This window comes from Chiloscyllium punctatum, chromosome 48 (assembly GCF_047496795.1).
Source record: "Chiloscyllium punctatum isolate Juve2018m chromosome 48, sChiPun1.3, whole genome shotgun sequence".
Taxonomy (NCBI): domain Eukaryota; kingdom Metazoa; phylum Chordata; class Chondrichthyes; order Orectolobiformes; family Hemiscylliidae; genus Chiloscyllium; species Chiloscyllium punctatum.
Genome location: NC_092786.1, coordinates 8,908,404 through 8,980,492, shown reverse-complemented (window position 1 = coordinate 8,980,492; position 72,089 = coordinate 8,908,404).

Genomic DNA, 72,089 nt, shown 5'->3' with positions numbered 1-72,089 from the left:
TGGAGGTCGCCACTGATGATGTTACCTAGCCAGGTAATGAAACGTCTCGATATCAAACCGACAGCTCAGCGAGCAAACCTACACCCTAAACCTCAACCTGAGCTACAAACCTTCACAAACCTTGCGATTTAAAGTGTCTTTGTACGCATATCATTAATAGACTTTTCGTTTTAAGACCCGTCTGGTTGAAAGAAGAAGACACCACATTTCAAGATGGATGACAACGTTACAAATTTTGTTTTGAAATTGAGATCTATTTGATCATTTTACACAGTGAACAAGTTCATTTTAAATAATGCAAACCACATTCTCTCACCTGGAATAAAAGTGTGATTTCAATATAAACATTGTCCTTGCTAAGTCGCAGTTACACAACATGAAAAATAGGATGTAATTTTTATTAAGCATACGTCAGTTAGCACCATTATCTTACTTCGGATTGACATGCAGTATGCACATGCTAAATAAGGTTTAAGAAAGAATGACTTTTGGAAATAATGATTCGGTGGTGACTAAAAATAATATTAGGTTCTCATGATGCGGATATTCCACCAATGGCTTCTGTGGTAGTAATGTTCAGTGGGCAGTATTTCTATGATGGTATAGAAGTATGTGAGCTGCCAGGGATGGGAGCTCCCACTTCATCTGGAGCGGCGTCTTTTTACGTGGGCCTTGGAGCATTGTGACATCGGTTTGGGTGTTCCAACCACACCTGGAGCAGCTTCTGTTGCTATGGAGCAGCAGGGAGCATTGGCACATCCGAATGCAAGATCTAACCTCATTTGCAGCAGCTTCAGTTGTATTGGAGCAGGGAGATTTGCGAGATCCATCTAGGAGATCCACTCTCACCTGGATCAGCTTTTAATGACATGTAGCAGCAGGGAGCATTGGGACATCAGAGTGATAGATCCAACCTCAAATGGACTACTTCTATTGACATGGAGGAGGGAACATTAGGACATCAGACTGGGAGCTCCAACCTCAGAAGGACCAGCGTTTAATGACATCTAGCAGCTTGGAGCATTGGGACATCAGAGTGGTAGGTCTAACCTGAACTGCACCACTTTTACTGACATGGAGCAAGGAGCATTGGGACATCAGACTGGAAGCTCCAACTTCTAGTAGAGCAACTTCTATTGACATGGAGCAGGAAGGAGCATTGGAACGTCAGGTTGGGAGCTCCAACATCACCTGGAGCAGCTTGTATTTACATGGAAGAGGAGGGAAGATTGGGACATAAGGCTGGGGGAAAGGATATTCAACTATTTTAATCTAAAGTAAAATATGTTTCAACACTTCAGATGTTAATTGATTTATGAAGAATCTTTCCCGGGAAAATAATTAATTCTTTAGATAGTAAAGACCAGTCCTGCAAATATTCAGCTCAGGAAAACGCATTGGTACAGAGAGAAATGGAGTGATGTTTCTTGTCTTTGTCTTTTCTTTTCTGGCCGACTCTGGACTGGATGACATCACCGGAAGGACTTTTTCACTCATTTCCTGCAAGTACGGACAGGTCATTAACGTAATCTAAAGTTGAAAATTAATGGGAATATGCGATGTTATGATTCAGCTGGAGTTTACCTCAAATTATGGTGTAAACGCAGCAAAGTCAGTTGCAATTCCCTTGATCAGCAGTGCCCTCATTGATTGGCTGATCAGATTGTGAATGGTCGTTTTTCATTCGGACAATTTGAAGTGAATCAATGATGGTGATTATCTTGGTGCTTTGTTCACCTTGTGACTGTTACTGCTATTGCTCATGTCCTTGTTAACACCACAGCTCTGCAGCGTGTAAAATCTCAGCTTTGCATCTGGCCAGTGGTCCAATCACTTGTATAGCTGGCTACGGATCTGGCGGTTGTAAGTTCAACTTTTACTTTGCGCAAGCGCATTGTGGAGAGTCATCACACATTCAACCTACTCATTTTAGTTATGCTGAGGTGGGTAATATTTGAAATTTTCATCTCCACGAATGAAAATTCTTTCACTGTCTTCGACCAGTTAAACATTACCAAGAGCTATCAGAGTAAAAATCACACAGCACCAGATTGTATCGAACAGACGTATTTGGAAGCACCAGCGTTCCATGCACTGCTTCTTCATCAGATGTTTGTCAACTGTTGGAATCTAAAATGGCTTTGTGTGATTATTACATTTATCCACCCCAGTCCAACACCAACACCTCCAAGTCATGGGTACCATCGACACCACGAACGGTCAGTTAAAGTCCAGATGATCTTCCAAAAGATCGCGCATATTGACACACACACCAAGTTTCTGCAGAAAATCACCCACCTGATGAAGGAGCGGCTCTCCGAAAGCTAGTGCTTCCAAATAAACCTGGTGGACTCTGCCCTGATATTGTGTAATTTTTAACTTTGTCTACTCAACTCAAACACTGGCACTTCCATATCATAGACACAATCAGTCATGTTCCAGCGCCATCAGAGAAGGCAATCCTGGAATAGCCCAATACATTGCACATAGGTACGTTTCATTTTCAGAAACCAACGCACTCAATCGCTGCAGCTCCTATGTATCAAAAGGCAGAAAAGAAATAGCTGAGACTCAGTTTTGACAATATTTTGAAACTCTTTGGGAAGTGGAATCAGAGGAGAATGAAGGATTAACTGTCCGACTGTACAGAGAGAGGGAAGGCACTATTCCCTTCTTTGAAGAGCTGGTGTATTGACTGCTCTAAGGCATGAAACAGATTCCTGGTAGAGCTGCGCTCTCTGCATCAGGAACAAGAAGTCCTGATTTCCTGAACGGTAATGAAACCCAGGCCACTTAGTTAAAGCGCTGAATACTAACCACTAGATCACCAGGGATGAGGGCAGAAGCAGTTGCACCGTTTCTTCAAAACACAGTTTTTGGAATTATGTCACTGCAGATATGTTTCCCCTCAAAAATGATTGAATTATCGAGTGCTTACAGCACAGAAATGGGTCCCATCATCTCATTTCCCAGCACTTGGTCTGTATCCTTGTAAGCTCTGACGTTTCACCTGAGGGCTAAATTCTCTGGAACGTTTTAATCTCGTAAAACACAAAAACTGGGATTAAAGTTTGAATTGGGAACTGAACCCCATTTTTACCCATAGACTGAAGCACGCAGACACATTTCTCCAAGTGTGACACAGGACTCGGGAGAAAACAAGCAGAAAGTAAGATTCACCGACTTGTCTAATGTTGCCCCATTTCAGAGTTCAACACCAATATCTGGTTACAGTAAAGAAAGGAAGCATTCAGGCCCTCCCGTCCCAGTGTTTCTTGCCCATTGTTTCCCCATTACTCTGTAGTTTATACTGCCTCACCTCGTTCTTGCTGCAAAACCTGATCACTGCTCACGCCCGCTATTTCCTGTCCTGCCGAACGGTTTGCCTCAAGTTCTTTGAATGAAAAACAGGAATGGCCTATTTCAAGCACTTTTCGAGTTTACAACACAGTGTTATCACCACTGAGCAAGCACATTGCCAGCTCAGAGAGAAGGTCTCATCCTTTAGAAACTGAAATGTAAAGATGATTGGATAGCCTCAGTATTGTAAACCAACCAACAAGACACGAGGAGGGCCGAGGAGACCACGCACAGAAGAATGAGAGAATAGAATGGCGAATCCCATGATATCCAGGGTGATGTTAACAGAAATCTTCCCTGGAAGTATAGTGATGAGGATTCAGTGATTTCACTATCATGGCTTGTTAAACGTTAACGTGTCCAGTAATCAATATGAAATACAGCCTGATATTTCGAAGCAGAATGACGTTGTGCAGCAGACAGAATCGTTTCCCTGCATGACCTAATAAGAGAGCTCAGGAGAGCCAGGAGGAGACATTAGAAGTTGTTGGCGGATAGGATCAGGGTTAACCCTAAGGCTTTCCATAGGTATGTCAGGAATAAAAGAATGACGAGAGTTAAATTAGGGCCAATCAAGAATAATAGTGGGAAGTTGTGTGTGGAGTCAGAGGAGACATGGGAAACACTAAATAAATATTTTTCGACAGTGTTCACGATACAAAATTAAAATGTTGGCGAGGAAGATACAGAGATACTTGCATCTAGATTCGAAGAGATTGAGGTTCACAAGGAAGAGGTATTAGAAATACTGCAGAGCGTGAAAATAGACAAGTCCTCTGGGCCAGATGGGTTCTATCCTAGCATCCTCTGGGAAGCAAAGGAAGAGATTGTCGAGCCTGTGCCATTGATCTAGAAATCATCATTGTCTAGAGGAATAGTGCCTGAGGATTGGAGGATAGCAAATGTGGTTCCCTTGTTCAAAAATGATCGTAGAGACAACCCTGGTAATTACAGACCAGTGAGTCTCACTTCAGTTGTTGGTAAAGCGTTGGAAAAGGTTATGAGTGATAGGATTTATAATCATCTCGAAAATAATAATCTGATCAGGAACAGTCAGCACAGTTTTGTAAAGGGTAGGTCGTGACGAACGAATCTTATGAGTTTTTTGACAAAGTGACCAAACAGGTGGATGAGAGTAAGCAGGTTCATGTGGTGTATATGGATTTCAGAAAGGCGTTCGATAAGGTTCCCACAGTAGGCTATTATACAAAATGCGGAGGAATGGGATTGTGGGAGACATGGCAGTTTGGATCAGGAATTGGCTCGCTGAAAGAAAACAGAGTGTTGGAGTTGATGCAAAATGTGCATCTTGGTGTCCAGTTAGTAGCGGCATTCCGCAAGGGTCGATGTTGGGTCCACTGCTATTCATCATTTTTATAAATGACCTGGATGAGGGCTTAGAAGGGTCGGTGGAGTTGTGGCTAGTGACGAAGAATGTAGTAGGTTGCAGAGAGACATAGATAGGATGCAGAGCTGGGCTGAGAGGTGGCAAATAGACTTTAATGTGGACAAGTGTGAGGTGATACACTTTGGACGGAGTAATCAGAATGCAAAGTACTGGGCTAATGGTAAGATTCTTGGGAGTGCAGATGAGCAGAGAGATCTCGGTGTCCATGTACACAGATCCCTGAAAGTTGCCACCCAGATTGATAGGGTTGTTAAGAAGGAAAACAGTGTTTTGGCCTTTATTAATAGAGGGATTGAGTTCTGGAATCAGAAGGTTATACTGCAGCAGGACAAAGATCTGGTACGGCCACATCTAAAGTATTGTGAACAGTTCTGGTCACCGCATTATAAGAAGGATGTTGACGCTTTGGAAAGGGTGCAGAGGGGATTTTCTAGCATTTTGCCTGGCATGGAAGGAATGTATTACGAGGAAAGACTGAGGGCCTTGAGGTTGTCCTCGTTGGAGAGAAGACTGAGAGGTGACTTAATAGCGACATACAAGATAATCAGAGGTTTCGATTGGGTGGACAGGGAGAGTCTTTTTCCAAGTATGGGGACGGCAAACACGAGGGTCACAACTTTAAAGTGAGGGGAGATAGGTATAAGACAGATGTCAGAGGTAGTTTCTTTCCTCAGAGAGTAGTTAGGGCATGGAATGCTTTGCCTGAAACGGTAGTAGATTCGCCAAGATTAAGTGCATTTGAATCGTCATTAGAGAGGCATATGGACTTACATGGAATAGTGTAGATGGGATGGGCTTCAGATTCGTATGACAGGGCGGCGCAACATCGAAGGCCGAAGAGCCTGTACTGCGCTGTAATGTTCTATGTTCTATCTGCTACAGTTCCACATCAAGCAATGTCATCTGCAATTGCCTGACGTTCAATCAGTTTAAAACAAGAATGGAGGGGGCGTCAGGAAAACGGAAGGGGAATAGTGGTTTGTGAGAGTTAACTACATACCTCGTTTCGCCAGGTTCAATGTAGATAATGAATATCGGTTTTCCTGTTTACCTCTGTATACTGATCACTACGGATCAATTACCCAATATTGTCTGCCCTTTGAGTGTTGTTCTTTGTACATTTCACCTCGGTTCAGTGCACCGGGGGACCACGCTTTTTTAAATTTGGCACATTTTACTCAGGTCTGTTTTGCAGCTTCATATTTAGGCCAACAATTTTAGGAACAGATAGACACCATTCAGACCATCAAGTCTGCTCCGCTATTGAATGGTTTCATATCTGATCTGATAACCTTGAACTGCACTTTCTTGCCTTTCTCCATAACGCTTGATGTCTTTGCTGTTTGAAGATCTGCCGATCTCAGCCTCATTACACCTAATGACACTTCCTCAACAGCCTTCTGCGACAAGAAAGTCCACTGATACAGAACTATCTGAGAGAATAAATGCTTCTTCATCTCTATTTTAATTGTGAGATCCGCATTCTAATACAAAGTTAAAAATCGCACAACAACAGGTCATAGTCCAACAGGTTTAATGGAAGCAATAGCGTTTGGAGAGCTGCTCCTTCATCAGGTGGCTGTGGAGTACACAGTGGTAAGATACAGAATTTATAGCGAACGGTTACAGTGTGATGTCACTGAAATTATACATTGGAAAAATACCTTGATTGCTTGTTAAGTCTTCCATTTGTTAGAATGACTATGTTAGGTTCATTTCTTTCTTATGTAAATCGAAAAACTTTCTTTTAACAGTTACATTCTCAGGTGGACTTTACAAATTAGTGTCAGCACTGATAATATATTGTCAGTGTTAGTCCCTGTGTGCTGCGTCCATGCCATAATGTTTAGACTGACGTTAATCTAAAATAAACAACACGCTGACGGCAAGGATGCCTTAAGACATGGTACATTGGTGAAGGTGAGCAGAGGCTACGACAACGGAATGGGCGCTGCACATCAATCAACAGACAGGTATGCCCCTTCCCAGTTGGAGAGCACTTCAGTGATCCAGGACATTCGACCTCGGATCTTCGGGTGACAATCCTCCAAGGCGGTCTTCGGAACAGGCAGCAGCTAAAAGTGCCCCCACAGAGACTGATAGCTAAATTCGGTACCCATGATCATTGGGTTCATGTCACAGTACAGGTGATCCCATTGCCCTATCTAAAAACAGAGACCCTCCTACACACACACACACATACACATATCTGTCTGTGGGGTGAAATTGTACTTTGCTCAAAACTGCAGGAATCCATGTAAGTCTCTGGTAACTCATTTTTATAAACTAGAATCAGTCTAAACAAAATGGAACAGACAGCAGCACGGGGGTGGGGGTGGGGGGCGCAGACACCAGTTGTTAAACTTCACCTGAGAATGAAATTTTATAATAGAAAAGTTTTGCACTTTACATATGAAAGAAGTGAAGCTCACATGGTCATTCTAACAGATCGCAGACTTAGCCAACAATCAAGGTATTTTTCAATGTACAATTTCAGTTACGACACTATCCGAGTGAATCTCTCCTGCAACTTTCCCAGTGCGATCTCATCTCTGGACATTTCTAGCAATGAGCCGAATGAACATATTTCTATTCTGTAACAGCATCAGGGGTGGCTCTGCAGCATTTATTTCCTTCCGGTTTGGAGTCACTTGGACGCCAGACCAGATAAGGACAGTAGTTTCCTTCCCTCAAGGACGTCAGTGAAACACATGGGTTTTTCAGACAACGTATTCTTAATTCTAGGCATTTATTGCATTCACATACTATCATTGTCGTGGTGTGGTGAGAATCCAACCCTTCTCCCCAGAATATTACCTGGCTTTGCTGTGTTAACAATCCAGCGATAATACCACGAGGCTATCGCAGAAAACCCTCATGGGGGATCTTTTCCAATAGAGTCTCCTTTCCCCAATTATTCCTTATGCCCTTTTATTGAGCCTCACACTCCAATAATCTCTGGTCTATGTCAGTAAAAGCTGCTAAAAGAGAATTGATCTCACAGCCACGGTATCCAAACGGATTGAATGATTAGAAGGTGCCAATGAAGAGATTGGGGCAACAGTGAGTGCAAAGGCACAGACTGGATGGTATCAACGTGAAAGTGTATGTTAGATTGTGCAATGCCTCAGTCAAATGGGATGAGGAACGGAAAAGAGAGTTAGGGGGAGTGCGAGGAATAGACATCTTCGAGAACTTTTGGGTTTAAATCCTGATACATGAGACGCAGAAATATCAGAGAACAAACAGATCATCACCTCGGAGAATATTATCTTGTAAAAACGATTAATTTCTGACCGTGTTTCACCAAAAGTAAAACTTTGAGAGAACTGACCGCCATGGTGTGGATTCGAGCCGAGGTCGCTGCAATCACAACGCAGAATACAAGCTACTAAACGGTTATAGCATTCCACAGACCACGCTTGTAAACTGCAACCAGGAAGATAGCAGAGGAAATGTCAGGAAGAATGTACAATATCAGGACTTAGCGACAGGCATATGGGAACGCAGAATGAACCGAATCTTTAACTTTAGCGTCCCCAGAGACTGTGGAGATTCCATGAATGAGAGTGCAGGAGAATGGGATGAATGAACCTCTCCAAACTCTTGGGAGAGTGCAGAATATTGTTGAAACATATGCTTCAATAGCATTATATTTGAACATCAGTTACTTAATCATTTTGCCCACACAAGTCAGGACCAACTGCTGCATTCAATCACGCATAATCCCAGTTCCAGACCCGGAATCAGGGAAACTGTGTGAAGCATGCACGAAGATCCAATTGGAAATTGGGATGGAATGACGAGAGAGAGGCTCATGTATTTCCGAGGTTGGGACAGCTCCTGGTCAAAAGCGGAGCTGAAGGGAATACTTGCCCCCATTTATAATATTATGACCATAAACATCACATGTTGCTGAGACAGCCGATTGGCGCATCTAAAGCATGTGGAGACTTTAACTTTGGGGTGTCAAGGTTCGAAATTTCCTTTTCCTATTTGGATCAGTGGTTTTGACATTGGCATCTGCTTTTGTTCGCATCAGCTCAGAATCAGCTTCTTGTTCCCAATAAATGCTGCAATTTGGAGAAGGTGTTGTTGTGGTTATATAATAAATTAGGAATCCTTGGGGACTCACACACGGAACTGGTAATGTTAAAGATCGATGAATGAAACCTGGAATGGAAGCCTGACCTCAGGAACAGAGAACATGACTTTAATTTCCTGCAATCCCATCCATGCATGTCTCTTTTACAGGGGATGCTACCATCTTTACTCAATCCTGCCTACTTGTGTCTCCAGGACCTGAACAACATAGCTGACCCTTAATCCGAGAATGAAAACCGTGTGGGAAAGCAGGCCATTCAGCCCATTCCAGTCGACACTATCCCTCTGTAACACATCCTATCAGACCCACACTCCATACCTATTCCATTCCCCTTCATTTCCCATGGCTGATCCCAGTAACCTTCACACCTTCAGACTGTGGGAGGAAACTCACACAAGCAAAGAGAGAATGTGCAAACTGCACACAGTCACACGAGAATGGGATCGAATCCATGTCTCTCGTGCAGCGAGGCAGCAGCGAATCAGGAAGAACAACAAATGCTGTCCTGACCAGCGACATACACACCCAGTAGGTATATCGGGAAGAATAAATACATATTCACAACATTCACAACGGGACTTGCGTCTGCGTGGACATGATTTGAACCAATCATTCACCCTGGGTAGATACAAGGACACCGACATCACAGAGAAACCAGGGAAATGTGGGAATTTTTACCTGCTGAAGTGCAAACGCATTTACTCAGTCAAACTGGGGACAGACTGTTCAACAATCCCGTGGGTGGGAAGGGCTCAATGAGCAGAAGAACCTCCAGATATACCAGCAAGATTACATATCCCAGAAGGAGATCAATTAAACTGTCAACGCTGCTGTTAATCCAAACCAGCTGTCAGTTTCATAGCGTCAAAGTCATAGACTCACACAGCATGAAAACAGGCCTTTCACTCCTACCAGCTCATACTGTACATAATGCCAAAGAAAACGAGTCACATCTGACGGCTCTTGTAACTGCTGAGGGTTAATAATGCCCTTGTGATTTTATTACTCCATTGTTAATATGAATGTCCAGATATAATTATGGACACGGGTTCAAACCCTGGCATGGCAGATGCTGGAATTTTATTTAAATAAATACCTAGAGTCTAATGATGATGTTGAATCAATAGTTGTAGATCTGATTCAATAATGCCTGATAGAGAAGGAAACTGCCATACCTATCTGGTCTGGCTGGCATGTGACTCCAGATCCATAATCTAGTGGTTGATTCTGAACTTCCCTCTGGACAATAAATTATGTACGAGGCATGAATGAATAGCTTTTGTTAATCCCACTGAAACTTTCCAACGCATTTATCGATCCAAATATCCTGTAAATATTGTAAATGTACTTTCATTCATCACTGCCTCAGGAAGTGAATTGCACACATAAACCATCCTCTGTTATAAAAAGCCTCTCATGTCTTATTTTAAATCCCTATTTTCACTTTAAACATTTGCCCTCTCGTATTGAAGTCCCCCCTCCTTGGAGAAAAGACAGTTACAGTTAACTCGAGCCGAACTCTCAATAATTTATAAATTTCTATCAGGTCGCCTTTTAAACTCCAGTGCTCGAGTGAAAATATTCTCAGTCTGTCCAGCCTTTAGTTATAACTCAAACCTTCCCAACTAGCCATCAGCTGGTATCCCTGTTCTAACCCTACTCCAGCTGAATAATTTCCTTGCTATTACTGGGCGGCAAGAACTGGACACAGTATTCCAGAAGAGGCATCACCCAATGTTCTATTCAACTTCAACATAATGTACCAACTCCTACGCTCAAAGGACTGAGCAACGAAGGCAAGATGACTTTTTTTAAACTATTCTGTCTATGTATGAAGCAAATTAAAATGAATTATGTACTTGCATTGCTGGCCTCCCTGTTCCACAACACGATGCAATGCCGGTCATTAATTGTATAAGCCCTACTAATATTTGATGTAGCAAAATGCAATACCTTCCATTTATCCAGATTAAACTTCATGTGACATTTTTCAGCCCAAAGACGCAATGGATTAAGATCCTTCGGAAACCTTAGATCACCTTCTTTAGAGTCTCCAATTCTGCTCTCCTTTGCAAGCTTATGAACCATGGCTTCTATGAGTTCTATTGTTTTCTCATTCAGGTCAACGATTTTTACTTATTTGTCGTGGCCATAATTTAGCTGTTTGCAAATCAGGTAACAATTAGTCATGTCGTTAACCATGAGGAAGAAAGCCATAGACTGCAGGGAGATTGGAAACAATTGGCAAGAAAATGTGCTGAAAGGAATTCAATCCAGTGAAGTGGGTGATAATGAATTTGAGGACGCACAATGAGAAAAGTGTGAAGACTGAGTGGTTGAAAGTAAGAAACGAGAAATTAGAGTAGACATTCACGAAAGTTTGAAGGTGATTGGACAAGGGATCAAGTGGTCTCGATGTTCTTGACCGCAGGTGGGAATATAAGAGCAGGGAAACGATGCTGGAACTTTAGCAACGGCCTATTCAAGATCAATAGACAGGGTAATCAGGTGGACAGAATTGCGTACTGCAGATGCTGGAAATCAGAATCAAGATTAGAGTGGTGCTGAAGTAGCACAGCAGGCCAGGCAGCATCCGAGTTGCAGAAAAAAATAACGTTTCGGGCAAACGCCCTTCATCAGGACTAAAGCTGGGAGCCTCGAGGGTGGAGCGATAAACGGGAGGACTGGGTCTGGGAATAATTTAGCTGAGTGTCAAGAGGTGGATAGAGATGGGGTTAAAGGTGATAGGTCGGAGAAGAGGGTGGAGCGGATAGGCAAGTGGGACAGGTCAGTAGGATGGTGCCAAGTTAGAAATTTGGAACTCGGATAAGGTGGCTGTGGGAAGATGAGGAAACTGGTGAAGACCACGTTGATGCCCTGGGGTTGAGTATCCCGAGGTGGAAAGTCTGGCGTCTGGTTGTGAGGGAATGGCGGTGCAGGAGACCCAGGAAATGCATGTCCTTGGGAGAGTCGGGGGGGGAGGTGTGTGGTGGTAATTGATGTTTTTGGTCATGGGGCGTTGGAGTTGAATGTTGCGCGTGCCCTGGAAATGTTTTCTGAAGTGCTGTCTGAGAATGCGTCTATTGTCCCCAATGTAGAGGAGACTGCATTGAGCAACAGATGCAATAAATGACATGTGTGGACGTGCACATGCACATTTGATGGATGTGAAAGTCTCATTGGAGCCTTGGAAGGATGTGAGAGGGAAGATGTGGGTGCATGTTTTGCAATTTCTGTGGTGGCAGGGAAAGTGCTGCGAGGGGAGGGTGGATCATTGGAGGGCGATGACTTGACTAGGTAGTCGCGGAGGAAACAGTCTTTGTGAAAAGTGGATAGCGGTGGGGAGGGAAATATAAATTTCCCTGTCACTGCAGGAATTGCAAAACCTGCACCCACATCTACCTCCTCACCTTTGTCCAAGGCTCTAATGGAGGCTTCCACATCCATCAAAGTTTCTCCTGCATTCCACACATGTCATTTCTTGTACACTTTCCGCCCGATGCGGTCTCCTCTAATTTGGAGAGAGGAGATGTGTTCTCACACAACACTTCAGAGAATATCTCCAGGATACCCCGCAAGAATCAACGCCAGTGCCCCATGGCCAAACATTTCAACTCCCCCTCCCACTCTCCCGAGGACATGCAGGTCCTGGGCCTCCTGTAACCCCACTGCCTCACGACCGATGCCTGCAGGAAGAAAGCCTCATCTTCCGCCTCGGGACCATTCAACCCCATGGCATCAATTTGGACTTCACCCGTTGCCTCATTTCCCCTCCCCTACCTTACCCCAGTTCCCACCTTCCAGCTCAACACCGTCCGCCTGACGTGTCCAATCTGTGCATCTTCATTCCCACCTATCCACTCCACCTTCTTCTCTGACATATCCTGTTCAACCGCCGCCTGCATCCATTTACAGCACTTTTAGCTACTTTCTCCCCAGCCCCACCCCCTTCCCATTTATCTCTCCATCCCATGTGTTCCCAGTCTCATTCCTGATGAAGGGCTTTGCCTGAAACGTCCATTTTTCCTGCTCCTCAGATGCTGCCGGACCTGCTGTGCTTCTCCAACACCACTGTAATCTTGAGGGGAGTCAGTTGATGGAGAGGGTTTTCGGATATTTTCTATTGTTGGCCACAGGCTGTGGATGATAGCAGAACTTTAGCAAACACCAGGTTAGGGAACAGCTAAAGGACTGAGCACAAGTCTGGTCACGGCATAAATCAACATTTTTCTTAAAATTGTAAGATAAAAGATGGAAGGCTGAAGTATGCAACTTTGCCCATCAAGACCGTTTCACCAATGACTTTGTCACTGATTCCTTTCCAAGTCAGGGTGCTATGGGCCTTGAGGGTAACTTGAAAATGGTGGCATTTCGTTGCATCTTCCAACCTTGTGCTAATAGTCAGTACAGCTGTTGGGCTTTGAAGGTTGTCAAAAATGCCCGAATGACTGACTCCAGTGCATCTTATAGTTGGTGCACTCTGCTGCAAATGTGCCTTAGCGGTGAAGGGAATGAATATTGCAGGTGTTGAGGAGGGTAGACTCAAGTGACTGCATTGTCGTGGATGGTGTCCAGTTCCTTAAGTGTTGTTGAAGTTACACCCATCTCGGCAAATGGAGAGAGTTACATTCCACGTTTCATTTGTGCCTTGCAAACGATGTAGGATTCACGGAACAATGAGTTGGGTTTATAATCAAAAAATGTCTCAAGAACATGTTGTTGTTCTCAAAGTGTTTATGTAGCCAATTTCTATAGGTTTTTTCCCCCGAAATAATAGCTCTGTGGACGATTACACGGGATAATTTGTTAACAGTAATGTTATCGAATGTCAATGAGATATGCTTAGATTCTCATTTGTCAGAGTGATCATTACTCTATTTCGTCCTTGTGTGGACCAATCTGATTCCAGTCGCTGTCTGATTTCAAGGTCCAATTCCCATCTGTGCCTGAAATTTCAACCGTTTCTTCGCATAAATGTCTCCACCTGCCGTAATAATATGTAAGGACGCTGCAGGGACTGTAGAGATTAATGAACATGTTGTCAACACTGGAGAAAATGGAGCTTCATGGAATGATTGGTGAGGCTGGGATTATTGTCCTTGAAAAAAAGGAGAGAGAGGGGAGCTCTATAATCACGTAATAACATTTTTAAACGTTCAATATTCATGGGATCTTGACAGGGTAGTTACGGGCAGGTGGTTCACCCTCTGATATGAGGAGAGCACCAGAGGACATGAACTCAGAATTAGATATTGCCTATTTAATTCAGAAATGAGTAGTAATTTCTTTGCTCAGGATCCAGTGAATCGGTGGAACTCCTTGCCGAAATTGTTGTTGAGGCTGCGTTGTTGTGTATTTTCCAACTGTGCCAGACAGATACTTAACCAGAAAGGTGATGAAGCTTTGTCGAGGTAATGCTGGAGAATGGAGTTGAGGATTATTAGATCAGCCATTAGTTCGTTGAATGGTGGAGCAGACTCGATTGGCTGAATGGCCGACTTCCAATCCACATCATTTGGTCTAACGCCTTATTTTATTAATACCTTTAGAATTCTGAAAGGATGGGATGAATTGATAGAAAAGGTTTCTCAAATGAACAGACAGATCAGGAACTAAGCTCATAAATTCATGAACAAGAAATGTGCTGTGGCTTGGATACAACAAATGGCACTGGGCACACCACAAATGGGTATGTGCAGATGTTGTGATTGCTAAAGAAAATTGGTGGATCTAATATTGTTGCCAACTTGGTGATCACGCTGGATGATGGATCCGGTATGATTCACACAGCAAAAGGTTGTGAAAGAATGAAAGATTCGTTTCATTGGAATAAAATACTGATCAGAACTTTGTGTGGAGTATTACATTAAAATTCACAATCCCACTGAATACCTATTGCACCCGATCTCTCCTTATTTGTTTCACTTTTATTCGATGTAAATTCATAGAAAGTCAAGATGGAATGAAAGAAGAAAAGAAACGTTTGTACTCCTTTTCATTATCCCAATGTAACGAACAAGAAAAACAAATTGCTTTACTTCGACTTTGATGAGGTATCGATTTATCACAAATCTCTGGTGCAATGAAGGGCAAGAGTAAGATTTTCCCCCCAAAGTATACCAAAGATGCGAGGCACAAAGCAAGTCAAAGCTGCTTATGATGGAAGTAACAGCCAGAGAAGGATTCAAATCCACACATGTTCAATGGAAGAGCAACCTGTCACCTTAACCTCTGGGCCAATTCAGCCCATTGCAAAGGGGCTCACATGTGACCCAGTCAAGATCACATATGGTGCACCTCGGGGATGAGAAATTCCATGACAGGAATCGAATTCACACCAATATGTTTCTGCTTTCAGTGGAATAATAATACCAGCAAAATCCAAGGAATTGACCTCCGTCTTGGAAAAAATACCTTGTCCTTGATTTATTCCGAGTCGGAACTGTCTCAGAATGAAAGAGCAAGCATGAAATTCCCGTCACATTCACACGCACATTTAGTCTTGATGCATAATTTCTTCAGCCAGTTTCTCTCTCACGTGAAGAAGTTTTTATGGAGTGAGAAGTGAAGGTGATGTTTTAGCTCAATGGTCTTTCTCATATGGCTGAACCTGAACTGGGTAAAATTCCCAGAAATGCAGTTTTGTTCGTTTCATTTTATTAATTTTGCTGCACCTTCACTCTGTTCATTCCAATGATCGGAAGTGAATTGGATTTATATGATTGGAACGCTCAATGTTGTGTTTAATTTTGCTCCGAAATTATTTCAGCTTAAAGAAAAGACTGATGAGAAGAACAGGAGGTTAAACTACAAAACAAGATGTCAGTTTGGATGCTCAGTTACGTTGGCAGATTTCATTGGGTTTCAAATGAACCCAACATCATGGCGATCATCCTCCCACGTTTAAGGCATGGGATTAAAGCAGGAAATCGATCTCCAAGAGACGGGTCACTTCCTATTCATTATGGAATATCTTTCCTTGACAATATACAAAATCTGCTCAGTTCCATTTATATTGCTTCATGTGGAATATTAATACAAAACTTTCAAGACTCTGAGGTTTTATTTGCTGAATCTTACTCAGCGGCAGACGTTTCCGATATTTATTTTCATCTGAAGTCGTCCAAATTAGACATTGTTTCCTCGCACCTTCCACCCCCTACACCCCACTTTTACACTTTTACCTGGCCACAGGCTGTCTCTCTCCTGGTGAAACTCGCTGCTTGTGTGTCTCTAAATGTGCCTTTCCAAATATTTTGGAAACGGATTGTCTGAGTGACAGAAATTCTGCTCCCATTATTTCTTTGTCCTACATCAATGGTTTTGAAATCTTGACTTTCAGAAATTTATGAACTTGAAAGAGAGAATTTACCACATATTTACTCTCTCCAAACCTCAAATACTCCAGAAAACTTCCATTCAGTTTTCCTTGGTTTAGTTTCAAATTTTCCAAAACACAAATAAATAAAATTCCATCCCCATTAAACGCCATCAGCATCGTCTCTAATGTTTTAGCAGCCCAGTAAACGCTGGCAGTGTCCTCTGATAGAATCACAGATTCCCGACAATGCAGAAAGTATAATTCAGCCAATAGATTCTGTAGGGACACTCTGAACAACATCTCAACCAGATCTAGCTCCCGTTTTTATCCCCGCAGGCCTCTGGCTTGTGATTTCAAATAAACCTGCTGGAATAAAACCTGGCATTGTGTGACTGCTGAGCTTATCACTGTGTTACCCATGGATAATTCACTTAACTTACTGAATTCACTCCCTGGACACATCTTCACAATTTAACATGACCAATCCACCTAACCTACAGACTTAAGAGCAGTGCGAACCACTGTAGTGTACCATCACATTGAACACTATCTGTATCATGTGTAATGGCTTTACACACTGGTAACTCATCCTAGTGAAAGCCTGCTGCGCCCACCAAACCGAATTCAATGCATCCAAACGCGGTTCTACGCTGTACAACCTCATTAGTGCTGCTGGAAATGTTTCTGCACTCAGATTTGAATGGGTTTACTTTGTTTTCTTCCTCAGATTCCTGCTTTAAATAAACACATCAGTCAGGAACAACTGTATAAAATGGATTTCATTGCAACACAAACATAATGTGCAGTTTGCTGAAGTTACGTGTTTGCACTGTCACTGACACTCTCTCTCCCCAGGAGCTGCAGTCTGTCTCCACGCTGATTCAGACAGCACTGTCCTTCCTGTGACATATCCGATCGATAATGGAAGGCCAAGCATTAATAACTTTCAGTTGCGAACAAAGCGACAGGTTTAATACCTTTACGATGCCCCCAGCGGAGAGTTGTGCCCTGTGACAGGCGGAGACACTAACCACGATACTGTGGAGGACAACAACATCCCGAAGGTGGCCCTTCAGCCTGTTGTGACTCCACTTGTCCAACACAACTGCTTTACGACCTGAATCAAGATTTCCACCGTTTAGCCCATAGTCTTATTTATTTTGGCATCACAAATTCACATCTCAATTTTTTTTAAAGGTTAGAAAGATTTCCGCCTCTCTGACCCTTTCCGCAAATCTACTCAAGTTTCATTCCTTAAATGACGTCAGATGTTTTTTTTTCAACAATTGAACATGGATATATAGGAGCTTTCAGATTTGTAATTCCAGATATTTATTGAATCCCAATTCTACCACCTAGCATGGTCAGAGTCAAACACGGGTCCGTAGTGTCTGAATTAACAGTTCAGTGGTTATTGGTAATAGCGCTCGGCCATTGCAGAAAAGCAGTGAAACTGATCATATCCAATGAAGTCGCTTTTCCCCGATACTGTTCTGTGCCATCTTCCTGAGCTTGACCCCCCGACCCGCAATAATATCTGGTCCATGTCGGTAAAAGCTGCTACATGAGTATTGAACTCACAACAGTAGTAACCAAATGGTTCAAATGGTCTGCAGGTGCCGATGGTGGGGTTGGAGCATGTTCACCCAGCAACAGTGACCGCAGCCACACAGACTAATCGGTATCAATGTGAGAGTCAGTGTTAGATTCTGCAATGCCTGAGTGAAATAGGAAATGACTCCACAAACACACGATGAAAGAGCAGCGCTCCGAAAGCTAGTGCTTCAATTACACCTGTAAGACCATAACCTGGTGTTGGGTGATTTTTAACTTTGTACTCCATAGTCCAACACCGGCATCTCCCAATTAATGAAATGGGGGTATGGGATGGAAAGTTTAGTTCGTGATCGTAAGAGAGAAGAAATCTCTCAGAACGGGTGGATTTGAATTCTGACATATGAAGCACAGAGATGTGAGCGAGCAGAGCTTGAAGGAAAAAAAAATCACCTTGGAGACAAAACAAAACGTTAAAACAACTGCTTCCTTTGTGTTTCACAAAAGACTAGGATAAATAGAGCGATTGCTGTCGTCATTCGAATTCGAACCGAGGTTGCTGTGGCCACAACGCAGAGTACTAACCACTATACGATCACAGCACCCCACAGACGCTCCATAAGTACAGTATCATAAGAAATGTTAGGCAGAGCACCAAATGCACAATATCAGTGCTTAGCGAACAGTGGCAAATATGTGGGAACTCAGAATCGGCTGACCGTTTAACATCGGTGTCCACAGAGGCCGTGGTGATTCCATCGTTCATGTGCTGAAGGCTGAGGTAAATAGATTTCTCCAAAACATCAAAGATTCTGGGGATAGTGCAGCTTTTGTTACCTGCACATCCACCAATATCATTTGTTGCATCCATTGCTCCCGGCGCGGTCTCCTGTACATTGGGGAGACTGGACGCCTCCTCGCAGAGCGCTTTAGGGAACATCTCTGGGACAACCGCACCAATCAACCACACCGCCCTGTGTCCCAAAATTTCAACTCTCCCTCCCACTCTGCCGAGGACATGGAGGCCCTGGGTGTTCTTCACCGCCGCTCCCTCACCACCAGACGCCTGGAGGAAGAATGCCTCATCTTCCACCTCGGAACACTTCAACCTCAGGGCATCAATGTGGACTTCAACAGTTTCCTCATTTCCCCTTCCCCCACCTCACCCTAGTTCTAAACTTCCAGCTCAGCACTGTCCCCATGACGTGTCCTGACTTGTCCTACCTGCCTATCTTCTTTTCCACCTATCCACTCCGCCCTCCCCCCCCCGACCTATCACCTTCATCCCCTCCCCCACTCAACTATTGTACTCCATGCTACTTTCTACCCACCCCCCACTCCTCTCACTTATCTCTCCACTCTTCAGGCTCTCTGCCTGTATTCCTGATGAAGAGCTTTTGCCCGAAACGTCGATTTTACTGCTTCGTCAATTTTACTGCTCCTCGGATGCTGCCTGAACTGCTGTGCTCTTCCAGCACCACTGATCCAGAATCTGGTTTCCAGCATCTGCAGTAATTGATTTTACCAAGCTTTTGTTGAAATGTATACTTCAATAGCAATGCAATTTAACATCGTTTACTTCACGAGTTTCCCCACACAAGGCAGTAACCACTGCTGCCACGTAGTCCCAGTTCCCTGCCCCAGAATCAGAGGAACTGAGTGGCGCAGTCACGAAGAACCAACTTGAAATCGGGATGGGAATGAGGTCGCAGAGATACTCAATGTCTCAAGTGACACAACCAGTGAATGCACAGTATTTCTATGATGGTTTAGAGGAGCAAGCAATTCCGACGTTGGGAGTGCTTCTGGTCAAAGGCGGGGCAGAAGGGAAAATTTGTTCCCGTTTATAATAACAGCAATCTACAGTGCATCTTGCTGAGACAGCTGAATGCCACAACTGGAGCGTGGACAGCTGGTTTGAAGTTTAATTTTGCTTCCCTATCACCCACTTCCCTGGAATGAATTGCTTTCACCATTTTTATTTCCAATTGTTTAATATCTCCCTGCAGTCTGCGGCTTTCTTCCTCATGGTTAATTGCATGACTAACTGTTGTATGACCTGCACACTGCTAAATCACGGCCACGACAAGTAAATATGAATCATTGATTTATATGAGAAAACAGTGGAACGCACTGTAGGCGTGCTTCAAGGTTTGCAGGCGACACCAGAATTGTAGACAGTGAGGAAGATTATCAAAGATTCAAAAGGATCTTCATCCAATGAGTCGTTGGACTGAAAAATGTAACATGGAGTTCAATCTGGATAAATGGAAGGTATTGCATTTTGGTACAACAAAAAGAGTATGGCTATGCGTATGTTGGAGAACACGGAAACTCGGGATGCAGGTACATAATTCCTTGTCATTTGCATTACCTACAGACAAGATGGTTCAAAGGCATTTAACATACTTCCCTTCATTGCTCAGTCCTTTGTGTATAGGAGTCGGGACGTTATGGTGAAGTTTTGCAGGACATTGATGAGGCCTCTTCTGGAATATTATGTCCAGTTCTGGTCGCCCAGTTGGAGGAATCATATTATTCAGCTGGAGTAGGTTCAGAAAAGGTCTACACGCTTGTTGCCTGTGGAAGGTTTGAGTTCTAATGAAACGCTGGATAGGCTGAGACTATTTTCAGATTCGAGATCGGGGTGCTGGAAAACCACATCAGGTAAGGCAGCATCCGAGGAGCAGGAGAATCATTTTTTTCGCGCAGTGTCGTTCATCAGGCTCTTCCCCGAAACGTCAATTCTCCTGCTCCTCAGATGCGGCCTGACCTGCTGTGCTTTCCCAGCACAACACTCTCGACTCTGATCTCTCATCTGCAGTTCTCATTTTCTCTTAGTTGAGACTGTTTTCACTCTAGATTAGGGGATTGAGCGGCGATCTGACAGAAGTTTATGAATTATTGAGAGGCAAGTTTAGAGTTAACGATAGCGGCCTTTTCCCAGGATGGGGATTTCAAGGGGAGAGGGCATATTTTTAAGATGAAAAGAGAGATTATTTTTTAAAAAAAGGCATATGAGGCATTTTTTTAGGGAAGGTGTTTTACGTGTGCAATTAACTTGCTGATGAAGTGATGGATGAGGGTACGTTTGCAACATTTCATGGACAATTGATTCCAAACATGAATGGGAAAGTGGAATTTTTAAAATAGATTTATTCATGCCTAGCACGTCAGTTATTTCCCAGAGGGCATTAAAGAGTCAACCACGATATTATCCATCTGGATGTGGGTCGGAGCAGATGACTGTGGCAGGTTGCTTCCCGAACTCCATGAGTGAATCAGATAGATTTTCCACACAACTGATTCAGGTCATCTGGAGACTCTTCATTTCCAGGTGCTTATTGAATTCAAACTCCACCATCTGTCATGCCAGGACCTGAACCCTTTGTCCCCAAAATATTATCTGGGTTTTTGGATTAACACCACAGTAATAACACGACAAGGGCATTATAACAACTCAGCGGGTACAGCAGGACGCAGATGGGACTAGATTAGTTTGGCAGTATGTTCAGCATGGATTGGTTGGACTGACAGGCCTATGTTCATGCTGTATGACTCTATGATTGACGCTATGGAACACATAGCTGGTTGGGATTAACAGCAGCATTGACAGTATAATCGAACACCTGATGGGATATGTAATCCTGCTGGACTCTCCGGAGGTTGTTTTGCTCAGTGATCCCTTCCCACACACGGGACTGGTGAACGGTCTCTCCCCAGTGTTACTGATTAAATGAGTTTCCATTTCTGTGGTTAATTTAATCTCTTCCAGCAGTTCCCACATTACCCTGCTTTCTCTGTGGTATCGGCCTCCTTTTTTTCTACCCAGGGTGAACAATCCTTTCAAATTGTGTCCACACAGATACGAATCCTGTTTTCCATGTTGTGAATGTGTTTTCATTCTTTCTCATTCACCCACAGGGTGTGAGTATGACTGGTCAGGACAACAATTATTCTTTGCCCCTCGTTCGTTGCTGCCTGGCTGCACCACAAACCCGGGTGCGATCCCAGCCTCGGGTGTCTGTCTGTGCGCAGTCTGCACATTCTCTGCGTGTTTGCGTTTTTATTTCCCCCTCTGACCAAAGATGTGCCAGTTACAGGGATCAGCAATGGGAAATGCAGGCTAATGGGACAGGGAATGCCTGGGATCTGGTGGGATGCGCTTCGGATGGACTGTGTGGACTGGAAAGGCTGACAAGCCTGCTTCCCCACATGATGGGGATTCCTGAATTAAGGGTCAGCTCATGTTTTTCTGGTCCTGGAGTCTCTCGTAGGCAGGACTGGGTGAAGATGGTAGAACCCCCGCATAAGGGACATGAATGAATGTGATTGCAGGAAATTAAATTCATGATCTCTGTTCCTCAGGTCAGGCTTGTATTCCAGGTTTTATTTGTCGAACTTAAACATCACCCTTTCCGTGTTCCAATCGCCAAGGACGAATAGTTTAAAATATCACCCCAACACCACCTTCTCCAGGTTGAAGTCTTGACTGTGTGAAAGAAACTGATACTGAGCTGTTGCGAGCAAATGTAGCTTCCACCGCCAGTATCGAAAACACAGATCCAAATAGTAAAATCATCTTTTAAACTCACCACTGCAAACTCATCACGGCTCAACCGAGGAATTTCTTGCGTCTCCATACCATCATAGAAGGACGCACGCTCACCTATTGCATCACTGGAGACAGAGAGTAACTCCGTGCACTCATTCTCATCCCCACTTCCGGTTGGATCTGGGCGGCTGTGCCGATGTTAAGCTAAAATGTTATTCAAGCATACATTTCAACAATATCCTGTACTGTCCCCCGAGTCTTTGATGTTTTGTCGAAATCGATCAATCTTACTTTTCAACCTTTTCTTTCAAGGGATCTCCACAGCCTCTGAGGACACCGAACTGAAAGATTCAGATCATTCTCAGTTCCCACATGTCTGTCACTGTTTGCTGTTCTTCCGAACATTTCCTCTGCTAATATACTTGTTGCTGCTTGCAAGCATCCTGTTCTGTGGTTACTGTGATCGTGGTTGTCGGTATTTTGCATTGTGACCACAGCAACCTCGATTTGAAACCAAATCACGGCACTAAGTGTTCCCTCCGTTGTCCTTTTTGTGACACATGCGAAGAAATTAATTGTTTTACCTTCAAATTCCGCTCCCTCAAATCTCTGCGTTTCATATATCAGTATTCAAACACACCCGTAGAAAGAGATTTATCTCCTTCCCACAATCATTAATCCTTCTTTCCGTCCCTCCTCCATTTCTCTGAGGCAATGCACAATCTATCACTCTCTTTCACATTCATACTGTTCTGTCTGTGCTGCGGTGACTGTTGTTGGGTGAACGTGCCCTAATCCAACAATCGGGACCTTTAAACAAGTCGATCCATTTGGATACCACGGTTGTGAAATCAATCCCCATGTCGCAGCTTTTACTGACAATGGCCAGAGACAATTGGAGCATCAGGCTCATGGAAAAGACCCAGGGCAGTTTAGGTGAAAAGACATTTTATTGGAAAAGTTCAGCTTTGTGGCTTTCTGCATTGGTCTTGTGATAATCATAGGACTGATAATCCAGAGACCGAGGTAATAGTCTGGGTCCTCGCGCTTGAATCCTACCATGCCATGATCGTCAAATTTGGATTTCATAAGTATCTGCAAGGAAGAATCTAAAGACTAATATATATCCATTGACAATTGTTGAAAAAAAATCAGCTTCATTAATGTCATTTCGGATTGGAATTTGCTATCCTTACTTGGTCTGGGCTGCATGTGACTTCAGACTCATAGCAATATGGTTGTGTCTCAACTGCCCTATGTGCAATTCGGAATGGGTAATAAATTCTACTTCGCCAGAATCGCCCTCATCCTAATCCAGAAATTTTAAAACAAATGCTCATTAGGCTCAAGCAAGAGTGTTGTGTGCAGTTTTGCAAGTCACGTTATAGCAAGGATGTGATCACACTGAGAAAATTGCAGGAGTAATTTACTGGGATATTGTTTGGGCTGAAGAGTTTCAGTTAGGAAGAAAGACAGGACAGAGTGGAGTGTTTGTCGCAGTGCAAAGGAGATGTAGACAAGACATGATCGAGATAGGGTATGGACAGGGTGGACTGAAGGAGTTTGCCATTGATGGAGGGATCAATCAGCAGGAGCCAGAGATTTAACGAGAAGGGCAGAATGGTTTGAGAAGATGTGCGGAAAACCTATATCAGCCAGCGGGGGGTTGAAATTTGAAATCGGCTGTCTGCATTGTTCAGAGCGGCAGAAACCCTTACAACCTGAACAAATATTCAGATGTGAACTTGTGATGCCAAAACATATTAGGCTGTGGGATAAGCATTGTGAATTGGGATTCGGTTCATTCGGCATTGTTTTTGACAAATGTGGTCACAATTGGTTGAAGGGCCTCATTTGACACTCTTGTCCTCGGTAGTAGAGTGGTTAGTGTCCCCGCCTGTCACAGGCTCAATTCTCCACTGGGGACAGTGTAAATATTTTATAACTATCGCCCCGTTCCCAAGTGCGGGTATTGATACTTCTCCTTCCATTCTCGATGTCACAGGAAGGAAAGTGCTGCCTGAATCAAGGTGGGGAAGGACTGCAACTCTCTGGGAGGCAGAGTGTCAGTGTAAGTGCAAACACGTGACCTCTGCAAACTGCACCTTGTTCCTGTGTTGGAATGAAAAGCATTTGACAGACTTTTTCCGGATTGAAGTATTTATTGGAAGCAGGAAGGTGAGGAAGAAACAGTGTACAATCATTCAAATATGAGTGCAGAAACATTTCCCGCAGCAGGAATCAGAACGTAAAGCAGAGTGGTCTTTCAATACATTGAATTTGGGTTCATTTGCTTTGATGAGGCTGAGTTACCAGGGTATAAAGCCATTAAAAATGATTCAGGTTTTGCTCACGATGATGGAACATTGGCTCAGTAATTCGCATAGCTGTTCGATCTGAGGGTTATGTTGATTGGCCAAGTTAAATTGCCCTCTCGTGCCCAGGGAGTAAATTTAGTAAGTTTAATGAATTAGCCACGGGTAACGCAGGGACAAGGTCAGAAGTCACAGGACGCCAGGTTATATTCCAACAGGTTTATTTGACATCATGAGGGGGAGGGTTTTCCCTTGCTAGGTTTGGGTGAGATGCTCTTCAGAGACTCGACACGGGCTCGATTGTCTGAAATGCTCTTTCTGCTCTGTAGGATTCTGTGATTCGATCAGAATTGATAATACAGTGTTTACTGGGGTGTAAAGCCATTAGAGACGACGCTGACAGGGTTTACTGAGGATGAGATATTATTTACTTGTTATCTTCGAAAATTTAGAACAGTTATCCCTGAACCAAGAAAGACTTAATTGGGGTTTTTCATGTTATGAAATGTTTGGACAGAGTAAATAGGTTGAAAATTCTCTCTTTCAATTAAGTAAACATCTCGACGTCAGGCATCAAAACGTTTGATAAAACCTTTGAACAACTTAGAAGCGAATCACTGTCACTCCGAGAATCTGTTTTACAAAATATTTCGAAGGCACATTTGGTGGCATACAAGGAATAAATTTCACAAGGAGAGAGAGACAGTGTGTGGCTAGGTAAAGGAGTAGGGGTGGGGTGTAGTCGGTCGGATATTGAGGGGAAACAATGTCTAAGTTGGTTGAATTTAAATGTAAAGAAATTTCGTGAACGTGTGCAGATCAATATGATTCGATTCCAAGAAGTCTGGATTTTGAACGATTTGGCATAATAATGTACCTGAAGCATTGTAAATGGAACTGAGTGGATTTTTCTTATTGTGAAGCGATGATATTATATAATGAATAGGAAGTGACCAGTTGCTTGGAGAGCGATTTCCTACTTTAATCACACGCGTTAAAGATGTGGGGACAAGCAGCATGATGTTTGGTCCATTTAATATTCAGTGAAATCTGCCAAAGCAACGAACAACAAAACTGTTGGGTTTTCCTTTGCACTTTAACCCTCTATTTTTCTAAGCAATATTCACCTTAAGCTGAAATAAAGTCGGAGCAAATTTGAATAGAACGTTAATCGTTCCAATGAGATAAATCTAATTCACTTCTGATTATTACAATGAACATTGTGAAGTTGCAGCGAAATTAATTTGAAATGAACAAACAGCGTTTGTTGCGATTTAATCCAAATCAGGTTCAGCCACATGAGAAAGGCCATTGAGCCACAACATCGCCTTTATTTCCCTCTCCATGGCTGCTTCTTCAGAGAGAGAAAGTGAGAGAGAAAGTGACTGAAGAAATTATGAGTCAAATGTAGGTTTGAATATGACGGAAAATTATTGTTCTATGTTTCATTCTGACACAGCTCTGACTCAGAATGTATCAATGACAGCTATTCATTCTGACCAGCATGGATATTTATTGGAATTTGCTGTTATTATAATTCCAGTGAAAGCAGAAACACAATGGTGTGGATTCGATTCCGCTCTGGAAATTTCTCATCCATGACTTTCACCGCCTGGAACCGTGATGAGGTCACATATCACCCATCTACAAAATGTGCAGAGGAGACCGAGAGATTTTGGTGGTGGGTTATTATACCGATGTGCTCCACATTCACAGGTTCGAGTCACACTCTGGTTGGTAACTTCACAAACAGCTACTGCAGTTTTTCTTTGCACCTCACACCTCTGGTGCACTGGATCGAGAGTATTTTTCTTGTCCTTCACTGCACGGGAGATCCACGAATAATCAACACGACACTAAAATCGAAATGAAGATTGAGAGCAGTCATTCTAATCAATTGTAGATTAAATTGGTGTAATGAGAAGGAACGCATTTTTCTTCCGCACCACACCCCCCCCCTCCACCCACACATTTCATTTTGTCCTTCTATGAATTTACATCAAAAAAGAGAAACAAATAACAACAGATCGGGAGCACAAGTTTATCCAGTGGGGTTGCAAATGAGTATTTTAACCTAACACTTCACACAATGATCTGATCAGTATTTCAAACAGTCACTTGTAATTGGAACCGCAAAAAAACTTCTCCAATGAAACGAACCTTTCATTCTTTTCGAAATGCCTGCTGTGTGTGAATAATACAACGATGCATCATCCAGTGTGATTACTGACATGCCAACTGTGTAAGGTCTACCAACGTTCTTCAGCAATCACAGCTTCTGTACACAACCACCTGTGCTGTGGCCAATGTCATTTGTTGCCTACAGGTCAGAGCTCATTTCTTCTTCCTGCATTTACGAGCCTTGTTCCTGATCTGTCTGAACTGTTTAATAAATCTTTTTCTATCACTTCATCTCATCCCCTCACAATGCTGAACTTATGAATAAAATAAGGCGTTCGACCAAATATGGAAGTATGCCATTCAGCCCATGGAGTCTGCCCCACTATTCAACGAACTCATGGTTGATCTGATAATCTTCAACTGCTTTCTGCTCACTTACCTCGACAAAGTTTCATCATCTTTCTGATTAACAATCTGGAACCGTTTGAAAATACCCAACAACACAGTCTCAACAGCGATTGCTGAAAAATGCCACAGATTCCTTGGCCCCTGAGCAATGAAATTACTCCTCATTTCTGAATTAAACGGGCAATATCTAAATCTGAGTTCATGTCGTCTGGTGCTCTCCTCAGAGCATAGGGAAACCACCTGCCTGTATCTACCCTGTCAGGATCCTACGAATATTGAACGTTTATAATTGTTATGTGATTATATCTCTCCTCCATCTCCTTTGTTTCAATCCTAGCCTAAACAATCATTCCATGAAGCTCCATGTTATACAGAGTTAGCAACACGTTTGTAAATCTCTGCTGTCCTTTTCAGCGTCCTTACATATTATTGAGAGGTGGAGAAATTTCAGCGAGGAAATGGGTTGAAATCTCAGGCGCAGATGGGAATTGGAACTTGAGATCAGAAAGCGTTTGGAATCGGATTGATCCACAGAATGACCAAATACAGCAATGGTAACTCTGACAAATGAGAATCTAATCATATTCGATTGACATTCAATGACTTCACTGTAACTGAATTCCTCCGTGTAATCGTCCTGGGAGCTAGTATTTAGGAGAAATAGAACCTGAACCGCCCATATAAAGAGGTTGACTACAAAAACATGTCCGTCGGACGTTTTTTTTTTATTATTAACTCATCTCTTGTCTCCGTGAGGCCTACATCGCCCGCAATGCACAAATTAGGTGTTTAACAGAACTCTCTCCATTTGCCTAGTTGGGTTCACCTTCAATACCATTGAAGGAACAGGACACCCTCCACGACAATGCAGTCACTTAACTGTACATTTTTCAACACCTGAATATTTATTCCCTTAACTGCTAAGGCACAATTGCAGCAGACTGCATCACCTAGAAGGTTCACTGGAGTAAGTCATCCAGGCTTTGTTGACAGAACCTTCAAAGCTCAAAAACTGTACTGACTATAAGGACAAGGTTGAAGATGTACTGAAACTTCACCATTTGCAAATTACCCTCCAAGGCACATACCAGCATGACTAGGAGAGGAATCAGTGGTAAATTCATTGAGTGGTGAAACGGTGTTAATGGGCTACGATTTATACTTCAGTCCTCCCTCTTTTGTCTTACAATTTTTAAAAATGTTGATTATTGCATTGACGAGAGTTGTGCTCATTCCTTTATTTGTTTCTTAAACTGGCGGTTGCTAAAGATCGAATATCATCTACAGTCTGTGGCAACAACAGAAAATATCCAAAAACCCTCACGAACAACTGATCTCCCTGTACAACATTCTTCAGAGATCTGTGAATGCCCACTCCAAGATCTCTTTGTTTCTGTGAACCAATCAGAATCCTCATTGTTATTGTTACAACTTCCCAAATTCATTACCACTCATTCGTCTGGATTCAATTGCATTCGCCATTTTTCCTTTCCACCTGATGCATACATCCCTGCGGTCCCTTACATTATTCATCATAGGCAACTACACGACCAATTGTTGTATCAACTGTAAACTTCTAATTCATGACTCCTACAACGAAGTTTGAATTAGTGATCTACAACAGGAAACAATGGTACTTCACTGGAAACAGGCATCCAAACAAGGTTCATGGCTGGATGGAATGAACACCTGCAATGTTCCAGTCTCCAAGGGTTGCGAGCCCAAATATCGCCATTACATTTGCAGATAACACGAAGATTGGTGGAGTAGCCAGAAAGTATAGCGGACTGTCAAAGAATGAAGGGGAAAATAGATAGACAGAAGTGTTGAGTGGATAAGTGTCAGATGCAGTTCAATCCAAGCAAATGTGAGGTGATGCATTGAGGCAAGTCTAATTCTGGAGCCAACTATACTGTAAACGGAGGAGCTGTGGGTAAAGTTGATGAGCAGTGAGATTTTGGAGCTCAGCTCCTTTGTACCGTGAAGGTGGCTGCACAGGTGGATCTTGTGGTCAAGAAGACATATAGCATGCTTGCCTTCACCGGACGGGGCATTGAGTATAAGAGCTGGCAGGTCATGTTACAATTGTACAAGATTTTGGTTAGGCCGCGTTTAGAATATTCTGTACAGTTCTGGTCGCCACATTACCAACAGGATGTGGACGTTTAGAAGAGAATGCAGAGAAGGTTTACGAGGATGTTGCCTGGTATGGAAGATGCTAGCTCTGTAGAGACGTTTAGTAGGTTACTATTGTTTGTATTAGAAAAAAAGAGATTGAGGGGTCCTGATTGAGCTTTACGAAATCATGAAGGGTACAGACAGGATGGATTGAGATAAGCTTTTTCCCAAGGTGAGGGATTAAATAATGAGAGGTGCAGTCCCTGGGCTGCACATTGTCTGTGTTCTTTGTTCTTCTTTGTTCACTACACTACCAACTTCATGCGACATTGCTCCATCTCAGAGAATGACATTGTCAATTCCGATTATCACAGAGGGAATGAGAATATGACATGTGTCTGTGTCGGAATTTAAGTGATGTACGCTGGATTGGAGTGTTTACTGGGAGCAAGAGGCCAATGTGGAGACGACGTGATCAAAAGCAGCTCTTCGAGTAAAACTGACAAAACGGCGCATTGTTAAGGAAAATTTCAGAGAATACTTCCAATTCATCGACCTCTCGTGACCCACAGCATGCTTCCGCTGAGTCAATCTGCAGTGCGGTTTAATGCTGCTGTTGTATCTTAATAATCTAATAAACGGAGACAAGTATGTCCTTCCTCCCGCCTTTGACCAGTACCACTCCCAGCTTTGGCATTTCATGCGCCTCTGTGCCGTCATAGAATAACCACGTGCTCACCTTCAAACCAGTCAATCCATTTCAAGACCACAGTCGTGAGATTAATTCTCATGTAGCAGCTTTTACTGATATGGACTAGAGATTATTGGAATATCAGGCTCAGAAAAAGGAAACAGGGCAGCACTGAGGAAAAGAAACTTTATTCGAAAAAAAAAATATTTCTGTGGATTTCTACATCATTTATTTCACTTGCTCATTCGGCTCTATCTAAACTATTGTGTGCAGTTCTGCAATTCACATTATAGCAGGGATGTGATATCACAGGAAATTATGTTGGAGAGATTTCCCAGAATATTGTCTGAGAAGAATAGTTTCAGTTATGAAGAGAGGTTGGATAGATTGGAGTTGTTTTTCTTAGAGCAGAAGAGATTGAGAGGAGACATGATTGATATGTGCAAAATAATCAGGGATATGGATGGCGTAGACTGAAAAAACGTTTCTCTTAGATGGTGAGATCAATCATGGGGGGTTGGGGGTGGGGGCGTAGGAGTCTGGCATGGATTTATGGACAGAGGAGAAAAGATTTGTGTAAATGCGCAGACAAATGTTTTGAAACAGTGGGTAGTTGAATTCTGGAACTCAGCGCAAGCAAATGTTTTAGGGGCAGAAATCCTCCTAAGTTTCAGAAGTATTCAGATGTGAATTTGTGATGCCAAGGCATAGACCAATTCAGATAGATGGCAAACAAAAGCTGAATGGTCTGTAAGATCTATGTAAAAAAGACAAAAGTAGGAATTGCAGCTCGAGGAAAACAGAATGACGATTTCGGTTCAACAGACACTTCCTCAGAACTGTTTTTGATTCACTATGTTAACTCTGATTTCTCTCTAGTGATGCATTTGGAGTATTTTTTTGTCGGTGCATCAATAATGCGGGTTGAGAAAGATAGGATGGGGGAGTGTGAATCGCGTCGATGGCACAATGCAGACTCAACTGGCCAAATGATATCTGTCTACACTGTGTCTAATGCTAACTCTGAATCTAGAAGTTTTTGTCCATTTTTCAAGTCTGTCGTTTTTCACATCTCACCTGTAATATGAATTGTAGAACAGGACAACCGACGGTTCAGGCATAAGCCACAGCCAAACCATTACCACCTGACGCCTGGAAGAGGAATGCCTCATTGTCTGTCTTGGGAAACTGCATCCACACGGGATAAATATGGATTTCAATGGCTTCCTCATTTCCCCTCTCTCCCCACCCCCCACCCCACACATTATCACAGTCCAAAGCATCCAACTCGGCACGAGCCTCCGGACCCATTCATCTCTTCCCCTTCAAACTTGCATCTTCTCCCCCGCCTCCATCCACCTATCACTTTTCCAGCAACCTTTCACACAATCCCAACGCCCTCCCTTTTATCTCTCAGCCCCCAACCCACAAGTCACATTTCTGATGAAAGGCTTATGTCAGAAAGTCGATTCTCCCGCTCCTCGGATGCTGCCTGACCTGCTGTACTTTTCCAGCACAACACTCTCGCCATGGCGAAGATAGACGAGCTCAGCTCAGGCTCTTTGTCGGAGAGCGGAGAAGGCTGAGTGAGGAAGTGATTAAGGTGCACATGAAGGGGATCGGTATGTGTGATAGGTATAAACTTCTTATGGGAAGGGTTAACAACCAGGGATGCATGGTAAACGCAAGGGAGAGGATTTTCAGAGCAGATATAGGAAGAACGTTTTCCCTCTGAGATTGTTGCTTATTTGGAACTCACTGTTTGAACGTGTGGTAAAGCTACGAGTCATCAAAATATTTCAGGAGTATTTAGCCGAATACTTGAGAAGCTAGGGTACACATGGATAAGGACCAGGTACTGAAAGTGGGGTGAAGATAAGCAGATGTCTGATGAAAGTTCCAAATACCGTACCGAAAATAGAGACCATAAAAGCATGGGAAGTGTCTCCGCATGGATACTACTGGCAATCTGTTACAAGGGGTCTGTGGAATGCTAAACTAGTCAGAAGATCACTCTGGCAGGATGGGGCCGCTCTGGCAGGAGGGGATAAGAATTGTGCAATGCTCCTACACCAATTAGCAGAGTCAAAGTGTGCTGAAAGTTTACTATGGCAGGCTGAGATAATAACAATTAGTCTAGTCAGCCTTGCTTGCTAAATATCATCATGGCAGATTGGGACAAGTCGTGACAATAAATATTTTGGACATGCCTTTTAATATTCAATTGATAGTTCGTAGAGTCAGCCTGCTTGAGACCCTCGTAGCAGGATAAGACATTAAGTATCTAATCAGTAGTTAGTAGAGTCAGTTTGGGACAGGAAAACTTTGTGGTAGCTAAATATCTAATCATGACAGCTTAGTCTGGGGTGGAAGATCATTGTAGCAGAGGTGGCAGTAAAATACCAAATCATGAAAATAGAATAATATTAAGTTGAATGTTGGAAAACCCATCGTGGCAGAAGTAGAGTGATAATAGGAACTAACATCATTGGTGTATTGTGTAGCTGGAATGAAGTAATTCGGACTAACACAGTTGGCCGTGCTGATAAGCAAAGAAACCTGAGTAAAGAAAAGGTTTAAAGTAGTGCCATGGACCCTGAGGTTCGGGGGCATTCAAGAATTTGCTTTCTGAATGTCACGGGGTTTTTTTTTTTGTTTACAAATAAAAGATCTACTCCTTGAATGTGTCTCCGCATTTCCTGGTGATTGTCTACATTTTCTCCACGACAACCGCAACTTTGGGTGCAATAAAATTCTGGTAGCACGGCTCTGTGGCGCAATGAAAATCACATTAGATTTCTAAAGCATTGATAACTTTCTATTCAAAATTTATGGGTTTGATTTCCACCAGAATTGGAGTTTAGATGCCAGCTCAATTAATTAATCAACTGCTGAATCATCATCAATTCGCATCGTCAGGAGTTCGCGACCCTGCTGTTGACCAGAGAAAATTCCTTACATTCTTGGTTGTGAGTTTTGACGCAATCATATCGTTTGAAACATGATCAACCAGAATCAGCTGCTCAGACACAAAACCTGCAAAGTTCATGCAGAAACCCACTGTCTCGAAAAACTTTTCCTTCCCATAGTGGCATAAACATTTGCGATTGCTGCAATGTATTTTTCCCTTTGTGTGACAGGTTGTTGTGGATGAGCTGAGGTAAAACATTGAAGTGTTTGATCAGCCATGACGATATCAGATGGTCGGATCGGACCGGTGTGTGGAGTAGCCTCCTCCTGTTCCTTTCTTGCTGTGCTGTTTCTGACAGAAGGTTTTCAACAATAATATGATGAGGACAATCTGAATCTACACCACGGAATACCAAGGTGCTCCCCTTTACACCTCCGGTCTCACAGCTGGAATAGACAGCTCCTGTTGCAGCTTTAGATCAGACACATGTATCTCTCAGGCGCTCTGTCAGACTGCAGGCTCCTTTACACAGATTTCCAACTAGGCACATGGAACAATCAAATGTGCGAATATTGAGTGTTCAGGGAGAGATTTCCCCTCTGCTGGGCTGCAGTTGTGGACATGGTGACGTACATGAATTTCTGGCATTTTGTGTCTTACTGTGCATTCTTCCTACTTTACAATTTAAACTGGAATTGAATTTATTCTTGCATAACATTTTTACATCTTCAGTATTCATGAAACTCGTGCAACGTGTTCTTGGATGGAGGAATGGTGAAGATTTTTAATGAATGCAATATGTTTCATGTTACCTGTATGAATTTTCAGGAGATTGGTGAACTTTCATTGATTCGAATTCTGTGCCGAACTGAAACCGATCGAAGGAAAAGCACTGCGACAGCGGCAATGTAACATTGTCTGTAAACAATGCAGAAACCAACAGAAACCCATTTTTCAATGAACTCAATTTTGCACATTTTTGTGTCCTTTCCTGAACCTGATGCTTCAATAATCACAGGTTGATGTCTGTTTCACCTCGTCTGTGTCAGCTTTAATTTCAGAACCACATGGTTCAGGGATGTCATGGTTATCACAGCTGCCTCACAGCAGCCTCGGGTAGCAGTGTGGAATTTGCACATCCCCCCCCCCCCCCCCCCATCTGAGTGGGTCCAAATTAGTCAGGGGGACATGGTTTTGGGTGGGCTCCTGTTCGGACTTGTTGGTCCGAAGGGCATGATTCCACACGGTAGTGAATCTAATCATCACAGCAAAAGTAAAGTAGTTGAGTTAAAGTTCACAAGGGAGGAGTAGGCCACGTGACAGCTTTGCTGTCTGCGGCACTCGGAGCGTTAAAGGTGCGTAAACTGCCAAGGTTGTATTTCCAATGCCTATCTGAAGAGACCGTTACTGCCATGGACCAGGAAATATTGGAGCATCAGACTGAAACGCAGTTGAAAACAATGTTGAGTAAAGTAGCAGTTATTGGAAAACTACAGTTTCTGATTTGGGGAAATGTTCTGTCTTTGGGAAACGTGTTAATTATTGACTGAAAAGCTACAAATATTCCCCAGGTGAATATCCGTCTGTGGATAGAGATACAGAGGTGAAGTTTTAGTTTGATGACCTTTCTCAAATCGCTGACCCTGCAGTGGATTACATTCTGGGAAAGTCTGTTTATCTCGTTTCATATCTTTCCATTTCCTGCAAACTCGCACAGCTCATTAAACCAATCGAAAGTATTAGATCTATTCCTTTGGGAAGTTTGATAGTTGTCAGAATAAAAAAATGATTGCTCCAAACTTCTTTATCGTTCCCCACTGGCTTTGAAGTTAGAATCTTTAGTTTCCACTCACCAAAACAAGGGAAATTCCCTCATATTTACTCTTACCAACTTCACATCAGGTGGATAACCTCTTTTCGGACACAATTAAGTCTTTCCTGATTTCTCCCGCATGATTCTTTATCTATCCCACCATCCCATTAAACCACCCCTTTTATTTTCTAGTGCTTTTATCTCCTAGTAAACCTCATTTCCATCGCTTGTATCGATTTTGTATCAAGTGAAATCTGGCCGTGTCATTCCTAATCTCTTTATATTCCGGTAAATGCTGCCCGTGTCTTTTATCATATCTTTATATCCCAGTAAGTTTCAACCGAAGAAAGGATGCTGGGTACAATTCAACACGTGAAAACTCACCACTAAGCTGTGAAATCTTATTACCGACACAGGAAAGGTGGAAGCAATTTCAACTACAGTTGAATCGATTGGCTGCAGCAGCATCGGGTCAAATCCCAGTCACTTCAGTGGCTGTTGTTATTATATTTATTTCTTCTCTCCGTGTGCTGATTTTGAGTGCGAGCAGCGGCTGAGTTTAAACAAACCCGGAAGGGTACAGCTAAGGTAAGACAGTTTGTTTTAAAATTACTTACCAGTAGCGGGCAGCGGTGGTTTTTTCTCTTCACAGAAAGAGCGGGAGGAGCAGGGGGAAGTGACGACGACCAGAGGGGCAGCCGAGAACCGGAAGCAGGTATAACGTAAGCTTACTTGGGTAGGTTTTGTTTTCCCTATAAAAGCGCGTAGGAGTGGAACCCGAGGCACGACAGAGGTAGTGCCTTGCACCCGCCCTCCTCCTCTAACCTAATAATAAGACCCGTTGTGGAAAGCAGGTAAGTGCTGCATTTTACTTGTTCTATTTTTTAGACCCAGTTTTTTTTTAAAGGTTACATTTAGAGGGATGGCAGTGAAGGCAGTGCAGTGTTCCTCTTGCAACATGTTTGAGGTGAGGGATGCCATGGACGTCCCTGCTGATTACACTTGCAGGAAGCTCCTGCAAGACCGTGTAAGGGAACTGGAGCTGGAATTGGGTGAACTTAGGATCATTCGGGAGGCAGAGGGCGTCATAGATCGGAGCTTTAGGGAAGTAGTAACTCCAAAGCTTGCAGACAGATGGGTGACAGTGAGGGGGACTGGGAGGAAGCAGCCAGTGCAGGGACCCACTGCGGCCGTTCCCCCCCCAAAAACAAGTATACCGTTTTGGATACTTCTGGGGGGGGGGGGGGGGGGGGGTTTACCATGGGTAAGTAATGGGGCTCAGGCCTCTGGCATGGAGCCTGTCCCCATTGCTCAGAAGGGAAGGGTAGAGAAGAGCAGAGCAATAGTAATTGGGGACTCGATTGTTCGGGTCACAGATAGGCGGTTTTGTGGAGGTGAGAAAGACTCACGTTTGATATGTTGCCTCCCAGGTGCAAGGGTACGTAATGTCTCTGATCGTGTTTTCCCGGTCCTTAAGGGGGAGGGGGAGCAGCCCGAAGTCGTGGTCCACGTTGACACCTGAACCTGAGGGACACCAATATCCTTAGCGGGAGGTTTGCTATTGCTCTTGGGGAGGGTTTAAACAAACTCTGCAGGGGCATGGAGCCTAGACTGTAGCTTTAGGGTGCAGGACCTGGAGTGTAGGGAGGTTAGGAACATGGCATCAATCTCAAAGGAGGGTGCCTGTATACAGGAAAGTGGCTTGAAGTGCGTATACTTCAATGAAAAATGTATACGAAATAAGGTAGGTGAACTTGCAGCGTGGGTTGGTACCTGGGACTTCGATGTTGTGGCTATTACGGAGACATGGGTAGAACAGGGACAGGATTGGCTGTTGCAGGTTCCAGGGTTTAAATGTTTTAGTAGGGTCAGAAGTGGGGGTAAAAGAGGGGAAGGTTTGGCATTGTTTGTCAAAGATAGTATTACAGCGGTGGAAAGGACGATGGATGAAGACTCGCCATCTGAGGTAGTTTGGGCTGAGGTTAGGAATAGGAAAGGTGAGGTCACCCTGTTAGGAGTCTTTTACTGGCCTCCTAATAGTCCTAGAAACGTAGAAGAAAGGATTGCAAGGATGATTCAGGAGAAGAGTGAATGTAATGGGGTGGTTGTTATGGGGTCTTTAACTTTCCTGATATTGATTGGGAAAGCTATAGCTCAAGTTCGTTAGATGGGTTGGTGTTTGTCCAATGTGTGCAGGAGGGTTTCCTGACACAATATGTAGACAGGCCAACAAGAGGTGATGCCATACTGGATTTGGTTCTGGGTAACGAACCAGGCCAGGTGTTAGAATTAGAGGTAGGTGAGCACTTTGGGGACAGTGACCATAATTCGGTGACTTTTACTTTAGTGATGGAGAGGGATAAGTGTGCACTGCAGGATAAGAGTTATAGCTGGGGGCAGGGAAATTATGATGCGGTGAGGCATGATTAGGATGCATGGCTTGGAAAAGTAGGCTTCAAGGCATGGGCAGAATTGATATGTGGAGCTTGTTCAAGGAGCATCTATTGAGTGTCCTTAATAAGTATGTACCTGTCAGGCAGGGAGGAAAGGGTCGTGTGAGGGAGCCGTGGTTTAATAAGGAATTGGAATCCCTTGTTAAATGGAAGAGGGCGGCCTATGTAAAGATGAGGTGTGAAGGTTCAATTGGGGCAATTGAGAGTTATAAGGTAGCCAGGAAGGACCTGAAGAGAGAGCTAAGAGCAGCAAGGAGGGGACATGAAAGGTCCTTAGTTGGTAGGATTAGGGAAAATCCTAAGGCTTTCTATAGATATATCAGGAATAAAAGAATGACGGGTAGGAATAGGTCCAGTCAAGGATAGTAGTGGGAAGTTGCGTGTGGAGGCTGAAGAGATTGGGGAGACACTAAATGAATACTTTTCGTCAGTATTCACTCAGGAACAGGACATTGTTGCCGATGTGAATACTGAGTCACAATTAAGTAGAATGGATGGCTTTGAGGTATGTAGGGAAGAGGTATTGGAAATTCTGGAAAGGGTGAAAATAGATAAGTCCCCTGGGCCTGATGGCATTAATCCTAGGATTCTCTGGGAAGCAAGGGAGGAGATTGCAGAGCCATTGGCCTTGATTTTTATATCCTCGTTGTCTACAGGAGTAGTACCAGAAGACTGGAGGCTAGCAATTGTGGTTCCCTTGTTCAGGAAGGGGAGTAGGGATAACCCTAGTAACTATAGGCCGATGAGTCTCACTTTTGTTGCGGGCAATGTCTTCGAGAGAATTGTAAGGGATAGGATTTATGAACATCTGGATCGGAATAATGTGATCAAGGATAGTCAGCATGGTTTTGTGAAGGGCAGGTCGTGCCTCACAAATCTGATTGAATTCTTTGAGAAGATGACTAAGGAGGTGAATGAGGGCAAAGCGGTAGATGTGGTGTATATGGATTTTAGTAAGGCGTTTGATAAGGTTCCCCATGGTAGTCTACTGCAAACAATACGGAGGTATGGCATTGAGGGTGAGTTGGAGGTTTGGATTAGGAATTAGCTGGCTGGAAGAAGTCAGAGGGTAGTAGTTGATGATAAAGGTTCATCTTGGAGTGTCGTTACTAGCGGTGTTCCGCAAGGATCTGTTTTGGGACCATTGCTGTTTGTCATTTTGGTAAATGACCTGGAGGAGGGGTTAGAAGGTTGGGTGAACAAGTTTGCGGATGATACAAAAGTCAGAGGAGTTGTTGACAGTGAGGAAGGATGTGACAGGTTACAGCAGGATATAGATAAGCTGCAGAGCTGGGCAGAAAGGTGGCAAATGGAGTTCAATGTAGCTAAGTGTGAAGTGATTCACTTTGGTAAGAGTAACAAAAAGATGGGGTACTGGGCGAGTGGTCGGATACTTGGTAGTGTGGATGAGCAGAGGGATCTTGGTGTCCATGTACACAGATTTTTGAAAGTTGCCACCCAGGTAAATAGTGCGGTGAACAAGGCATATGGCGTACTGGCTTTTATTGGTAGAGGAATTGAGTTCCGGAGTCCTGAGGTCATGTTGCAGTTGTATAAGACTCTGGTGCGGCCGCATCTGGAGTATTGTGTGCAGTTTTGGTCGCCATACTATAGGAAGGATGTGGAGGTACTGGAACGGGTGCAGAGGACGTTTACCAGGATGTTGTCTGGTATGGTAGGAAGATCGTATGAGGAAAGGCTGAGGCACTTGGGGTTGTTTTTATTGGAGAAAAGAAGGTTTAGGGGTGACTTGATAGAGGTGTACAAGGTGATTAGGGGTTTAGATAGGGTTGACTGTGAGAACCTTTTTCCACGTATGGAGTCAGCTATTACGAGGGGGCATAGCTTTAAATGAAGGAGTGGTAGGAATCAGACAGATGTCAGGGGTAGGTTCTTTACTCAGCGAGTCGTGAGTTCATGGAATGCTCTGCCAGTAGTGTTGGTGGATTCTCCTTCTTTATGGGCATTTAAGCGGGCATTGGATAGGCATATGGAGGATAGTGGGCTAGTGTACGTTAGGTGGGTTTGGATCGGCGCAACATCGAGGGCCAAAGGGCCTGTACTGCGCTGTATTCTTCTATGTTCTATGTTCTATATTAATCCTAGCACAGGGAAAGCAACAAAACATCCTAAATCTATGGTCACTGCCACAGAATCTCCTGTTGATGCCCCTGACAGAAGAGCCCACTGTCGCAATAATTCTACTATATCTTCTCAAATGCTGCCGAACATGAGAATCATCCCAAGTGTCCAAAAAATGATTGTTCTGCCATTTTCCTCAGAGAGGCAATCCCCTTCAGCAGTTCTAAAAACTGAAAATCATTTTGATCGAGGAATAGCCACTGGAGAGGTTGCAGAGAAGGTTTATGTGGATGTTGCCCAGTATGGAAGGTGTTAGCTGTGAAGAGCGGTTGAGTAGGTTAGGTTTGTTTTCAGTAGAAAAAAGGAGATTGAGGGGGGACCTGATTGAGGTTTACAAAATCGTGAAGGATATCGAAAGGATAGATGAAGATAAGCTTTTTTTCCAGGGTGAAGGATTCACTAACGAGAGGTCACGCTTTCAAGGTGAGAGGTGAAAAGTTTACGGAGGATACACACGGCAATTGCTTCACACAGAGGGTGGTGGGTGTTTGGAGCGTGTTGCCAGCAGAGGTGATAGAGGCAGGCACGGTATGTTCATTTCAGATGCGTCTGGCCAGATGCATGATTAGGTGGGGAGCAGAGGGATACAGATGCTTCGGAATTGGGCGACAGATTTAGACAGTACATTTGGATTGGCTTAAGCTTGGAGCGCTGGCGGGCCTGTTCCTGGGCTGTAAATTTTCTGTGTTCTTTGTTCTTTCTAAGTACTGGTCTTTGGATCATAGTTGGGAAAATGTATCTGTGTTTCAGCACCTTGGCGAGTTGAATGGGATAACAGTGTATTATTTCAATGAACAAACTGCGAAACTGAAGCATGAGAAACTGGGAACCTGGATCACAAAACAAACCTCTGCATCATACAGTTTACAGGTTAATGATCAGACCACTTTCAGTGTTTTTAAATTATTATGATTCCTTCCCTCAGCATGGTCATTAAACTGGCTCTGCCTGTTTATTCGACTAACCTTTACTTTCTGCTTAGTTTCTGACTGGCTGCTTTGGTTCCCAGCCTCCTGTATCATCAGCTTAAATCTGCACGAACACGCCACCCATCCAGGATGTTGGGGCCCCTCCAGTTAAAGTGCACACTTTCCTTTCTGTATAGTTCCCACGCGCACTGGACGCGATTTGAATCATTCAAAAATCAGAAACAATCCTCCCAAACTAGCTCTTTGCCACATATTCAACTGTACTATCTTCCTTTCCTTTGTCTCACTTTCAGATGGTACAAGGAGTAATCCCAAGGTTACATCCCTGGAGATCCTGCTTTTAAATTTACTCCTAACTCCCTGAATTTTCTTTGCAGGACCTTTCGACCTTTCAACCTTTCACTCTCCTTACCGATATCATTGGTATCAATGTGAACCACTGTCCTCCCACTTCAATATGCCCTGAGCATGCTCAGAGACATTCTTGATCCTGGCACCGACTGCCCATTTTTTGAAGAAATCATACAACCGTAGAATCCCTACGGTGGGGAAACAGGCCATTTAACACAGCACGTCCACGCTGACCTTCCAAAGAGTAACCCACCCTGACCCATTCCCCTACTCTATTGCTCTGCATTTACCCCTGACTAACGCATCTAACTGACAACTATTGGCAAAAAAAAACAACCCAGACCCATTCCTGTACATTATGTTGAATCTGCTTTCTCACCGCAGATACTGCCAGAACTACTGAACATTCCAATCAACTTCTGGTTTTGTCACCAATGATGAGTGCATATTGATAAAAATGAATTGAAAAAGAAAACAGCTGAATTTAAACTCTAGGGAGAAAACTAAATATTTGGTCGTTGAATAATGTCAGTAAAGTTTCATTAAATTACTGCTGTTTAGTTCATGAACATCGCTTGTTCACTTTCCCAATTCATGAATAAAGGAGATTTTTAAATCACTTTTGGTATCAGAAAGCTTGGAAATGTTGCACATTTTCTCCTTCATATGGGAATGTGATTACATCACATTCTTTCATCTCAAACACAATGCATTACTTTGTCGAAGAATACCAGTAACATTGTAAGTAAGTGGAATGATAACTGGAAAGATATATTTAGGTAAAGGAAGAATGAGAGAAAATGGGTCTTTTTGGGAACAGAAAAGACTATTATGTGAACTTACTAAGTTGATCAAATTTTTGGAAATCTATGCAGGGCAGATAAAGGCTATTGTTATGAACGTGTAGAGGTATATGTTACTTTTAAGGGAGACTGGAAGCTGGCACAAAGTGCTCTGAAAGAAGTTAAAATGTAACATTTGACTGTGAAATCAATAGTGAGGCTGAGTTGCCACGGAACAAAAACCAATTGAAATTCTACCAGTCCGTTTAACTTATGCCCCAACATACTGAAATCAAATTGAGTTTGAAATATAATGTATTTGATGACATCAAAATCAATGAAATGATCTGATGTTTTGAGGTATAAAACCGGACATTTGAATCTTTAGGGCGACAACTGCCAAGGACATCCACAAAAATAGACTGCGAGCTGAAGAGTTTCCTGAAGGTACCTGTCTGTCAGAAGTTTGCACAGCAGAACTTCGAAGCTGACCGAGAGTAACATCTACAGATCAAAATCTACAAAGGAGAATCAACAAAGCTGACTGGTTTTGAAACATGATTTTTTTTTGTAAACCTTAATCGGGGTTTTTTGTTTCACCAGACCAGTATTGTAGAGTGGGAAGTAAAAGATACGTTTAACCGAAGGGATGTCTAAATAGTTGTTTGTTTTATTATTCTCTGTCGTACTTAAATAACAAAGTTGTTAATTTTACTTTAAATAGTTACTTTGTAAATGGATTTTTGCCTCAAAACTTATGAGATTACGGCATGAGGCGAACTTATTGTGTGTGGCTGGTTTAAATTTGGAGAAGTATTAACCCTGTGTATTAACAGTTTGTGGGCTTTCGTCAGCGATTTGACAGGTTTAGGCAAATCCAAACTGAGATCTGGGTAAATTTAAATTGATTTGAGGTATGAAAAACAAACACAGTATATTTAAATATTTGCATGTTAGTGTCTGAGTTCTTTAAATAAAATGTCATGGAGACAGATTGTTTAATTTCGATAACTTGTGGTTGGTTAAATTAAAAGTGAGAGAAATGGCTCTTAAAATTTTAAGAGGTTTGAAAATGATCCTCAAATTTGCCAAGAAAGTTTAGAAAGTAAGATAAGCGTCAAACTTTTAGAATTAGCGAAGAGCATAGTTTTGTGTTCAACCAAGGACAAAAGTAAAGCTGAAGTTGTCAGAGAATTACTCAAACAGGACAGTATGTGAGAGTAACCAACAAGTGCAGTACAGTGAAAAAAATTAAATTATAATTGAGGAAAATTGAGTTTAAAGATAAACAAAAGGAGAGAGAAAGAGAGAGAGATGAAACAGAAAGCAAGACCAAAAAGAGAGAGAGAGAGAGAGAGAAAAGAGGGAAAGAGAAGGTTTGCAGCTGAGCAGAAAGAGAGAGAATAGATCTTGAGATGTTGTGATTTAGTCAGCAAAGTCAAGTTAACAGGATGGAGATAAAAAGGGAAGATAGTGATACATACAACTATGTTAACACTCTGGCACACTTTGATGAGAAAAATGTTGAAGCAGTAGAGATGAAGGGCAGCATGGTGGCCAGAGACCTGGATTCAATTCCCGCCTCAGGCGCCTGTCTGTGTGGAATTTGCACATTCTTCCCTGTGTCTGTGTGGATTTTCTCCGGGTGCCCTGGTTTCCTCCCACAGTCCAAGAATGTGCCATTCAGATGAATTGGCCATGCTAAATTGCGCGTGGTGTTAGGTAATGGGGTAAATATAGGGGAATGCTTCTAGGTGGGTTTCGCTTCGGCGGTCGGTGTGGACTTGTTGGGCCGAAGGGCCCGTGTCCACACTGTAAGTAATCTAACCTAATCTAATCTTATTTCATTGAAAACTTGGCTTGGCAGATAGAATGGTCCAAGGATTTATGGGGAATGCGAGCTCAGAATAAACTGGTAGGTAGGGTGAGTGAAGTATATTCACAGCTGTCAGATGAGGAGTTAAGAGATTCTGAAAACGTCAAACATGCTATTTGAAGTGCTCACAAATTGGTACCAGAAACATATAGATAGCAGTACAGAAACATAAAGGATGAACCAGGTCAGACTTATGTTGTGTTTGAAAGAACCAAACATAGGCCTTTTGATAGATGGATGCTTGCTTTAAAGATAGATACCACATATGAGACTCTAATGGAGATTATTCTGCTGAAGGAGTTGAAGAACTCACTTCCAGAGATGATAAGAATTCATGTGGAGGAACAGCAAGTTCAGGAATTGAGAAGGGCAGGAGAATTAGCAGATGAATACATGTTGCTGCATAAGACAAGTTTCCAGCCAGAATTTCGTCCTGTGAGGGATAGAAAATGCGAGAAGGGGAGATGCTACAGTATAAAAGAAAGAGTAAAGAATAAGAGTTTACCACAGGTTAAAGAAGATGCCCAAGAGAATGGAAAGGAGCTGAAAGGGCTCAGGTATACTTACTGTCATAGTTTGGGACACAGAAAATTTCAGTGCCGGTGGTTTCAAAAGGGCACTAGTAAAAGGTATTTTCACTGCCATGAGATGGGATACGTAAGGTCACAGTGCTGGTCATTAAGAGAGGGACTGTGGGAGAAGATGTGGTAAAATAAGTTAAGCCAGTGACATTAGTGAAAGTATTAAAGGAAACTCCAACAAGAACCGAAGAGATGCAGGAAAGTGCACAACCTAAGCAGGGGCTGGGTATGGAGTTAGTATCTGATCTCTATAAAGAATGCGCCTGTGAGTAAAGTTTACTTATAAACAACAGGGGGAGAAGGAGAAGAAGTTATCACTTTAAGAGATACAGGAACCAACCAGTTTCTAATATTAAGAGATGAGCAAATTTGCAGTCTTTCTGATTTGTTACCCGAGAGTGTCGTAATTTGTGGGATAGTTGGACAGAATTTTAGCTTTCCTCTACATAAGATCAGGTTGGAGTGCCTACTCAAGTCTGGGGAAGTAACCGTGGGAGTGACTGACAGAGTGTCAGTTCCATGAATCCAGTTTGTTCTTGAGAATGGTTTAGCAGGGTCCAAGTTGTGAGCGATACCCCTAGTTGTGGAGAAGCCCAAGGAAAACCAAGAAACTGAGGAGTTAAAACAGAAATACATTGGTACTTTTCCAGACTGAACAGTAACCAGATCCTACAATCATAAGTCAGTCGGAAGCATAAACTAAAGACAACAATGAAGGAGTTAAGATTAAGGTATTAAACTGACATCCTGTTTGACATAATAGTGCTGGGAAATCATGCACAAAGAGAGGGTCAGACAGAGTTATTTAGTCCTGAAAGGATAAGGGATCTGCAACAGACAGGCAAGATGATAAAAGATATATATGTGGACGCGTATTCTGAGAGTGAGGCAGAGATGTTCCTGAAAGTTATTACCAGGATACAGCATCCTTAGATGGGAGTGGAGACTACGGCAGTTTAGTGCAGAGGAGTAATGTACTGAAGTATTGGAAGATTGTTCCAAACATCAGCAGTGTAGTGGCCCTGCTAACCGACTTGCTGAAGAAGAACACAAGGTTTTGGTTGACAGAACAATGCCAGGAGGCATTCGATCATTAAAAGAAGTATTGACCACCAAACCAGTTTTAGCTACACCAAACGCTTCAACACCTTTCAAAGTTGCAGTCGATGCGAGTGACATAGGAGTTGGAGCTGTACTGCGACAGGACGATGAGATGGGATCGTACTTTTCAAAGAAACTCAGCATCCACCAGAGAAAGTAGTCCACGATTGAGAAAGAACTGTTGAGTTTGGTATTACAGTTATAACATTTTAATGTGTACTCATAAACAGCGTGTTGGAGACGGTTGTGTACGCGAATCCCAATCTGCTGACATTCTTTGAACACTTTAAAGTTTATTTCATTGGCGTCTTATGCTAAAGAATTTTAATTTAAAAATTGTACATGTATCGTGTCATAAGAATGTAATCGCAGATGCGTTCTCACTGATTTAACTGATAAAGTTTGGATGAGATTTGTATTTATCCAATATTAAACATAGGTAAATAGGAAGAAGTTAAGGTGAACTTAGATTTCAGTTATCTGTATGTTATGGTAATGTTTGAAGAATAGAAAAACAATTGAGACATGTTTTCATTATGATGGTTCTTTTTTGAGAGAGAAGGTGTTATGAACGTGTAAAGGATACTGTACCTTTAAGAGAGTTGAAGGATTTACAAGCACAGTGATTTCTGGAAAATTTACAATGCAACATGTGGTCCAGCAGCTTGCAGTACCTGGGTTGCGATGAGACAAAAAATCAAATCAAATTTGATCAATCCATTTAAATTATGTCCCAAGAAGCTAAAACGCAATCGAGTTTAAATTTGGCATTTGGCAATATTATAAAAAAATGAAATTACCTGATGCTTTGGGGTAGAAATATGAAATATAAGGATAGGCTGGGATTTTGTTCCTTTTGCATTGGAGGCTGAAAGGTGACCTTTATTACATCATGACAGGCATGGATAGGATGAATAGACAAGATAATTTCCTCTGGGTGTGTGTGTGTGTGCAGAACCAGAGAGGATAGGTATAAGGTGAGAGGGAAGACATTTAAAAGAGATCTAAGGGACTGTCTATATGTAGCGAGCTGTCAGAGGAAGTGGCATTGGGGAGTACAATTGCAACATATTAAAGACAACTGGATGTGTACATGAATAGGAAAGGGTTGGAGGCGTCGGTGCCAAAAAGAAGAAAAATAGTAATCATTCCGTTTAGGAAACCAGGTGAGCATGGATGAGTTGGGCCAAAAGATCTGTTTGTATATTGTCTAATTCTAACTGTCTATGACTCTTTCACTCCTCCTTCATCACTGGTCCTTAATTGTACTCAATTCATTTCCAAGTCAAAACTCATCTGCAAATACTTTAAATGATCTAACTCTCCAAACTTGATTAAATAATGAATTCCTGGCATTGATGTGGTTCTGCAGACCATAGCAGCAGCAGAAGCAGAATTAAATTCAATCACAATCTGTAACGTTTTTTCCTGCGCTAATCCCGCAATCTACCATTCCAACCAAATTGCTGTTGTGGACATGTGACTGGATTACTAATCCAGACCAGGCTAATGCTCTGGCAGCGATGTATAGGTGAACGTGCCAGTGTCCCAATCGTGTGTACCTAAACCTGATGACAACCTTTTAAAGCTACCATAATTGACTGCTTGTATTCCACACAGCAGAACTAACATCTGATAGAGAGGCTGTAATGATCACAACACCAACAAACCAACAGTACTGTCACATCCAGCCATAAATGGTGATGGACGGTTAAACAATTTCATAGAGGAGAGGGCTCCTCTATTATCCCCATCCTAAATAATGGAACAGTCCTGTACATCAGTGTAAAAGATAACGATATAATTTTAGCAAGATATTCCACCAGACGTGTTGAGTCGATGATTCACCTCACCCTTGCCATGACGCCCACAGAATCACAGAATCCCGTCTTCAATCAATTTGATTTGCTGCATGTGACATGAAGAAACAGTTGCACACAGTAGATACGACAAAGGCAATGTGCCCTGACACCATTCCTGTAATAGGACTGAAGACTTGTGCTGCACATCAAGCCGTGTCCCTGGGGAAGCTCCCAACTCTGACATCTCCGTGACAATGCGGAAAATTACTCAGCTATGTCCAGTCCCCTAAGAGGAGAATAATTACAATCCGACCATTTACCACCCCCTCAGTCCCATCACGATTGTTAAACTGATAGAAGTTCTTTTTTGACAGATCTGTCAAACAGCCCAGAAATAACCAGCTCAGTGTGGTTTCCAATAGGTCCCTACGTGGAGATGGTGCTATTGTGGAAATGTCACTGGGTTACTAATCCAGACCAGGCTAATGCTCTTGCAGATGATGGAAATTGAGAACAATTAATAAAATATCGAGATCTAAAATCTGGTATCAGTAACGGTGATGCTGAAATCAATATCGATTGCAAACACCAATTTGCTTCATCAATGTACTTTCAGGAAGTGTTTTCTGGCCTGATGAATTCCATGCATTCCTGGTAGGGCCTAAAAGATACTTGAGACACACATGCATGTGATAAACTTACTAATGGTCTCTAAACGATAAAGGAAGACACGAAATTATATCAAACTGCTCCGAGGTTTTGAAGGATAAAACTGACAGAGCTTCCAGCACCAGCCTCAGTATCGGAAAAGGGAACGGGAAACACCGTCCTGTTGGCCCTGCAGAGGCCTCCTTCCTAACATCCGATAGCTTATGACAGCCATACTCCAGATGCCTCTCGATCCCTTTCGTGTCGAGAAATCCTTATTTATATTCAGTGATTTGTGTTCCACAGCTTATGTGGGAGAGAAATCCCCAGAGTCACCAGTCACTGAGTGCAGACATTTATTCTCATCTCAATGCAGAGTGGACTGTCTGAACCTAATACGGTGGCCCCTTGTTTTAGATGTCCAAGCCAGGGGAATTATTATCCCTGCTTCCAATCTGTCTCACCCCGTCAGAGTTTTATGTATTTCACTGAGATCTCCACTCATTTTCCTAAACATCATAGAATACAGGCCCAGTCGCCCCAAACTCTGCTCTCACAACAAGCCTGTCATCCCAGAGATCAGTCTGGTCATACTTCATTGGACTCCCTCAATGTCAGGTTTGTCTCTTATCAGGTCAGGAGACCAAAACTACACACAATACTACACAATGTTCGAGATGGGCTCTCACCAAGGCCCTGTACAGCTACAGTAAGACACCCTTACTCCTGTCAGTCAATCCCCTAGAAATAAGGTCAACACACCATGTATCTTCCTGCCTGCTTTCTGCTCTTGCAATATTGCTTTCAGTTACTGGTGTACAAGGAAATACAGATCCTTTTCAATGTTACAGCTCCCCACTTGGTGGGTTTGTGTACACTGGTCAGTGTGCCAATGCCATTCCCAGTATTGGCTTCTGGTTTCAGAACTCACTGCCTTACATGGACTCGGAGGGCTGCGCAGCAGGAAAAAAAAGAACATGAATCCCTTTAAAGATTAACATGTTTCATTCAATCCCTTTTCAAATGATAGGTTGCTGTAATATTGTCCCCATTAAAGTGCACACCGTCACATACAACCCCATTGATCTTCATCTGCTACATATTTGCCCATTCACTCCACTTGTCTCAATCACTTTGGAGCTTTTTTTAAAAATCCTTCTCACCCACTAACAATCCGACATCATTTAGTGCTGTCAGCAGACTGAGAAATATTACATTTGGTTCCCTCAATTAAATGTTTGACATGCATTGACATGCTGGGGCCAAACACTGATCCCTGCGACACGCCATGATCCTTCCACTTCAAAACATATTGCCTTATGCCTGCTCATATTTGAGAAACTGACGGGTTGATCCATACAGAGAAGAAATGGATGCAATGCATTTAGATTTTCAGAAAGATCTTGATAAAGACTACGGCCTCGTGTGCAAAGTCAAATATTACGGGATTGGGACTAAAATATGAACATGATTTTAGAATAGGAGAACTGAGACCCATTACATAAGAACATAAGGAGTAGGCCATCTGGCCCTTCAACCCTGCGCCACCATTCAATAAGATAATGGCTAATCATTTCATAGCCTCAGCTCCACTTACTCCCACTCACCATAACTCTTAATTCCTTTACTGTTCAAAGATTATCTATCTGAGTTCAAACACATTCAATGACAAAGCCTCAACTATTTCACTGGGCGAAGAATTCCACAGATTTACAACCTTTTTGGACAAGAGGTTCCTTCTCAATTCAGTCCTAAATCTGCTCCATCTAATTTTGAGGCTTTGCCCTCTTGTCCTAGTCTCATGTACTACTGGAAACGTCCTTTATATTTCTATCTTATCTACTCCCTTCACAATTATATATGTTTCTATCGGATCCTCCCTCATTCTTTCAATTTCCAATTAATATGTTATTCCAGTCTGCTCAGTCTCTCCTCATAACCCCCCCCCCCCCCCCCCCCCCATACCTCTGGAACCAACCTAGTGAGCCTCCTCTGCATCCATTGGAGTGCCAGAATTTCGTTTCTAAAGTAGGGGGACCAAAGTTGTACGTACTATAGGTGTCGTCTCCCCAGCGTCCTGTAGAGCTGCAACATAACCTCGCTATCTTTAAACTCAATCCCTTTCTCAATGAAAGACAAAATTCCATTTGCCTCGTTAATTACCTATTGCCGCTGCAGACAAACTTCTGTGATTCATGCACAAGAACACCCAGGTCCCTCTGCACAAGAGCATGCAGCATTGTTTTGACAATTCAAGTAAGAGTCCACTTTACTATTTTTCCAAACAAAATAGATGATTTCACATTTATTATAATTGTAGTCCATCTGCCATACCTTGGCCCACACACTTCAACTCTTTATGTCCCCTTGTAAAGTATAACAGTCCTCTGCACACTGATCTCTGCCACTCATTTTAGTCTCAACTGCAACCTTTGAGACACTACACGTGGTCCACAACTCCAAATCATCTATGTAAGCTGTGAATAACTGCAGTCCCAGCACCAATCCCTGAGGCACTCCATTAGTCACTGATCAGCAATCAGAAAAACCATCATGTATTCCCACTCGTTGCTTCATGTTAGTTATCCAATCCACTATCCACGATAATACATTACCCGTAATGCCACACATTACGCAGCAGCCTTTTTGGCGTCACTGTATCTTTTTTTTAGATTACTTACAGTGTGGAAACAGGCCCTTCGGCCCAACAAGTCCATACCAACCCGCTGAAGCGCAACCGACCCAAACCCATTCCCCTACATTTTACCCCTTCACATAACACTAAGGGCAATTTAGCCTGGCCAATTCACCTAACCTGCACATTTTTGGACTGTGGGAGGAAACCAGAGTACCCGGAGGAAACCCACGCAGACACGGGGAGAATGTGCACAGTCAGTCGCCTGAGGCGGGAATTGAACCCGGGACTCTGGTGCTGTGAGGCAGCAGTGATAACCACTGTGACACCATGCCGCCACAAAATGTCTTTTGGAAATCTCAGTACACCACAGCTACCGGGTCCCTGCAGTTGTGATGTTGTCTTAGAATTCCAGGAGATTACATACACGTGGCCTGCCTTTCATGAACCATCACTGTGTCTGCTCAATGGGACAATTTCTATCAAGATGCATTGCCATTTATTCCTTGATTACAGGTTGAAATATTTTCCCCACTACAGATGATAGGTTAACCGGTCTATAATTCCCCAACTTTTGTCTATCTCCGTTTTTAAACAGTGGTGTCTGATCTCCTGTTTTCCAATTTGCTGGAATTGCATCAGAGTCCAGTGAATTTAGAAAAAATTCCACAAGTGCATTGGCTACTTCTCTCATCACCCCTGTTAGTACCCTGGGATCCATTCCATCAGGGCCAGGAGACTTACCTACCTTTGGCTTCATTAGCTTTCCCAATATTACCCTTGGGAACGGTTGTATCCAGGTCCTCACTTATCTTCCTCGCTTTGACAATTACTGGCATGTTATTAGTGTTCTTCACTGGGTAGACCGACTAAATATCTCTTCAATTCCTCGTCTATTTCCTCATATCCCATCACTGGATCCCCCTTCTCACCCTCTAAAGGACCATTGCTAACCTTAGCCATTCTTTTCGATTTGTATATTTACAGCATATTTTGCTATCTGTCTTTATATTTTGAGGTAGTTTACTCTCATAAACTATCTTATGTATCTTGATATGTTTTTTGTTGCTTTATTTTGCCATTTTAGGTTTTCCCAATCATCTACTTTCCCACTGGTCTTTGCCATTATGTATGCCATTTATTTTAATTCGATAGTCTCCCTTATTTCCTTATTACCCTTTTCCTATAGTTCTTCCATTTCACTGTTATATGCTGTTGCTGAGCATGTTGAAAAATTGCTTCGAAAGCTACCCACTGTCCACCATAAGGTCTTTGCTGCCAGCCTGCTTTAGCCAACTCCTCTCTCATTCTATTGTCATCTGCTTTGTTTAAAAACAGGGTCCTGATCTAGAATTTTACCTTCTCACCTTCCATCTGTATTCTGAATTCAGCCATACTTTCAGTCCCAATTATTTCTCCCAAAGCATTTTTTTTTTACTAATTTCATTCTTTAGAGATAGGCTTCCCGGTCTGCTGGGAAGAATTGATTTGTTTAGTTTGTTTCCTTCTGTGAAGACAGAACTGGCAGTGTGGAGGAACAGCGGGATCTTGGTGTGCAGGTACATAGCTCCCTTAAAACTGCCTCCCAGGTGGACAGGGTTGTTCAGAAATCATATGGTGTTTTGGCTTTCATTAACGGGGGATTGAGTTTAAGAGCCGTGAGATCTTGTTGCAGCTCTATAAAACTTTGGTTAGACTGCACTTGGAATACTGTGTCCAGTTCTGGTCGCCCTATTATAGGAAAGATGTGGATGCTTTGGAGAGGGTTCAGAGGAGGTTTACCAGGATGCTGCCTGGAATGGAGGACTTATCTTATGAAGAGAGGTTGACTGAGCTCAGACTTTTTTCATTGGAAAAAAGAAGGAAGAGAGGGGACCTAATTGAGGTATACAAGATAATGAGAGGCATTGATAGAGTTGATAGCCAGAGACTTTTTCCCAGGACAGAAATTGTTAACGTGAGGGGTCATAGTTTTAAGCTGTTTGGCGGAAAGTATAGAGGGGCTGTCAGAGGTGGGTTCTTTACGCAGAGCATGTGGGAGCATGGAATGCGTTGCCAGCAGCAGGTGTGGAAGCGAGGTCATTGGGGATATTTAAGAGACTGCTGGACGTGCATATGGTCACAGAAATTTGAGGGTGCATACACGAGGATCAATGGTCGGCAGAACATCGTGGGCTGAAGGGCTTGTTCTGTGCTGTCCTGTTTTATGTTCTATGAAGTAGTTGCTTAATAGTTCTGCCATTTCCCTGCTCTCATTCTCTATTCTCTGGATTCAGAGTGCAACGACGCTGCACTTGTTTTATCTTATCTTTTCCATTGACAGTTCACCTTATAACTCTTATTAATGTTGTCTTCAGAAACCCAGCAATTCATGTCCACACCCTATAATCACAGGAGCATAGACTCCTTCAGAAAATACAGTACAATCCACATTAGTCCCACTCTCCTACACCAGTCTCATAGCCAGGAATATTATGACACTTTAAGAGCTCGCCTAAGTAGGTTTTACCAGTTATGAGGTTACCAAGATAACTCCCCTCTCAGGAAGTACATTCCATAGCCCAACACCTTCTCGTTGAAAAACAATCCGCAAATCCTCTCTACATCTCAAACCCTTCACTTTAAAAGTGTGTTTCCATCTTCTTGACCCTCTGACTAAAAGGGAAAGCTGTTGTCTATCCACCTGGTCCATGCTCCTCATAATCTTATGCATCACATTCCGCTCAGAAACTTCTTTCCCCCAAAGTAAACAACCCGAGTTTATCCAGCCTCTCTCCATAGCAGATAAGCTCCATCCCAGGGAACATCCTGGTGAATCACCTCTGCACCCTCTCCATTGCAATCACATCTTTCTTGTAATGTGACTTCCAGAGGTATACACAGCATTCCATCTTGGCGTAACCAAAGTCCTGTATAACTCTTGTAATCTATGTCTTGATGTGTAAATGTTATATTTACTTTTCCAAACGCATTGTTAACTCCACTACTACCCTATCCAGTCCCCCTCAGTGATGTGTGGAGAAGCAGACTCTGAGCTTCCTAGTGTGCTGACATTCATTGAGTCTAGTTCATTCTTCCAAATTGCACCGCCTCATATTTATCAGGGTTACATTCCATCTGCCAGTGATCTGCTTATCTGACCATTTCATTTTTATCTTCCAGTAACATAAGACCTACCCCCTCACTGCCAACCACCCGGCCAATCTCTGTGATAAACACAAACTCAAATTCCACACTCCCCCACACCCTCCACTTTCATATCTACATTATTTATGAGTATCATAAATAATAAGGGTCACATCATTGACCCGTATACTGCATCACTGGACACTGATATCGATTCACAGTTTCCAGAACCACCCTCTTTCTCCTGCCATAAAGAAAATGTGAATGTCATTTACCAAGTTACCCTTGACAGAATGAGATTTTACTTTCATTATCAGCCTCCCATCTAGCGCTTTGTCAAAGGCCTTGCTGAAAAAATAAATGAACAACCTCCTTGAAAAAATATCAATAAAATTCATTCGGCATGACTCCCCTCTGATGACTATCCTACTCTAAATGAAGATCCATTTTCTCCCGCCCTATTTTCCCCAATAGTTTTACTGACACTGATCTGATAATCACTGATCAATAGTTCCCTTATCTACTTGCACTAACCGTTCCTATAAAAGGTTTTCTGCGTTCCTCTGGCCCCTCCCCTGTGACCAGAATTTATTTAAACATTTGGGTCAGGGCCTTGCTCCGACAGCAGATTGTTATACAACACAGCCAGACCTGTTGATTTGTCGAATTTTAAATCAGCCAAAACTATCAATCCTTGCTCGCATTTCATATTAATCTGCTCACGAGTTTCTCAGTCCATCTTCTTGAGCCATGCTTCATCCTTTTCCTGAGTAAACCAGATGTGAATCTCTCATCTCATAATCTATCAATGTTCTCCAGCTTCACACATTGATTATCTTCTTGGTTTCTAATGAGCCCTAATTATTCCCTGGTTATTCTGTTCTACTTGCTGTCCTTGTGGAACATCTTAGGATACTCACTAATCCTGCTCGCACCTTTTAATGCACCTATGTTCTTCATTCCCCTCTGTGTGAATTTTGTAAAGCTTCATTTCAATCACCTCTCAGTCTCTGAAAATCTACAGAATACAGGCGGAGTTCCCTCATCAGACAATCTTGCCATCCGAGGGGTTAATCTAGAGAATGCACATTCAGTATATGTGATCAGAATGTTTGACTTAGATCAGAAAATTAAAACCGTACACAATACTCAAGGTACAGTCTCACCAACACGATGTGTCACTGGTGCAGAACTTCTCTTCCGCTCAGAGTGAATCATTACATAAGTTGGGATCTGTACTGAAACCAATGCTAGAGATCACAGCCGTTTAGACAGCATCCGTGGAGAGAGAGCACAGAGCTCTTCATTGTCTATATTCTGATTCCTTCAAACAAAATGAAACTTAACTTTTATCTTCCCTATTTGCATATGTTCTTACCAATGCAATTTGCTTTATTGTTTTAGGGCTAACTTACTGTATGAATTTTTAAAAAATCCTCCTGATATCCAACTATACCAAATCCACTTGTTCTCCATTGTTTATATCGACAAGGGATATCTTCAAGCAAAATTTTTGTAAATGTTGCCTTCCCTTTCAGATTTCTAGCATCATTCTCAAGACATTTGCTATAATATTCCAAGTGTCCAATATCACATTCTTTATAATAAATGCCGACAGATTCCCAACTCTGAAAAATAAGTTAACTAGTCTGTAGTTCACAATTCTCCCACTTCTTCACTTTGTAAATCCTTGGAATGCATTTATAACCTTCCAAACTGAATACGGAAAAATACAGTGATTCGCAATGCAACTATTATGTCCATTTCTGCTTTCTCTGAAATTCTGATGTGAAGTACATTTGGTCTGTCCGAATTATCAATATAGTTATGTTTTCAAATGCTACCTCGTCACTGATATCAATTATTTTAATGTTCAGTTACACAAGTCCCATGGTCATTTGGTATTTCTGGGAGATTTTCTGGCCCTTCCTCCGTGAAGACAGAAATAAAGTAACTGGGGAGTTTCTCCCTGTCATCGGTCCTGTTCTCCACGATAAATTATCCTGTCCACCCATTCACTCTTCCACATTTGACCTTGCTCTTATTTTCCTTTCAAATATTCATGGCAGTTTTTCATCAGTCTTTTTGTTTCTGTTTAGTTTGCATTCTTGTTCTCTTTCTAATTTACTTATCGGTTTATCAGTCTTTCTTCGCTGCGTCCAAAATTTCAATGAATCCACAATATATAACTCTTTTAGAGTCATAGAGTCATAGAGATGTACAGCATAGAAACAGATCCTTCGGTCCAACCCAAGGCACTTCCATCGATCTATTGCAATTTCTAACTTATTTTGTTCACCATCGTTGAATCACCTTTAGCTTTTGCGATTTATTCCTTGGAGGGATACATGTATAAAGTAGACCTTACAGTGTTTCAGTAAAAAGCAGACATTGCCTCTCTTTCATTAATTCATTTATTGTACTTTTCATATTCACTAAAGCCAACTTTATTCTCATATCTTAATGGCTTGTATGACTCAGGTACATACCCGAAATATAAGATTTTTTATTTGTATTCAGACGTCACATAAAATTCAATATTAAGATCACTATTTCCAAAAGCTCCTTTACAGCAAATTCTTCGATTTGATCTTCTGATCACACAAAACCAACTCCAAAGTTTTTTTTTATTCCTGATGAAGGGCTTTTGCCCGAAACGTCGATTTCGAAGCTACTTGGATGCTGCCTGAACTGCTGTGCTCTTCCAGCACCACTAATCCAACTCCAAAATTGCCTGATCAACAGCTCGGTGCTCAACATACTACAAAAGCAACCCGTCTGATACACACTCAGCATTAACATTCACTTGGGTAAACACTGGTTGGATGTGCCTTCAAACTATCCATTATTACTGCAGTACCCACAAACCTGCATGTCTAATTCTCTTTTTAATGACATATTTACATTTGTATTGCATCTTTCACTTTGATGCATAACTCCCATGAACGTTCCTTGCTGTTCCTAAGATCCACCTCACCAGATTCTGTGGAATCTGAGTGACGTGGGCTCTGGGGAGGTTAATGGTAGATTCAGGCGAGATGCTTGGAGAGGCATATCTCATCTATTAAATTATCTCACCACATCTTACCTGTTCCTCTCAAGTGTCATTGTGAGATTTTCTCCAGATCTCCCGTTTTGCTGGTGAAGTAGAGAAGGACAATCATCTTTCAACAATGCTGTGTATTCCCCCAGACAGCTGAGCCTGTTTTGAACTTGGTGGGAACCTTACAGCAGGCTGGTAGAGTGTTGTTGCTGCTGTACTGGATCTTGGTGAGATCACATCTGGAGTACTGTGCACAGGTTTAATCTCCTCCCTGTGGAAAAGATATTGGAATAACATCAGAGATTATTCCCTTAACTGGTTTCTGCAATGAAGGTGTTAATCATAAAATCTCTACAGTGTGAAGCCAAGCCATTTGACCCATCGACTCCACACTGATCCTCCGAAGATCATCCCATCCAATTCCACCACCCACCTCACCCAATCTTGTAACCTGGCATTTTTCATAACTGATACAAATGACATCCACATCCCCGAACATTATGGGTAATTTAGCGTGGCCAATTCTCCTAACATACACATCTTGGGACTGTGGGTGGAACCTGGAGACTGAAATTGATTATGAATCTCTGGTGCTGTGAGGCAGCAATGCTAACCACTATGCTACCTAGTGTGGGCAATACAACTTGCCTGCACAGTTCAGTCCTTGAAAAGTGACATTTGTGCAGGGAGATTTCATAACTCCCCAAACCTGTCATTGAGCAACAGGAGGAGGACATTGAGGTCTTGAGCGGCTTGGTCAGAAACAGGTGCAGGACATTCAGGCTAATGTCAGAACACCAGGAGGGCTTTCAGCCCGGCGTGTGTGTAAAGCCGGAAAATAATGAGTCCATTTAGTCACCCATGCCTCTTATACAGCAACTGGAGCAGATCTTTTACAGCCTTGTGCCTGTTACACAGAAATTGTGAAAGGGAACGTAGAGGTTATAGAAAGGGAAGAACTTCGAATAACCAGCTTCACTGGGGAATGAAAAGTAGTGAAAAAACTATTGGGATTGAAGACAAAATGTTAGAATAGTTATAAAGGAATTAATATCAGGAGATTTCCAAAGCCAAGCCACAATCCAGCAGAGTCAACATAGTTTTATGAAGGATAAATCATGTTTGAATGCTTTGACTAACTTTCTTTAAAGAAACGTAACAAGCAAGGTGGATAATGGGGATCCTATAGATGTATTATATCTGGGCTTACAGAAAACAGTGCATAATGTGCATCGCAAAAGATTAATATGCAACACAAGAACACATGGGGTTAGGAACAATTTACTTGCTCGGCCAGAGGATTAGCTAACTAGTAAAAGCTGCATGCATTCATGTAGAGCTCTGAGCTCAAAAACTGCATGAATTTATGTAAAACTCTGTTATCTCACGTTTTAGATTAGAATCAATCTAAACATCAGGTCATAGACAGAGAACACAGGGGGCTAACACCTTCAACATATTGTCTAGTTATCACCATTGTTAACAGCTAACTCAAGAATGCAACTTTAATAAAAAGGTTTTGTGATTTACACATGAAAGAAGTGAAACTATCACTGTATTCTAACAGATGCAAGACTCAACAGACAATCAATTTTTCAATGTTTAATTTCAGTTACATCACACTGTAAATTTTTGCTATATATTCTGTGTTACGATCGAGCCCTCCACTATCACCTGATGAAGGATCGTCGGTCCGAAAGCTAGTGTGCTTCCAATTAAACCTGTTGGACTATAACCTGGTGTTGTGTGATTTTTAACTTTGTGCACCCCAGTCCAACGCCAGCATCTCCAAATTAGTAAACGCCATGATATGGAGCCGCTGGTCTTGGATGGGTTCGACAAGGTCATTAATCAAATGACACCAGGTTAGAGTCCAGTGGGTGTATTTGTAAACACAAGGTTTCATTGCGCTGATCCTTACTCAGGTGTAAGAGAGAGGAAGACCTTAAACACCGAAGATATAAGGGAAAGATCAAAGGGTTGTGCAACTCATGCACATGAATTGTCCACACACCTAAGACGGCTCTTAAATACTTAATCATTTAGAATGGAGGTGCAAGTTTGATTGATTAATATGCAAATCGCAGAATTTATTTCAAGCCACTGCCTGGAGATACCGTCAGGTATTATCGATGTAAATGAAGTAACACTTGCGGTCAGACATGTGAGGCTCTTGTTTGGACTCTGTGTCTTGACCTGGAGTCAGACTGTTTTATTTACAAAGTAAGAGTAGCACATGTCCATATGTGTGTGAGAGGGGGCGTGTCTGTGTGAAGGGGTGAGAGAGACACACATTCTGTATGTGAGAGAGAGAGTGAGGTGGAGTGTCCGTGTGAGTGCAGGAGGGAGAGAGAGAGAGAGGCTGTGTGCGCTTGTGTGTGGGACAGAGTGGAGTGCGTGTGTGGAATGTGAGAGAGGGGGTGTGCGAATGTGTGTGATGAGTGGATAGGGAGAGTGTGCATCATTGTATGTAACGGGGAGAGTGAGAGAGTGTACTTGTCCATGCTAAGATACAGACAGATACGGCTGATCAATTTCCCCACACACTCTCACTCCGTGGTTTCAGAGCTTCCCCTCTCTGCAGCCTCTGCTCCATTTGTTGTTCATGTTACAGACCCAGATGCTGTAACTACAGTCCCCATGCTCCATCCAGAGTTGGGTCACCAAATCCTCAGGTCTCCCTGAATGTCTCAGGCAGCTCACAGCACAATCTCCAGCAAACCATCCCCAGCCACCCCACTAACGTTTCAATAACAGGAGTCAATCACAAGCCCCTCAGTTACAAGTTAGATGCCTGATCCTTTACGATTATTCTGAAGGGTCTTCCTCGTGTTCCTGATCACACAATCAATTGAGAGAGACAAACAGAGGCGTTCCAAGTTTTAAAGAAATGTGTCAAAGCTCCTGGAACACCCCTGTCAATGAAGCACCACATGGGACATATCGAGAAGTGAACAACAACCTGACACACACCGTTTCAATGTTTATGAACTTCCCCATACCAGCACTCGATACACGAGGGAGTGAAAAGCCAAAGCCAGGGAAAGACACAGAAAAAAAAAGAACTAATTAACTGACAACTTGGTGAAAGTGTGGATAAAGAGATGGAGGGATTGGAATAACGGGATAAATATGACAATGGTGAGTCCAATCACAAGAATGCACACATTGAAAGACATTGCCAGATCAGCTGGAATGGTCTATTGCCTCAAATTTTGAATCTGCTTTACAGAATCAGCCCAGACACCATAAACTGGGGTAAGGTAGCGGCTAATATGGAGAGTTATGCAGACCGTGCTAGTGGACTACTCCATAAACTGGACTATCTGCATAACACCGGGAAAATTGCCAGGATATTGCAACCCTCTACCACCACCCTCTGTCTCCGAACTTTGAGTCAAATTTTGTATCCAAATGGCTAGTTCTCCATATATTTCATATGAACCAACCTTTTTAAACAGATGACCATGTATAATGTTGTTCAACGCCTTACTGGTGTCCATAATCGACAATGTACACCTCTCTATCTCAATTAATCTTTTTAAGTGCTTCTTCAAAAATATCTCTCAGACCAGTGAGACGCAATATTACTTGTTCAAAGCCATGTTGACTATCCCTAATCAGTCGTTACCTTTCAAAATGCATGAAAATCCAATGCCTTGTAATCCTCTCCAACAACGTACCCATCACTCACGTCAGGGTCACTGGTTTTTCCTTATTACCCTTCTTCAATCCTTTACGTAATGGCACCAAGTAAGCCAACCTCCAGTCTTCTGGCACTTTACCTGTCGCTATTGATGATAGCATGGAGCCCAGCATTCACTTCCCTAGCTTCCCACAAAGTATAGCGTACATCTAATAAAAGCCAACACATTTTCCTTCCTTTCCATGTTTTAAGATCTCCAGCAGCTCCTCTGAAATACAGACACATTCCAAGATGTCACTACTTATTTCCCAAGTTCTCTAGCATCTATATCCTCCTGCACAGTAAATACTGATCCAAAATATTCGTTCAGTACCTCCCCCATTTCCTGTGGTGCTGCACATGGGCAGCCTTGCTGATCTTTAAGGATATCCTATTCTCTCCACAGTTCCTCTTCGTCCTTGATATATTTGTAGAATTCCTTTGGATTCTACTTAACTCTATTTGCCAAAGCTATCACATGTAAACTTTTTATGCTCCCAATTTCCCTCTTAAGTATTTTCTTGTTGTCTTCAGACTCTTCTAGTAATTCACTTTAAATCAGGAATTAAGAGGCCAATGATGACCATTCCGATTGTCGGAAAAATCCATCTGCTTCACTGAGACCCTTTTAGGAAACAAACTGCCATCCTTAACTGGTCTGGCCTACATGTGACTCCCCAACCATAACAAAGTGGTTGTCTGTTAACTGCCCTCTAGGGAATTAGGGATGAGTAATAGTTGCTTGCCTAGCCAGGGACGCCCTCATCCCGTGAATGAATTAAGAAAAAAAATCTCAATTCCTGCTGTCTATATCTGACATATCCTTCCTTCTTATCCGTTACCAGAACCGCAAGTTCTCTAATCCTCCAGCATTCCTTACACGTACCAGCCTTACTCTTCACCCGAACAGGGATGGAATGTCTCTGTCCTCCTGATGTGTCATTTTCGAAGGCTACTCTCTTCTCAATTGTCCCCCTTCTCTGCGCTTATCGGCCCCAATCGACTTTGGAAAATTCTTGAATATCATCAAAATTGGCTTTTCAACAATTTAGAACTTTAAGTTTTTGACCTGGATTATCCTTTTCCATCTCTATTTTGAAACTAATAGAACTATGATGGCTTACCATAAAGTGCTCCCCCACTGATACCTCAACCACCCCCTCTCCACTGCCTTATTTCCAAGGGTAATGTGACGTTTAGATCCTTCCCTGTGATGGAGAGCATTGGACAAGCAGCTGCAGCGTTATAACCAGTTATGGGGTCAGCAGAGTCTTCGATTCATTTGGTTGATTCTAACAATAATTTGTCTCAGTGACATTTTTATAGAGTGTGACAGAGGGATTGTCTGTACGAGGCTGAGCCAGTTTCCAGGTGCTATCTTATCGAATGCCTCTCATTAACTCCCCACCCCACCACATGGTGTCCCTTTCATTCAATGCCAATCCGATTCTCCCACCCATCATGGCTGGAGGTACTCACCATCGTCCAGATGCCCCTGGATATTCCGTGAACCCTGACACTGGTGCCATCTTTAAAAGGCCAATGGGCACATGGTTGAGCTTTCTCTGTTAGGAGCTGCCCTGCACAGTTTACCCCGAGCATGGCAGGTAAGGAACAATTACACAACGGTTTGTCGACAGGGGCACGGAGGTCCTGGTGGATGGGCTAGTTCAGACGGGGCCATTCTGTTCCCAGAAGGGGCTACACCAGCAGACCCACCAAGCATGGTCTGAGTTCCTCACCCAGCTCAGTGCAGTATCTGCGGTCTGAGGAAATGTCCAGCAACACAGGAGAAGCATCAATAACCTTCCCCACTCTCTCAGGATGAGGCTCACCATATTCTCTTTGCTCCCTCACACTCACTGTATATCTGTTATAGCACCGACCCCGAACAAGGCTCATGGTCCACCACACTCACTGCTGCAAACAGCACCTTCCTCTCTCTCTCTTTTCCCTCCACCATACCTCTGTCATTAATAACACTTTTTGGATACAATACTATGGACTGACTCCCTCTTGACACATCACCCTCTTCACCCCCACCACCCACACCAGCACGAACAGCAGGGACCCCCACTCCTACCTTCACTCCCTCCCTCCATTTCTCGTATTCCAAGAGAAGCAGCCTGGAATAGGACAGAAAGGGACAAGCCGCGTTGTGGAGTGCCCAATATCCATCTCTCCACTACCACCCGGAACTGTGTGTCTGTATTTGACTCTGAGTACCTGTATGGAAGTGCAGGTCTGACCATCTCTGTGGTGCTGAAAATGAAACAATCTCTCCCTCAGCTGGCCTCCCCATCCGACTGCAGTGACAGCGGCAGAGAGTGACAACCCCTCGAGGATTCAGTCTGGGAGGGGGAGACAGTGAGAGAGTTCATAGCATGATCCAAACTGACAGCACCATGAATACATACCCACACGCAAACACGAGCAGGCTCACACACACAATGCTGGTAGATGGAATGTTGCAAATATACTTGGACCTGTCAGAATGGAAATGCTCATCTCTGAGTGAACCACTTTGTCAGGAGATCAGATGAATTAATTTCTCACTCCGTGACTTGTAATGCTAAAAACTTACGTGAGAAAGTATTAAAAAGTCCTGAAAAAGGTCCAGTAGTGTTGCTAATGACGCAGAAACAACATTGCTCAGTGTTGGACAAAACTGCTGTATGCTTCCAAAGATATTATTGAAAAATCAAACGGCCGTGCAATTTGGGAGATACATAGTAAAGGATTTGTTACCTTCTGAGAGAGGAGAAAACTCTGCCATTGATGCAGTGGTGTGGGGAGGCCAACAGAGGGTAGTATTGTATGAATCAAATCACTAAACGCAGAGGCGAGCACTGCTGCCTCACAGCGCCAGGCACCCGGGCTCGATTCCACCCTCGGGCGATTGTCTGTGTGGAGTTTCACATTCTCTCCGTATCTGCGACGGTTTCCACCGGAATCTCCTCTTTCCACCCACAGACCAAAGTTGTGGATATTAGGTGAATAGGCCATGCTAAATTGTCCATAGTGCCCAGGGATGTATAGGTTAGGGCCATTAGTGGTGAGTAAACATAGGATAGTAATTAAACGTGTCTGGGTGGGTTATTCTTCGAAGGGTCAGTGTGGATGTTTTGGGTCGAAGGGTCTGTTTCCACACTTTAGGAATTCTATGAACTCTGCGAACAACAGGGACAGACAGAGACAGTTGAGGAGGAGACTTTAATTCCAATTTCATTATATTTACTTCAAAAACAACTTTGCACAGAGATGCAGACAGAGGTACACACAAACTGAGATACTGACACTAACATACATAACGTATGCACACAGAGGTACGCACACAGATATGGACGTTTACACACAAACACACGAACATACCCCCACATACAGGCACACGCTGTCTTTAATACAGAGATATATACGTTTTATTAAAAAGTTATCAATGGTCAGTTGGAGAAGGCAGGAGAATGGGGTTGAGAAATATTTTTGCCGCGATCAAATGTCATGGCAGACAAAAATGGGCTGAATAGCCTAATTCTGCTCCAGGGTTCATTGCTCATATGATCATGTGGTGCCTGGAATCGTCTTTCCACAACGTCAGTGGAGGCTGCATTTGGTAAGTATGTGATTTAGGAGAGTTAATGAGAAAGTGGACAGGCTTGAGGAGCTGAGTGATCAATATCTGTTTCTAATTGTTGTCTCCTTTTATATCAAAAGCGTGGTGATTACTTTGAAGGGGACATATTTTGAGAATAAGGAGATTCCCATTTCAGACTGAGACAGGGATGTTCCTTTCTGTTTAGCGTTGTGTAATCTGTGGTGTTCTCATGCCGAAGTAGCAAGGTTCAGTTCCATAGATCTTTGATGTACAAGAGAATCCATGTTTATTGGGTACAGAGAGGAAAGGGATGTTTAGTAACAATCACATCAACAATGCATATTCTGAATGGTGCAGCAGGCGCAAGGGGCTGAATGGCCAGCTGCTGCCCCAACCGATATGTTGTTTTCTCAGCCACTCAATAATGTTACAGAGGTAAAGAAAGATCCCATTTAGCCAGTCAGCACCGTTATAATGAGACAGACGGAGACCATTCTGCCCTCTAAGGATTCACACAGGAATAGATTGAGGTTATTCAGCCGGCTAAGTACATTACACAGTGTAGGATGAGGCCATCCTACCTTTCTAGCTTGCTGACCCGCAACAGGGGGAACCTGGTAAACTATCAGGGAACAAACATTCAGGATAAATGTTTATATTCAGGTTGTAAAGTTGTAACTTGGTGGAATGCCTCAGGAATCAATATGACATTACCAACAATTTACAATCTATACCAATGACTTGGATGAGGTGACTGATTGGATTGGAGTTCAATTAGCTCATTTACCAAGACGGTCATTTAACAGGATATGGAGCCTCTGCAATGGGATACCGACAGGGGAAGTTAGTGAGCAAATTTGGCAGAAAACAGTATAACAAGGGCTAAGGGAAATCAGTGCTCTGTAAAACAGATAAAATAACAGTAACCTACTTAAATGGAGAGAACATCGCAGAACTCATTGGTACGGAGGGATGTGTGTGTCTCGGTACATGAGCCATATAAACCTAGTCAGCAGATTCAGCAAGGGATTAGGGAAGTGTATTGAATGATAGCTTTGTTTCATGCAAAGGCTATCGGGTATAATCACCAGGATGTTTTACTGTATCTGTACATGACAATGCTGAGACTACATCAAATGTATTGTATGTAGTAATGAACCTTGAAATTGAAAGAGAAAAAATATGCAATTGTTTTGGAAGCTTTTCACAGATGCTTCACTTTACTCCTTGTTAGAATGAAGGCCTGATAGAACCATAGAGTCATACAGCACGGAAACAGACCCTTCATTCCAGCTCATTTGCACCAACCAGATATTCCAATCTGATGTAAAACCATTTACCAACATTAGACCCATCACTCTCTAAACCCTTCTTATTCATATATCTATCCACTGCCTCTTAAATGTTTCACTTTCACTGCCAGCTCGTCCCATTCACGCACTACCCTCTATGTGATAAAGATACCACTCAGGTATCTTTTTAATTTTCCCCTCTCACTTTAAGTCTTTGCCCTCTGGTTTGGACTCCTCCAGCCTCAGAAAATAAACTTGGCTGATCCCGCATCCATGCCCCTCATGGCCTCTACAAGGTCAGAGTACTTCAAATCTGAGAATGAGAGCTGATCGTATTGAACCATATAAGACCCTGAGGAGAGTGTATTGGGCCGTAGCTGAGGGATGGGAGAATAAAACTATGGATTTAATTTTAGAAAACAACATACTCATTTTAACACAGGTACTATGAAGACATGAATTTATTGTACAAAAATCATGTAGACACATATAAATATACCTTCAAATTATAAATTACAAATTATTCCTAAATGAAGTAGGTAACAGGGATGGAGTCATTCAGTCAGTAGAATATTCAACCAGATATTACCGAGTCCAGGTTGGTGTTTGGGTCACATTATTGCATGTTTCAGATCAGGGAGGGAGCAAATGCGACCTGTCGTAGAAACAACAGCCATTGCTCAGTCTCTACTTTTACTTCTCTACAGTAACATATGGGAGCTGAAAACCAATCAGCCATCTTTAGCACTCTTTGAGGGTTCCTGTTGAGGATTCCTTGGAATCTCTCCACAGCCTGCAGCAAAGGGAATTCAGCCAAATCCAACTGTTCCATGAGGAAACCCCAGTGCTAGCAGCTTCTGTGAGGCAGAATCACTTCATAGGCAGAATAACATTTGAAACTCTCTCAATTTTGCTTTATTCTGAAATTAACTGTTATTTGGACAAAGCTGTTTTGAATTAATATTCTACAGAGTTCCATTTTTTTCTGTTTGCCTTCAGACGTGTGTGTGCTTGCATGCGTGTGCGTGTGTCTTCGTATGCATGTTTCTGTATCTCAGATTTATTGAAAAATAAATGTTGATGTACATATTGTCGATGTTCAAACTGTATTGCATTTATGTATCCATCGTAATTCGAGTAACTTTGCTTTGGTTTTAGATTAGTTATTTTTACAAATTTAAGAAACCTATCTGACTTGTTCCTAACACTGAACCTGACCCAGTCTGAGATGGATATCATTTACCATTTCACACACTTAGTTACACTGATAATTTGTCGTGATGTCTGGAGGAGTGTGACTAGAAAAAGAAGCAATGACTCTCTAACCTCGGTAGGAACAGGGATAAGGAGAAATTCTCAAAAGGCCATTTGAGTAGGAATTTCTCCTACCCACAGGTTTGTGGTACCTGTGTGCATTTATTTAAAGGTGTGTTAGTTAAATATTTGACGGGCAAGTGAATCAAGGATAATGAACTACAGATAGGAACGTGGGGCTGAGACCACAATCTGATCAGCCACAACCTTAGTGCCTGGTAGTGCAGGGGCCCACTCCTGTTCCTCGGTCCTACTTCGCCCCATTCCATTCAGCCCCGCAATCGGCCATTCACGAGCAGTTATAGACCACTTACTCCTACTACCTGGTGCACAGAAACCGAGGTGACCATTTAGCCACGGAATACAGTCAAAATGATTTAGTGTGGATTGAAAAACGTTCTTGGGAAAAAGAGTTGGTGTTACTGTGAGACAGTCCCCTCCTGTCTCTTTACAGACGTTCTCCTGTCTCCATTTAATTGTCATGTTGTTGACCCAGATTCATAGTGAATAATGACCACATACTGTACCCAGACATTGCTCACAAAATCCTCTGGTCTCTTTGACTACAACATTCCTTCACAGGACTTCCAGGAAAATAACAATGATGAACCTTCCAATAACAGAATGCAAGAACATGAGAAGCAGGAGTAGGTCATTCAGCTCCTACTGTCTGCCTTCCCTTCATGGCTGATCTGCTCTAAGCCCCAACTCCTGGAGTGTCAGCCGTTTCAACCATCCATCCATCCCTTCTTCCAATTACCTCAATGATCCATCTCCCCTTCCTCTGTGGAATAGTGACGTCCCGACCGTCAATCCCCTTTGCGAGAAGGAAACACACCACAACTATACACCATGACCTATTGACATCAACAAAATATATAAAAACCAGGTGACTGGCCCTGACAACAAGGCAGTGTTTAACTGAGGATGGTATCAAGTAACCTGAAGAAAATTGAACATAATGGAAATGAAGCATAACCTCCCCACAGGTTGGAGTGATTCAGCACAAAGAAGATGTTTGTAGTTCTTCGACATGTACCACCTCAGTCTCTGGACATCTCTGCGGCAGATGCACAGCACAACCATCCTCATTTGCGCCTCGGTGTCTTCCCCCCATCAGAATCTCAGAAGTGGAGATTGTGACTGGCATTTCATTTCCTGGATGCCCTGCAAGAATTCTGTTCATGACGCGTGATCAAGGACATTCTGGTCCTTTTTGGCAAAAGCACTTCCCAACCTCGCACCTTCTAATAAATACAACATGAAAAGGAAAGTATATGTTAACAAAAAAGAACAAAGAAAATGTACAGTCCAGGAACAGGCCCTTCGGCCCTCCAAGCCTGAGCCGATCCAAATGTACTGTCTAAACCTGTCGGTGAATTCCTAAGCATCTGTATCCCTCTGCTCTCCATCTACTGCATCTGTCCATATGCATCTTAAATGAATCTACCATGCCTGCCTCTACCACCTCAGCTGACAACGCATTCCAAACAGCCACCACCCTCTGTATGAAGTACTTGCCACATGTATCCCCCTTAATCTTTCCACCTCTCACCTTGAAAGCGTGACCTCTCGTTCTTGAATCCTTCACCCTGGGAAAAAGCTTGTCTCTATCCACCCTGTCTAAACCCTTCACGATTTTGTAAATCTCAATCAGGTCCCCCCGTCAATCTCATTTTTATTAATGAAAATAACCCTAACCTACTCAACTTTTCTTCATAGCTAGCACCTTCCATCCTCGTAAACCTTCTTTGCACCCTCCAAAAGGCGTCTAAATCCTTTTGATAATGTGGCGACCAGAACTGTATACAGTATCCTAAGTGCGGCTGAACCAATGTCTTGTACAATTTTAACATGACTTGCCTGCTCGTATACTCAATACGCCGTCCAATGGAGGCAAGCAAACCATATGCCTTCTTGACTACTCTATCCACCTGTGCAGCAACCTTCAGAGTACCATGGACCTGCACTCCCAGATCTCTCTGCCCAACAACTTTTCTCAAGGTTCTTCCGTTCATTGTATAATTTGCTCTAGAATTAGTCTTGCCTACATGCATTACCTCACATTTGTCTGGATTGAAAACCATCTGCCACTTTCTGCCCAAATCTCCAGTTCCTCTATATCCTCCTGCATTCTCTGACAGTCCCTTATGTTTTCTGCTACTCCAACAATCTTCGTGTCACCTGCAAACTTGCTGATCATACCAACAGTGTCCTCTTCCAGATCATTTATTTATATTACAAACAATAGTTGCCCCAACACTGGCCCCTGTGGATCACCACTGGTCACCTTTCACTATTTCGAGAAACTCCCTTCAAATACTCCTCTCTGTCTCCTGTTTCTCAACCAGTTCTTTATCCACCCAGCGAGAATACCCTGCACACCATATGACTTCAATTTCTCCATTAGTCTACCATGGGGAATCTGATCAAACGCCTTACTAAAGTCCATGTATATGACATGTACAGCCCTTCTTTCATCTAGCAAATTGCTCACTTCCTCAAAGAACTCAATTAAGTTGGTAAGGCACGATCTCCCCTGCACAAAACCATTTTGCCTATCACTGTAAACCCATTCTTTTCTAAATATAAGTAGATCCTATCCCTCAGTACTTTCTCCAGCAACTTTCCCACCACTGACGTCATGCACACTCGTCTTTGGTTACCCAGAATATCCCTACTACCCTTCTTGTATAGGGGGACAACATAGGCTACCCTCTAATCCTCCGGCACCTCACCTGTATTAAAGGATTCCACAAAGATATCTGTCAGGGCCCCAGCTATTTCCCCTCTCGCCTCCCTCAGTAATGTGGGATAGATCCCATCCGGTCATGGGGATTTGTCCACCTTAATAACCACTAGCCTACCCAACACATCTTCGCTACTTATGTCAGCGTGATCAAGACTAATCAAATTTCTATCTCTAATCTCAACATTCATCATGTCCCTCTCCTCAGTGAACACTGATGCAAAGTAATCATTCAGAATCTCACCCATTCTCTCAGGTTTGACACACAGCCTTCCTTCATCATCCTTTAGTGGACCAATCCTTTCTCTAGTTACTCTCTTGCTTCTTGTATAAGAATAAAATGCTTAGTGATTCTCCTTAATTCTGCTCGCTAAAGATATTTCATAACCGATTTAAGCCCGCTTGTTTTCTTGTTTAAGACTTGTCCTACTTTTCCGATATTCTTCCAGTGCCCGTTCTGTTCTGAGCTGCCTAGGCCTTATGTATGCTTCCCTTTTCCTCTTTGCTCGTCATAGAATTTCTCCTGTCATCCACGGTTCACGAATGTTGCCCTTCCTATCCTTTGCCTTCAATGGGACATGCCTATCCTGCACTATCTTTAACCTATCTTTCAAAGCCTCCCACATCTCAAATGTGGACTTCCCTTCAAATAGCTGTGTCCATTCCACATTTCCGAGCTTCTGCCGAATTTTGATTTAATTGGTCTTGGCTCAGTTTAGTACTCTTCCCTTAGGACCACTCTCTTCTTTATCCATAAGTATTCTAAAACTTACAGAATTGTGGTCACTGTTCCCAAAGAAATCCCCCACCGCAACTTCGACCACCTGTCCTTGTTCCCCAGTACCAGACACAATATGGCCTCTTCCCTCGTCGGACTATTGACATACTGCAGTAGAAAACTCTCCTGGACATTTCTTACAAATTCTACCCCATCCAGACCTCTGACTCTAAGTATATCCCAGTCAATGTTGGGAAAATTAAAATCTCCCATCACCACTACCCTATGGCATCGACATATTTCCATAATCTGTTTACCTATTTGTTCTTCTACCACATGCTCACTGTTGGGAGGCCTGTAATACAGCCCCAACAGTGTAACTGCACCCTTCTAATTTCTCTGCTCCACCCATAATGCCTCACCACCCAAGATCTCCATAGTGTGCTCCCTTAGCACAGCCGTGATATCTTCCTTGACCAGCAATGCAACTCCACCCCCCCTCCCCCTTTTACTTCCCTCCCTGTCCTGTTTGAAGCGTCTATATCCAGGGATGTTTAATTGCCGATCTTCATGCCCTTCTTTCAACCAAGCCTCTGTGATTGCAACGACATGATACTCCCAGGCACCAATCCAAGCCCTAAGTTCATCGGCCTTTCACACTATACTCCTTGCATTAAAGTAGATGCATTTTAGGCTACCAGTTTTTTTTGTGCTCTGTCTACTCTTCCCTTTATGAATGCAATCTTCATAATTCTTACAGTCTCCACATCACTGCCTACTTGTTTTCTCTTCTGGTTCCCAGTCTCCTGCCACATTAGTTTAAATATTCCCAAATGCAGTAGCAAAAAACCCATTAAGGACATTGGTTCCAGTCTGGTTCAGATGTACACCGTCCATTTTGTAATAGTCCCACCTGCCTCAGAACCGGTCCCAATGTCCAACAAATTGAGCCCCTCCTTTCTACACCATCTCTCAAGCCATGTGTTCAACCTGTCTTGTTTTTTTAAAATTTCTACGCTGGCTAGCACGTGGCACTGGTAGTAATCCCGAGATCACTATCTTTGAGGTCCTCCTATTTAACTTCACTCCTACCTCCCTGAATTCTTATTTGAGGACCTCATCTCATTTTCTACTTATATCGTTGGTGTCCATAAGCACCAAGACAACTGGCTGTTCACCCTCCCTTTTTCAAACACTCTGCAGCTGATCGGTGGCATACCTGACCTGTGCACCTGTGAGGCAACATACCATCAGGAAGTGCCATTCCGGCCACAGAACCGCCTATCTACTCCTTTCACAAGAGAATTCCCTGTGACAATGGTCCTACCAGTCGTTTTACCGCCTTTCTGAACAGCAGTGCCTGCCACGATGCCATGAACCATGCAACTGCTGCCCTCCCCTGGTAAGTAATCTCCCCCAACAGCAGGCAAAACGGGATACCTGTATTGGAGGGAGATGACGGCATGGGACACCTGCACTGTCTTCTTACTCTTTTTCTGTCTTTTGGTTACCCATTCACTGTCTCCCCCAGCAATTCTAAACTGTGTTGTGACCAGCTCACGAAACGTGCTATCCATGGCATCCTCAGCATTACAGATGCTCCACAGTGAGTCCATTCGCAGCTCCAGAGTCGTCATGCGGTCAAACAAGAGCTGCAGTTGGACACACTTCTTGCAAGTGTAAGAGTCAGGAGCGTCAGCCACGTTCCTAAGCTCCCACATCAAGCAAGAGGCACAGGTCACGGGTCTGAGTCAACCATTGTTGTTTTGCTAAAAGGTTGACATAGTACAGTGGAAGTTTATAGTATCCATTTGCCTTACCAGACATCTTACATTTCATGATTTTCACATATCCATGGTGTGTGTGTGTGTGTGTGTTTGTGAGTGTGTGTGTGAGAGAGAGATAGAGAGAGAGAGTGACAGAGAGAGAGGGGGGCTGACAAGAATCCTATTGTTATTTTGGTATACTCTAATTATATTCAGGGGTTCAGCCTTTTTTTACATGAATGTTCATTACTTCGGTGTTTGGAACTGAGAATTAACCGGAGTTCAGAATGGTTAGGATCATATAACTTGAGCAGCTATTTAAAACAAATCTGAATCTGCTCAAATCTTCCAAGTATTGACTCACCGTCCATGACTCACGAAGGAATTAATATAAAGCTGACATGACAAAAGAAAGGTTAAAAAATAACTTCAGAGGACATTGGGGTGCTATAGAGAAATATAGGTTAAGTGAGTAGTCAAAGGCCTGACAAATAGAGCTTTACGTGGATAAAAGTGAAGTTGTCCATTTTGAATGGAAGGAAAGCATTTTGTTTTAATAGAGGGAGATTCCATAGCTGTGAGATGCAGTGGGATCAGAGTGTAACATTACCTGAATCACAAAGTGCTAGCAGTACGTAATTATGAAAGCGAATAAATGTTTTCCTTTTATCGTGGGGCAATTTAAACACAAAAGTACAGAGCACTGTTGAGCTTGTATCTTGAATGCTGTAATTGTTATCGGTCACCCTGTTTATGGAAGGAAGTAAATACATTGGAGGCAATTCGGAGAATGCTTACGAGAATAATACTTACAGAATGACTTG